The sequence below is a fragment of the Dreissena polymorpha genome, chromosome 2 (assembly GCF_020536995.1).
Source record: "Dreissena polymorpha isolate Duluth1 chromosome 2, UMN_Dpol_1.0, whole genome shotgun sequence".
In the NCBI taxonomy this organism is placed as follows: domain Eukaryota; kingdom Metazoa; phylum Mollusca; class Bivalvia; order Myida; family Dreissenidae; genus Dreissena; species Dreissena polymorpha.
In genome coordinates this window covers 18,455,124-18,526,225 of record NC_068356.1, presented here as the reverse complement: position 1 = coordinate 18,526,225, position 71,102 = coordinate 18,455,124, and the positions used below count along the sequence as shown (strand labels likewise).

Genomic DNA, 71,102 nt, shown 5'->3' with positions numbered 1-71,102 from the left:
GTCAAGTTCCCCACGGGTACTACTTCAAAGTACCCCTAATTGTTTTTTCTACCCCAAATTGTCGTACCCAATTTTTTTTTCGTACCCACATACGCAATTGTGGTGATGTTAATAAACTTAAATTGATGCTTTTATATCCATCCTCTTTAAAAGCATCGTCACCCAGTACTGTCAGTACTTCGATTTTATCTGGTCCCCGGCTAATTAAGTTTTTGGTGTATTATTAGTTGCACGCCGCTGTGAAAAGGAATAGGTTAATTGATATTGGGCTAGTGTGTGACGAGAGCTTATATTAATTTACTCACCAGTATCAAGCATCGTGCAAGGTCAGTTAAAAGTTCCCGAGTACCATTTTTTCATCGACATTAATTTTTGATTTAATAAAAAGACAAGACTTAACTGCATTGTATTTAATGTTCATGTTAAATCATGATAAACCATTAACACCGTTTGTGATTCCATAAACAGCCGTTGCGGGCAGGTCTATTTGGCATCGCCACATATAAACATGTTCGGCGACCTAAAAACAATGCGATCTTTCATTAAAAAAACAACACAACACCATCAAAATAAAAATTCAACAACTACTACCATATTTACTCGAGTTGTGTACATTAATAAATCAAGTGCAAGTTAATTAATTGACATAATATTATGTGCTATATATAAACAAATATAAAAATGTATAACAAAGTAGTTTTCCCGATCAGTTTTCAAAATAACTTATGATTATATCCCAATGCGAAAAAACCTTATTATTAATATGCATTCAGTAATTAGGAACATGTGTCACAATAATTACATTACTGATTTTGAATAAAAATTGAACTGTTTTGGCCCAAATCTTAATAATGTATACAGACCTTACAAGTATATTCGATATAAATAAATACATTTAATATTAATTAAAACATATAACCTTGTCAATTAAATAACTTGTGCAGCAACATTTTATATATAATTCATATAAAAATATCACCTGAAATATACAATTAAGCCAGCTCTTCAAAATATTACCATGTCATAAAGACTTATTATCCTTCATGTGTTTTGTAAATAGAAAATGATAAACACTATTATAAATATGATACTGCAAGAACACTTCTTTAAAATATAGTAAAACCATAAGAGTAATATTCATGCAACCAGAAAAAACACTTAACAGTACAAATGACGTCTGTGCTAATAATTTCCTATACTGAACGGTAATCTAACAGTTCAAGCCATCCTAAACGTTTGGCTAGCTTTGGAATTACTTCATCCACTTTTTCCCACTTGAGGTAACACTTCAAGTTTTAACGGCAAAAACACATACATCTCCATCTTAACAAGCACGTATAAAAATCACGTGTAAAATTAAAGTGAATGCCTGAACCCTCGGATTTTTGTTCTTGGCCTCTTGGAGATATGTTTATAACCAGCTGATCAAGACTAACATATATTCAGAACTTACCCCATTTATGCCTAGTGGACTCTCCCATCCTTCTAAATTGGATCAATTTATATCCAAAATTATGGATGTCTAGTATATTTATTTCTATATTTAGAATATTTCTTACAGAAATTCCTTTTAGCAAACAGCGCAGACCCTGATGTCTGGGTCTACGCTGTTTGCCAAGGTCTTTTTTCTAGACGCTAGGCATAAATGGGTTAAGGACAGTTGAACAGTTATGAGCTGGCTTGCATATGGCGTATGAATGTTTGGCATGAGGTCCTTCGGTCATATTTTGACAAATTTCAAAACCCTTCCCAGTGCCTTAACAACCTCCATTTTATTATGAGTATCTTATATTATCCCTTACACGGTTTTTACTGGAACTACCTGCTTCATTGATGTTTTTGGAATATTATTCGGAAACCTGTAGTTGGCGAATGTGTCTAGCTGACACTTATTTCCTAATGTTGAGACTAGAATTTGAAAGACAAAACGCATACAATTATGGGCAACTAAACACTAAAATATTTCATATTTTTTAATACAGGTTTACATTTTCTGTTCTACTGTTTAAATCAAGTATGCTTATTAAATATTACTGTTTAATTGCAATATAACAAATTTATTTTTCCATTTATTTATTTATTCGCCAATATGCACTGTACAGTTAAATACAAACATCGCTGGAATAGTAATAAATTGAATTACAGTACAATCAGTCATGTTACAAAAATGTAAGCCAATTCTATAAAAATACAACACAAAAATACTTATAATTATGAAGGTAAATTAGTATTACAAAGAGATTCAACCGATTCCCACGAACTTTTATAACTTTTGGCTAAATGCGTGTTTTGTATAACTGCAGAGGCTATTTTGCTGCTACTGCGGATACCATGAATTGTAGGGGTTACCATTCTACGTCTACAATAATAAATAAAGCGTTTTATTTCGAGACATAAAACGTTATACTTTTCAGATTGGTTACCAACTGATCCCGGTATAAATGTTTTACAATCTAAACTAAAATTGTTCTCAATGTTTTAAATAGCAGATGTGATGTGATGTAAAAGCATTTGTATGACATTGCAACTCCAAAATAAATGGACGAGAGTCTCTGTTTCTGTTTTACAGAAAGTACATTTGTCTGAGTCACTTATTTTTATTTTTTTAACAAATTATTTGTGGCTAGTATGTTGTGAGTCAGTCTCACTTGAAACCATTGGTTGTATGAATTTTTTGTGGTTTTAAATACCCATGCGAAAAGACTTCATTCTGAGCTTTCAATACTGAAAATGCTGTTCCATTTTACTTGGCCTGTTGGAATTTCATTGTTGTTTATTAATATGTTATATATAAGTGAGTGGTTTTGTTGTGCAATAATATAGGCTTAATATATCCCGGGATGATTGGGAAACAATAATCATCATTCATTCTTGAGATTTTATCAAGTTAAAGCAATCCTAAGTATTCTTTAATCGCTTGTAGTATTCCTTCAAATTGTAGAAAGTTCACACTAGCGTATAGTTTTTGTCAAATTCCGTTCTAGTTAAAAATGTTCCATTGAAATTCATGATATCTTTAACAAATCGTATTCCCTTATTATACCAACTAGGAACATAAAAATATCCGTGTCCAATTGAAAACTTATTGTTAAAGTATAATGGAAGTTCTTGAAATTTCGTGATATTGTCTATTGGAAAATGGTCGATAAAATCTGCAAAAGATTCTAATACGTCTTTCCAAAATGGATTAAACATCTGTCTTACACATAAATCAATATAACTTTTTCCGAAGTTAACTATTTTTTCTAATACAAGTATATTTTTAAGTGAAAATCCATAGCATGTACTACTATAACATGTAATAAGTCTGTTTAGCCATAGAATTTTTAACTTTTTAACATACGAAAAGACATTTACCATTTTTAAACCCCCATTGTCATAATCTTTAATAAGTACTTCACTTTTTTATTCTTGGCTGACCTTGCCAAACAAATTCGTAAAACATGCTTTTTATTTTATTTAATATTTGTTGATTTGGGGTTGGTAATGTAGAAAATAAATATGTTAGCAGCGGTAATAACGGAGATTTGACAACTGTTATTCTACCAATTGGCGTTAGCGCTCTTCTATTCCATAATTTGATGTATCCTACAATAAATAAGTGCAACTCCAGGAAGTGTTTATGTTGCAAGTTTTTAAATATGTCCTCTTTTATTCTTTCATCGGTTAATAACCGCAAATTTTCAGTTAATATTAAATCCGATGTCTCATGAAATTCTATGCATGTGGTTTATGTTATTACTTGAAATGTACCCTGTTGTGGTGCGCAATACGTTGGGCAGACGGGTAGATCACTTAAAACACGTTTTAGGGAACATTTTTTTAAAATTAAAAATAACAATAAATTTTATAACTTCATTTACCAGCACTTTAATAAAACAGGTCATAGCGTAACTAATATTTCAATTCAACCTGTGGAGCAACTTATTTTTAATAATAGTACTTCAAGTCAGTGCCAATTAAAAGCAAGGTGCATGTCAGAATTTGAATGGATTAAACGTTTGCAATCAGCTTACCCACTTGGATTAAATGATAATATTCTAAATGTTGGAACAATTTCTAAAAATAAATCGATTAATTCATTTTCTCTGTTTAGTAAACGTCTAAGAAATAAACGTTCACATGGCATTAGGAAAAATGGTAACTTAAGGCGTAAATTTAAACGTCTGCTTTCTTTAAATGATTGCTACACAGTATTACAAAATGGGGGTAAACATAAATTACTAAGTGCACTTTGCTCTCTTTCTGTTTCTTCGTTGGCGCATATTGATAAGGAATGTAAACTTATTTTACTTCAATCTGACCCTCTATATGAATGTGCTTGTATTATTGAATCTTTCACTGACTACTATCTTAAACCTTTTATTGAAAATGTACTTAACAAAACTAGAAATCGTATCAAAATTGAGTTTTGTAACAAAGGTCTTGATTTAATTGACCTTCCTAAAATATTCAATGATAAAAATGTACGTCGGTTGATTCCCCCTTATTTCCGCAATACTGAATCACCACTTATTTGCTACAAATATAGTAAACCTGTAAGAAGTATCGTTTTTAATTATAATTCTATTTCCACAGATTTAAATGTAATAAGAAATTGTCCTACATTATGTGACTGTACTAGTTCTAAATATATATATGGTCCAGTTGGACATGTTATTACTGGGGACCTTAATTTCATTCAAAATAAAAACCTTAGAAATTTGCTACGCAGAGGCCCTAAGTACAGACTGCCTATTCCTGTTGATTTTGATGACTGCATTAAGAATATCGTAACTTCCTTACATGATTATTGCACTAAATGGTGCAGGAAGGAAAATGCTGAAATTACTGCACTCAATGATTGGAAAACAAAAAAATTTAGTATGGCCATGAATAAAATATGTTTTTATGATACACATCCTTTGGCCCTACCACATTCACCTAAATTTAATAAACAAAATCTCTGTAAATTGCTTGAAGACTTAAAATCTAAATTCGTCTTAGTTCCTGCTGATAAGGCTGCTAATAATGTTATCATAATATGACGAGTGTTTTATGTTCAAACTATTTCACAAGAACTTTCACAAACTACATCATATTGTGAGTACAATAAGCTACCTAATGAAATTATTACCGACCATATTGCCCAATGCATAAAGTTAAATGTAATAGTCAATATTACTGACAAGAAATTGCCATCACTTTACTGGATACCTAAATTACATAAGACGCCATATAAAAGTCGTTTTATCGCTAATTCAGTGTCTTGTACCACCAAACAATTATCAGTGTATCTTACATCTGTATTGAGTGCTATTAGATATCATATAGCTAAATTTTGTAATAAAGTTTATGAAAATAGTAATATTAACCTATTTTGGTCAATAAAAAACACCTTAGAAGTTATTGATAAAATTGAAAATAAAAAATATAAGGTGTCGCAGGTAAGTACTTATGATTTTTCGACACTATATACAACGCTTCCTCACGCTTTAATAAAATCCAAACTTGTTTCTTTGATTGAAAAAACTTTTGCTAGAGAGAAATGTTTGTATCTAGCTTTAAACACTAAAACAGCTTTTTTTACTAATCAGATATTAGATAATTACATCATTTGGACTGGTCTTGACTTTTGTGCAGCACTTACTTTTCTTTTGGATAACTTGTTTGTTGAATTTAATGGTAAAATATTTAAACAAATTATTGGCGTTCCTATGGGTACTAATTGTGCGCCACTTATAGCTGACCTTTTTTTATATTGTTATGAAAGCGAATTTATGTTAGAATTATCTAAAACTAAGCAAGTAGATTTGATTAATTGTTTTAACCTTACTAGTAGGTACATTGATGACATACTTAATTTAGATAATCCATTATTTGAACAATATATTCACAAAATCTACCCAAAAGAACTAGTCTTAAATAGATCGTGTATATCCAATACAGACGCTGCGTATTTAGACTTACATTTAACTATTAATAATAATTTGATCAAAACTAGTTTATACGACAAACGGGACGATTTTAACTTTGAAATTGTAAATTTTCCGTTTCTAGATGGCAACATCCCTAAAGGACCTTCCTACGGTATTTACATTTCGCAGTTGGTACGTTATGCCAGAGCATGTTCGTGTATTAAAGATTTTAATGATCGTAATCTAATATTAACTAAAAAATTGCTAAAACAAGGCTTTTTGTATCATAACTTAAGAAATAAATTTGCTAGATTTTACTCTAAGTATGGTGATTTAATTTCAAAATATAATGTTTCTTTAAAATGGCATTTAAATAATGGAATCTCCCATCCATCATTTTACGGAGATGTTTTGAAGCAAATTAAAATATGTTAAACCAAATGTTCATATTAAACTTTTCAATTTAATTAACTTGTTTTTATCAAAAGGATACGATGCTTATGTACTTAAAAACACGTGTTTGATGGTTTTCGATTCACTATATCTTTCTTCCCTTAAAATTTGGAATCATTAGTGATATTATAGGCATTTTTCACTGTTGAATAAAATTGTGTCATTTTGTCGTATGAACAAATCTGCATGAATACTACATTATAGGCATTTGTCACTGTTGAATAAAATTGTGTCATTGTGTCGTATGAACAAATCTGCATGTAAACTACATTTGGACTCAAATCGTACATCAAATCATTTCTGTCTTCAGTTGTCAAAACACCTATATACTGTTTGATTCCAATAATGTCGCTTTAATGGAATTACCATTTGTATTCATTTGCTTCTTAATATTAAATCACGTAAACTTGTTTTATTAGTAATACAGCCCGATTAATATTTTTATTTAGTACTGCCCTTGGAATTTGTTCACGTCATTATGCCATTATGGATTTTTGTGACGTCATACGACCGACTTTCCCAGTTGTAATCTACATGCATAGGTCATTGGGTTTATAACGTTCCATTTTATTTATATTTTCTCTCTGATAGGCGTTTCTTGTTTGATTTAATTATTTTTAATTTGTTTAGCAGTCACATAAACAACCAAGCTATGTAATATGGAATTTTTACACCCATTATTGCTGCTTCTTCCTGTATTTGCGCGATGATTATCTGAGATATTAACTCTATGATTCTACATTCTCAAATCTTTTCTATAAAATGTAGTTGACAATTGTTAATAGTTTTATTTGATCGTTCGTCAAAAAGTTGTAATTCTGTTACTCTTGTATCTTCAATGCAATTGAGTAATTAAATAGTAATTAAATTGAATGCGTTTTAATTCCCTTTTATTATTGTTTAATTTGAGTTACAATGCTATGACGTTAAATTTTATTTACACTTGAATGTATTATGAATATTGCTGGGCCAAGTGTGAGGTTGAGCGCTCTATAACCAGGTTTAAACCCCCAATGCTTTGCATTGACCGTTCCAAGGCGGTGACCCCAGCTTTATTCATATTTTGTGTTTATGTTGGTTTGTATTGTGCTGTATTGTGCTGTTTTGTACAGTTTGGGCAATCGGTCACTTGCCTTAAATAAAGGACCAACTAATTGTTTTTAATGAAAATTCAATAATGCTCCAGCAGCTGGAGTTTCACTTCTTTATATTTATTTTGTATTTTATCATTAAAATTTAACGACACCATTTTTTCCAAGTCAATATGAAACTGTATGCCAAGTAGTTTAAAATTATTGTTTCCCCAATCCAACTTCCATTTCTTTTTTATCGAACGGGTGCTATATTTTAAGGAACTTATCCAAATAACATGGGTTTTCTCGAAATTAATTTTTAAACCTGAAATTTGAGAGAAGTGATAAAGGATATCGAGGGTTTTATTAACTGTGTCATCACTTCCATCTAGCAGTAGTGTTGCATCATCTGCAAATTGTGAAACTTTATATTCTATGCCATTGATACAAATACCTTTGATATTCCTCTTATATCTTAATTTAATTGATAAAATTTCAGCACATAAAATAAATAAGTATGGACTTATGGGATCCCCCTGTCTACATCCACGACCTATTTTAGAGAATTCGGAAAGAAAACCATTCAACTGCACAGCAGTAGAAGTATTATGATAAAAAAGTGATATCCATTTAATGAAACTGGGACCAAACTTAAAAAAAGTTAGCGTTTTAAAAATAAAAACAAAAGATAGAGAATCAAATGCTTTTTCACAGTCTATCATCATTAATAGTCCAGGTATATTATGTTTTTCAGTAAAATTCATAATATCATATACGAGACGAATGTTTTCTTCTATAAATCTACCCATAACAAACCCTGTTTGATCTTCGTTTATCAGATAATCTAAAACTGTCTTTAGTCTTACACTTAAATGTATTATGAATGTTGCTGGGCCAAGTGTGAGGTTGAGCGCTCTATAACCAGGTTTAAACCCCCAATGCTTTGCATTGACCGTTCCAAGGCGGTGACCCCAGCTTTATTCATATTTTGTGTTTATGTTGGTTTGTATTGTGCTGTTTTGTACTGTTTGGGCAATCGGTCACTTGCCTTAAATAAAGGACCAACTAATTGTTTTTAATGAAAATTCAATACTGCTCCAGCAGCTGGAGTTTCACTTCTTTATATTGCAGCAATAGTACCAGAGGCTAATTTATATACAATATTTAACAAAGTGATTGGTTTCCATTTTTTTTAAAACTGTTTTGGTCTGTTTTCTTTCGGAATACACGTGATAATTCCTTGCTTTTGTGTAATAGACAGTTCTCCTTTTGTATACGAAAAGTTCAAGGCTCTTATTACAAAATGACCCAGTTTCCCCCAAAAAACTTTGAAAAAATTAGAAGTAAATCCATCAGAACCGGGACTTTTGTCATTATTCATATTTTTTAATGTGTTAGAAACCTCTGGAATTTATAGAAGACCTTCCAAAGATAAAGATTGTTCAGGACTTAACGTATAAGTATTAGCATTCTCTAAAAAGCTTTCAATGTCAATATCTTTTATTTCTGTTGCATCAGTGTATAAGTTCTTATAAAATAATTCTGCTTCTTTGAGAATTTTTGATTGTTCATATATAATATTGCCATCAGGCGTTTCTAAGAATGGTATTGTTTTGTTAGTATAATTGTACTGTTTTAAATTGCAAAAAAAATGTTTGGTTTTTCTCCATTTTCTATCCAATCAGCTCTTGAACGAATTACATTTCCTTTAGTTTTTTCTTCTCTTATTAATTGTAGTTCATTTTGGAGATTTATTAATAACATTTCATTATCCTGATTCAAATTATTCTCGATAGCTTCAATTTGTTTAATTAACTCCTGTTCTCTCTTAATTTGGCTTTTCTTTTTATGAGATGAATATGAAATTGTAGAGCCTCTGATTTCCATCAAAAGTGTTTCTAAGAAAAGCTGATCGTTAATTTGATATTGTATTTTAATTTGTTCTATTTTATCATTTATTTAAGTAAGATAGTCTTTGTCTAAAAGAAGACAGTTGTTAAGTTTCCAAAGCCCTTTACCATGTGGAATATTTTCAAAGTCTAAAGCTAAATTGATAACTGAATGGTCAGAACGATAACTTATTCCAATTTTACAATCTCTGATATGGGGTAAGAAATCATGTGTAACAAAAAAAATCAAGCCTTGCCTGTTGCAAAGGATGCGCTCTACGCCAGGAGAATTGCTTGCGTTCGCCATGTATTTCTCTGAACGGATCATGTAATTTTTTATCAGTGATAAAGTTTATTAACGTGTTTCTTGCTTTGACATTATTAGTATTTGATTTGTAATTACAATAATCAAGATTTGTATTTAACACTAAATTAAAATCACCACACCATATAAATGATTGGTTCACAATATTTTCAATAAGAGAAAATATGTTTAGATAGAAAGCGGGGCTATCATTATTTGGTCCATACACGTTAAAAAGAGTAAATTGTTTCCCATGTAAATAAAGGTTTAAGATAATATAGTTACCATTCTCATCTGAAAAAATTTGATTGACCTTCACATCTCATCTTTTTGAAAATAGAATCCCAACCCCTCGCGAGTTAGATTTCGAAAAACTGAAAAAGGCTTCTGCATTCCACATGGAATATTGATGTTTCTCCATGTCTGATGTGAAGTGCAATTCTTGTAAACAAAATATATGTGCATTCGTTTCTTTCAAAAAATTAAAAACATCGGATCTTTTCTGGTGGTCATGTCAGCCTCTGCAATTATATGAGATAATTTTTAAATTATTCATAATTGTTAATACTACACAATAAAACCACTTGTACAACAAAAATATGAACACCAACGATGTAGCAATAAACATGTGCTAAAGTTTGTAAAACCTTCATATGCTTAACACACAGCATGGCAAACATACATAAATAAACATAACAAAATATCAACAATGGCAAAAAGTGTGGAATATAACATTTATAGTGTAGAAACAGTGCAAGATAAATTGCCCTAAATATAAGACATTAATATTTGGTATCGTCGGCTTTCAAAACTTATTTTAGACATTAGTGTATATTCATTATAATTTTGAAACGTTTATATGTGTATTCTTCAGTTAAGTTTAAGTAATATATTTTGATTAAGCATTACTTATAAGTATATACAATTTTACACCATTTTCATAACAGAAAAACTAATAGCAATTCAATTAAGTTAAGTAATCTAGTATACTTAAGCATTATTACCTAATTTGTATATACAATTTTACATTACTTTCATAACAGAGAAATAAAAGCAGTACAATTACATTTTATTGTAAGCATTATTGCATTTAATGTATGCTCATATTTTGATTACTTTCATTTCAGAGAAACAACATGAAAGCAGTACATTTATGTACAAAAGCAATTAACGTTTTGTATACATCAGGATTTAAACCATACAATAATAATATTACATCGATTGATGTGCCGACTTCTTTTTGACAAGTATATATACAACATACTATCAATGTAATCTTTAATAATATAAAAATATTAAACGCTTTATTTTATTTAGTGTGGTATTTAAAATAAGTGCTCCGATATGTTGAGCAAAGAGTGAAATATTACTGTAATTGTTTTGCTAAATAAATCAATTTACTCAACAATGGAAAACACATTTTAGAAACCATTTAAAATGGCCTTTGTAATAAATTTTGACTTTTGGGTAAACACCAGGAATACAAAGCGGTATAGATGAAAAATATCGCGATGTTATGCAAAAGAACAACTGTTACAAGAAGTTAAGAACTGCAATATGTTGAGAAAGTCTATACATATGTGTAATTTAATTTTGTGAACAGTCTATACTATCTAAGTGAGCATAACTTGTTTGGCATGCAATTAGGACAATAAGTATATGTCACGCATAGCACACTACTGATTTTTTTTTTCAAATTTAAGATACATATTCCTAAAGCGAACCTCTCATCTAAAACCGATAAGTATAGTTAGTAAACATTTTGCGTATACACGTGGTTTATATCTAGCAACAAACCCACACATATTTCATATATAGTAACAACATTACTCCGACAAAGTTTACCAAGGTGCGAACTAAACAATCATAACAGCATCCTTAATGTAAACTGGCAAAAACAAACATTTTTAATTGCACATGTACATATTTTCAATCCCCCGCAAACAACTTTTACCGTTATTGTACATTGAGGTGTTACCTTTTCGTGGGTCGTCCACCCACTGATATACACTGATTTCTCAGTAGTCCAGCAGTTTAACGACTGTTTACATCTCATTCCATATCTGGTTTACCAGTGACTCCTAGGAAAGACTGGATGTCAACCGAGAATATAACGGTGACGCTGGAAAGACAGATGACCACCAGGAAAGCCTGGGAAGAGAACGACGGGTTGGCAGCCCGGAATGCAGTTCCTGTGAAGGAACAACCACAACATCAGCTACAGACTCACACACAGAAGAATACTCCCAGAGTCTACCGAGAGGGGGAGGATGAGAGACTCACAAGGACGGATACACAGATGACGACTAGGCTTGTACAACGGACATTGACCGGAGAAGTAGCAGTAGTGAAGTGTGGCAAATGTGACAAGATCTGCAAGAATCTAAGGGGACTGCGGATACATCAAGCCAGGACTGATTGAGGGAAATCAGACACCCAGACGCAACGCTCAGGTGTTACACCTGGTGAGACGTTGGAGGATCCAAGTCGGGAAGAATACCATAGAACTAGGAACCTCTACGCTTCTGAGAATCTGGTTTCAAACACCCAGGGCAGGCAGCAGGACGACCATGACCCTCTTCTTGATCTGCTTCCCCCACTGGACGATGACACTCCAGAACATGCAGAACCAGCACCACAAGCACAACAGCTCCGAGATAATGAGAAGAGGCTCCCGCGGATAGCATGGCCCAAGACGACAGACCGGCGAGCGTTGCAGGAGCTAGATCGAGACGTCTCCGCTATACTGGAAAAACCCTCCAGGGTCCAGCTGACCGAAAGATAAGAGCAATGACGAGCCTCATCTATACTGTAAGCAAAGAAAGGTTCGGCTTGGCTAAGAAGAAACCAGAGAAGCCAGCCCCTATTATCAGCAGAAGACAGAGGCTAATCAAACAGACCCGGAAGGAGCTTTCAAGTGTAAAGAGGCAGTATAGAAAAGCCAAGGAAGAAGAGAAAGTAGGACTCCAACAGTTTAAAAAGCACTTTACGAGAGAAACTGAGCACCCTCAACAAGGCTGAGCAAACAAGACAGAGGAAAAGGAAGAGGGAGAGACAGAGAGCGAGATTCATCCAGAACCCATACCAGTTCTCCAACGACATCCTTGACAACGAATGATCAGGAACAGTAGAGAGCAGTATGGAGGACATAGAACAGCACTTACACAATGTTCCTTGTGATCCTTCACGGGAGGTTCCACTGGGTGACTGTTCAAAGCTAGAACCAGAAGACCAACCATAAACTCCTTTGGACACAAAGGAGCCATCATTGTCTGAGGTACAGCACGTGGTGAAGAAAGCGAGGACAGGCTCAGTCCCAGGCCCGAACGGCATTCCTTATCGTGTCTATAAGATGTGCCCAGGCATACTTCAGAAACTATGGACCCTACTTAGAGTTATTTGGAGAAAGGGCAAATTCCCGGATTGCTGGAAGAGAGCGGAGGGAATATTCGCCCCAAAGGAGAAGGACTCAAATGATATTGGTCAGTTCCGGACTATTTCTCTGCTCAACGTAGAGGGGAAGATATTCTTTGCAGTCCTAGCCAAGCGACTGTCAACGTTCCTTACTGACAGCAACTACGTTCTGACAACTATCCTGGGTACGTTACTTCCACCTGTGCTTGCAACATGTTTTACCTTGTCACAGCTTTCACTGTTTAAAACTTCAAACAAATATAAGCAGCAGTAGGTAGACTTGTGTCCTTCACTTCAATGATATTGTTACATGTATATTTTGTGGTCAAAGGTCATATGTAACGTACATCTATAAATATGAGGTCGCTATATATTCTTTGTATAAAAATTGATTTGAATGTAAAATATAGCTGTTTAAACCTGTATGTCTGATTATATTGGACTCCTAAAAAATACTATCCAGAGTACGTTACTTCCACCTGTGGTTGAAAGGTGTGAAAAGGTTTACCATGTTGCAATAGCGCTTGTTGCAATAGCACTTGAAGAGGGACAATCATCAAAATGATAATGACAGACAGTCGGACAAAGGCCATGCATATAATCCATTGTCTCTACCTTATTTTGAAAGGGGCATATAGATGGCTAATACGGTATGGTATTTTTAAGAAATAAATTTATACATGACAATAAACTTATTTGTTGTTTCTGAAATACACGGACATAGCTGTTCAACATGTTCCGTCAACCATGTATTTTAAAAATTATAAAACATTGTCCCTGTGAAACTTTTAGAACCAGCATTTCATGATTTATGTTTATTTTTTGTTCACTTAAAATTGTGGTATAGAAAAAAATTGCCTACACATAGGGAAATACCGTCCATATGCACATTTAATGAAGAAAAAGTATAAAAAATCTTCCCGATGTTGTTTGAAATTGAACATGCTTCAACGGTGTCTGCTGACAATTGCATGTTCGAACGTAAACAAACACATTCAAATAAGTCACAGAACGAAGAAGCTGTGTTTATATTTTTAAGGGTTGGCAGCGGCAACCTTTCACAGCAATTTGTTAAAACGGTCACGACAGCGAAACATGTACTGCTCACGCAGGAAGCCATTTTTTTCTGGTCGTCTCGATCGAATTATTTAGCGTCTGCAGTGATCGATTAAAAAGGTTACGAAACACTATATTTGGCAATCGTGTTCAGCGTCAAAATCGTTTCTGCTAGATCGCGTTTTTTTTTCACCAATTAAAAAAAAAACATGCGCTATTGTTACAGAAGGACACAAAAATGAGTGCGAGCGGTATTTTTTTTCCATTTTGAAAAAAATAGGTGCGGCAAATCTGACGACCAACAGATCAGTTCGGAGTGGCCTAATCATTAACATTTTTGAAGGTGAGAATGCGAAAGAAACTCGATTAAGTTTTACTTATTTTTACGATCTACATACACAAGTTCTTTTTTTTTTGGGGGGTGGGGGGGTGGGGGGGGGGTCTGAGCTTTCGTTTAGGAAAATTAGTAGACTTAAACAAATCCGGTATTAAACCAGTTAAGACCCTATCGGATGCTAACTGACATCAATTCAATAGTAATACTAATGACACTACAAAGTGATGTATAGTGAAATATAACCTACGAAACTCAGTAACTAACACACTGGCTCAGAAGACGATTAACTGCTTGTCTATCTTTTGGTGTATTCCGGAGATAGTCGATGTATCACGATTGAGTTACTCGAAGACTCAGGTCAATAATACGCCTACTCAATCAAATGTACGATACAATAACATAATTGTGTCTTGTATGTTTATAATAGCTTGCGTTGTACTTTATTTGTTAATGTTTCATCTATTTCAGCGCGTTCTAAACGTATCATGCGAAAAGTAATTCAAGATAGTTTAAGTTTAACCCATTTATGCCTAGTGGACTCTCCCATCCTTCTAAATTGGATCAATTTATTTCCAAAATTAAGGATGTCTAGTATATTTATTTCTATATTTAGAATATTTCTAACAGAAATTTCTTTAAGCAAACAGCGCAGACCGTGATGAGACGCCGCATCATGCTGCGTCTCATTTGGGTCTGCGCTGTTTGCCAATGCCTTTTTTTCTAGACGCTAGGCATAAATGGGTTAAGAGGTACTGATTTAGTTGTCTGTATGTATTTTTATATATTTAAAATACTTACCCACATATTTTTGTTGTTGTTTTGTTTTTAAAATGTCTCAACCTGTACATATTTTAACTAATAAATCTTTAATATTGGGAATAGTCTGAAGCAATTAAATAACTAGAAAAAGGAACACACTTGAATAAAAATTTATCTCCTTGCCGGCATTCGAATTCTTGGCCACTGGAAGCAAACTGAAACGAGGTAACGTTGGGTCATTAACGTTATTATAACTGTCAGAATATCTTAACGCTATTGCATTATAGATTTCCCTTTTAACGATTGAAAGCGTTACAATGCTTTATCATTTTACCGATTTCAATTTATTATCATCCTAAAAGATTCGATGCTTTCAACAGTTTTCATTGTAAGGAGTGTTATTTTGACTCTTTGATTGTAGCGCATAGATTTTTAATGGTAAGAGATTAAATTCTTTTAAATATGTGTTTGCCAAACTGTGAATAGGTTCCTTTAAACGTGTATAGTATTTTTTGTAGTGAAAGATAATTCGGCTCAATTGCAATATACATTTTGTCTAACCGTGAAATATGAACAAGTTAATTTCCATACAGTATAATATGTCAGACTCGTGAAACGTTGTTCGTCTAGCTTAGTCACGGTAAATTGATCAAATGTGAATAGCGTATTATGAACAAAATACGATGTAACATCGTATAGTGCACAATAGCATGTGTTTGGTCGATTGTTCTGTCCACCTATGATACACGGCAAGATTTATAAAGAATAGTACATTGTTGTATGAATGGGATGATGTTACTAATTTGTGTCGAATAATGGAACACATTACGATCAGAGGACCATCTGAAGTGAATTGTTCAAAATGCAACCTTATGATCTGTTGGAAAACAGGTGAAACGCAGTACACAATTTCAAATTTAGGAACTGCACCAATGGATGCATTCAAATGTGCTATCAATACTCTGATAAATGATATATTGTTCAAAAACTGTATTGTGTGTAAATCCTTATCAATTGCTCTCAAAACTGTGTCAATGCTCTCTATAAGGTAACAATAATATAACCGTCTAACCAGTGAATGTATTTATGCAAGTGCATGGCGGTCAAAAAAACCTGTAATATTTGGATGGCGAGCTGTTTAAAAAACACATACAAAGCCCGATACTTCGTTTATGACAGGTTAGCGAACGAGGTCTTCGGCGTGAAGAACTTTTTATGCGATACAAACAGACGCATACATGGAGGACCTTAAGAAAGGTCGAACAGTTTGTACCTTCATGGTGGTCAAAAAGGCTACTAAACCTTGGAAAGCCAACTGGTAAAAAACCTACACGCGTCGGAAACAGTGTTAATGAAAGAGGAGGTTGTCAGCATCTATATATAAGACCTTGATAAAGCGACAGTTTTGGAGTCCAAGACGCTGTTTTTGAGACGGTTGCTGATTTCAGTATTAGTGTCCGGTGAATCGGAAGTCACGCTTAGCACGATGCTGAGGAAGTTGAGGCGCTACCGGAAGGAGCTGATACTACTGTGGGTCGCGCTGTTGCTGCTGGCTCTGGTGATGATTTTTTACAGAGATGCAGGTAAGTTGTGCTAAATGCATCGATCATGTTTAATAGCCGGGTATAACTGACTACACGGGTTATGGTGTAAGGATCTTAACATGTAACATTACCCATGCTTTGTTATCTTGTGAGCACGGTGCGTATATGGGTATTTGAACAGCCATTGTAAGAATAAAAGTAATGATTAAGTTGCGAATTCTTGTCATAAAAGTAACAAATGTTAAAAGCGAAAGAAAATAATATAAATACTGTGTTTCAGCTTTGTGCATAATGTTTATTCAGCCTATAAAAATCAATTGAAATAATAATACATCTAAATAATCATCACTATTGCCGGTCATGTATGCTTGATATAGTATTTAAACATCAAAACCATTTGTCAAATGGAAACATTCTCTACATATGTCAAGATAAGAGCCAATTCTTAGCATTTATCTAAATTATTGACATAATTTCATAAATTGGCAAATGGAAAAAACAACCATGCAATACATAATAATAATACACAGTAGGTGCCCATACGTAAACTTACATTCTAAAACAACATGCGTCCTGTTTTCTCTAGACCTAGACAACAAAAGAAATCAAGTGTGGGTTATTCTGCAATAATTACTTGGCGGAGCATAATTTAACGAAACAGTTTTGAGGGAATTAAAGGGAAATCAGTAGTCGAGTGACATGCACGTGCTTAAACGCGCTTTTACAAGATCGTTACAAATGTACCGTTCTTGAACAAAGTATTGAAATATAACAAAAAGTTTAAATTACAGTCACAGAAAACGCACTCATTTTAAACTTTAAATTTTCACAATATGATACATAAACTGTAGTATAATACATAGCAATAGCATCTTTTAAATGACGTCATATTAGATCTTTGATTTTTTTCAATTGCATCTGACGTCTTCGCTCATTTTGTACACGTAAGACTTTTCTAACGCAGGACTTTTCAAACTTGAATATCTCTATAATGAGTTAGGATTTTGAATTAAAACTTTAAATGTGATCATTTTACTACATTCTGAGCAGGCTCACGATAAAATCATCCATCCGTGATGATTGGACGCTTAAGCACGTGGTGTATGTATCTGTTCGTCTTTAAGCACGTGGAAATGGTGAAACGCAATATTATTATAAATCTACAGACAATTAATTAACCAAATGTATGGCTTATATGAATATTTAGAACCGCAACCGCGCAATTAGGCAAATTGCATGCTACCCACCCCACGTGATAAAGCGTCCGATCGTCACGGATGAATGATTTTATCATTAGTTTGCACCGAATGTAGTCCAATGATCATATCTACAATTTTTAATGAAAAGCTTTACTTATCAGAGAGATATTTAAGTTTGAAAAGTGTTGCGTTAGAAAAGACTCCAATACACTTGCAGGTAACCTGCAATAAGCCATTATGCGCGGTTGCGCTCTTAAATATTCATATGAGCCATACATAAAAAAAACTAGTTTTATGTTATCCTGATGTAAGAACCCACCTTAAATGATGAAATTGAAATAAATTTAGAATAGTATTGCGTTTCACCATTTCCACGTGCAAACAGACGAAACCATACATACACCACGTGCTAAAGCGTCCGATCGTGACGGATGAATGATTTTATCGTGTGCTTGTTCGAAATATAGTGAAATGATCACACGTACATTTTTATATCAAAATCTTAAATAATAACTGAGATAACAAACTATTGAAAATATGATTTCTTAATTAATGTGCATTTTAACGCTATATATGCATGTTCGTCGCAATAGCATAAAATTGCCTTTATTACTCGTTCTGTTTAAACCCTTTTGTGCACAATTCTCATTTAAAATACATAAATTGTTAAGCTCCGTTTTACTGAATCGCGTGTTTGCTGCATTTATTGCGTGAGAAATACTTGAAGTATGACTTCAAGGCACACTGTTGCGCTTGTGCGTGTGATCCAATTATTAAGCATTACTTCTGTAAGCATGCTTTGCTTAACTTGAGTTAAAACTCCTGCAATACTTAATTTGTATTCAATTGAGAATTGAATTAGAAACTGAAAAATATTGCGTGAAAGAAATACTTGCATTCCAGTTTGATTACACGAAATGTGCATTTAATTTGTTTTGTTGCAGCTTAAAATTAGCATTTCAATATCACTCTTGTTAACAGTGAAATACAATGTCTGTTACCGTCGTAGGTTGAGTGAACTGGTCCCAAACGAGATTATGAGATTATTTAACAGTTTCTATGTACATTCCAAGATTTGTTTCACATACCGTTACAGTTTCGATCAACCATTGTTGAATCTTCATCAGACTGTGACTTTGCCGGAAATGCACGTCACAGGGCGGGTTTACTGCCGAAATGGTTCCCAGCAGTAAACAAAGGCCTGTAGATGGGGCTCAGTTGGTAGCCCCCCTCGACCCTGTTCATTACCCGTGCTATCGCAACCGATTCCCTAGGTTTTCTGAGTGCGGTGTTGTTTTCCCTATCTATCACTTTCACCCCTCCCAGTCAATGACATGGTTGTGCCCAGCTATATGGTTTGTAACTGTACTAGAGTGTTCTCTAACTCTCTAGAACAACTGAGCCCCATATACTGTTTGTTTACTGCTGGGAACCATTCCGGCAGTAAAACCGCCCTGTGACGTGCATTTCCCGCAAAGTCACAGTCTGATGAAGATTCATCAATGGTTGATCGAAACTGTCACGGTATGTGAAAAGAATTTCTTGGAATGTACAGTTAGAAACTGTTAAATAATTTCCAAAATTATTCCTGGTGAATTTCTTTCGAGAGATTATAAAAGCGATTTATTTAGGATCCCTGGTATTTTTGGGCTGCAACATTTTACCAACAACGATTTAATCGGATTATCATTTGGTTTCTTTTTAGTTTGGATTGCTTGCATAAACACAATAACACAGCTGTAAATACATCCATTATGACTGTCTTGTTTAATACCCTTGAGCACTTAAATACTGGTGTGTTGAAGGTTCAATCGGTATTGTACAACAACTTACAACTTTCCTAGTAAGCTTATCGCTGGTTGTGCTTGAATTCATTTCCAAAATTAGGGATTTCTAGTATATTTATTTCTATATTTAGAATATTTCTTACAGAAATTCCTTTAAGCAAACAGCGCAGACTCAGATGAGACGCCGCATCATGCGGTGTCTCATCTGGGTCTATGCTGTTTGCCAATGCCTATTTTCTAGACGCTAGGCATAAATGGGTTAAAGGTAAATCAACGTTACTTTAATAATTCGGGCTTTTGAGGGCCGTTAAAGAGCGCCATCCCATTTCTTCGCGGAATATGAGCATTCCCTGTTCATATTTGAGTTCAGGGCCCATGATAGTGTGCACTTTTTAATCTCTGCTATTGATGTACAACATACGTATAGCTAGTTTGCAAAATCACTGAAGTGTTCAATTTTATAGTGCAAATAATGCAATGCGAATATGTTTTATTCAATCTATAAAAAAACACGTCAGTACATAATTTTACGTTCTGTTTGGTAGGTATCAAGATTCTTGTCGGGAGCAGACACCAACTATGGACTTCACATGACACAGACCCGAAGGTAACTGAATTGGTACTAGACTACTAGTTCATTATTTCGCATTTGTCAATACAGCGCACAATTTTGGATTTTGTGTTACAACTGTTATGCATTTGTAACAAAAAGCTTTATACTTATATAAGATAAGTAATTCTATAAATTGTTTTAAGTGCAGTACTTCTAAACATATACAACATAAACACGCATCTTTTTTGATCAGCATCGATTCATTTAATGTTGCTATGATTTTAAAAAAAATAAAAATGCTTTAAATAATGATTTAGGGAAAGGGAGCTATTCTCGCACCGCAATTTTATTTTAACAGGTATCGGTGGAAGCTAAAGCAGTGGATATCCCTCCCACTCACGGCTACGAGTTAGCGAGGAGAGTAGCCGAGCGCTGCTCGTCTTATGTCCGGAACCGCATTTCCGGCGGCATCGACGAGGGCGTGTTTGGGTCTTTCTCGAGCGAAAACATTGACCTGTGTATTGTGTGGAAAGTGGGCACGACATTCATTCGTCGTCTCTTCCTGATGAAACAGAATCCCAGGTTTGCAAAAGTCATCAGCCCTTACGAGATAAATTTTTCGGAGGACTATGTAACCGGAAGTAGAATACGAATGGACCTCTCCGTAAAACGATTTTTGTTTGTTAGAAATCCTTACAAGCGATTATTATCTGCCTTCGTTGATAAATTGATGGCACCGAATCCTGTGTATTGGACTATCCTTGGTGTGAAAATCGCTCAATACGCCAAACAGAGCCCGAGCCCGTTAAGTCTAGCATGTGGTCACGATGTAGAGTTTCATGAATTTATACGGTACTCGGTCCTTACTCTGGACCCCACTCAGCGCTTCCGACCAGGTGCCCCCGACGGCCACATTTCGTCTCAGTCAAGTTTGTGTAAACCGTGTCATGTTAAATATGACTTCATCGGAAAGATGGAAAACTTTCAATCAGATTCCATAGAACTTATTCGACAGATGAGATTCACAAACGAGACGCTCGATGTATTGTCTGAGAATGGAGACATGCTGTCCGCTGAGGATGCGATTTTAGATTCTTGCTATCAGCCTTTCGATCCCGATTTCCAAGCAGGCCTTTTGAAATGTATCAGTTTCTACGAAGCGTTGAAGCGTACTTGGCGGAAAATGCAGATCCGCGGTCTCATAGGCCCGGAAGACATCCCAGTAACGGAAAAAGATGCAGTGTTAGTTACGCAGGACAAGCTTTTCAAGCTCGCCATGGAGTCACGTGACCACACTACACAAACCGAACGGCTCCGAATGAAAAACAACTTTTACCGGGAATTTTATAACAGCATCGGAGCGGAAGATTTGTCGAAATTGCGCGCAATTTACGCTGAAGACTTCATGTTGTTTGAATATGATCATAGACCCTTTTAGTGTATAATATAAATGTTTAACTAAATCATAATTCAACTGTAAATACGAATATCAATTTACTTTTATGATTTTGTATTTAAATAAGTTTAAGGTTAATCACGGCTGACATTATTCGCTATTGTATAGCACTGTGTTGGGGTGAGCGACAACAACAGGAGCAACAACAGAAACACATGTGTGCGGATATTAAAGCATGGGTGCTGATTTATGGAATTATTAACTTCTAGAACGAGTGACTCATTACCATTTTCATTTAACCGTTCACAATTAATGATATATATGCTAATACTTTATAATAGCATACAACCAATAAGCGCACCGCAGGTTTCGTCATTTTGTGTAACACTTACGTTAAATAGTTGATTGCATCTACGTCATGACTGTTAAGTATTTAAACATATGAGTCGTGTTCTGAGCAAAATGGGCTTAATGCATGTGCGCAAAGTATCGTCCAAGATTAGCCTGTGCAGTCCGCACAGGCTATTCAGGGACGACACCTTCCGCTTTTATGACATTTTTCGTTAAAATGAAGTCTCTTGTTAGCAAAAATCCAATTTTGGCGCAAAGTGTCGTCCCTGAATAGCCTGTGCGGACTGCACTGGCTAATCTGGGACGACACTTTACGCACATACATTAAGCCACGTTTTCTCAGAACGCGTCTCAAAGGTTGAAGTTGTTATGCGCAGCATTTGTCTGCAGATCGCGACCATGTACAAGTCGTCTCAAGTACACAAGGGCATTTATTGATGTACTGACAGCCTTGCTCCGTATGGTAGTTGCTGCCCTTTACGCTCATATAGAAAGACCATACTATAGTGGTATACGTGGCCACGGCATTTTTTCCCAACAATTCGACTACTCATGAAAAAAAACGCTATCGATGAAATGAAAAAGGAACAAAAAAATGCAAAATAGTATTTAATGGAAGCTTCGGCGTGAACATAAACGCAAATGTCAGGATCAATAATCGGTAAATGTACAATTATTGCTTATTGGTATTGGACTGAAAAGCACATACCGACAACAGCGGGTTAAAGTCGAGATACGTAACGCAAAGAAATAAATTCGTACCACACTCAATAAATAAAAGATCCACAAGAAAAATTGTTTAAAACTCCCACGGATGCTAAACCAATGTATATAAACTAAATAAACCATGCAATATAATCAATCAATTGAAAGTCTTTGTATTAATCAAGGGAAACAAGCATAAAAGGCTCAAACACAAAAGTAATAGTCTTCACTTTATAATCGTCCAATTCGCAAAAAAAAAAATCTCTTAATAATTCATGACACATTGTGCACGTCAAAACTGCAGTAATTTGAGCAAGCGCTAATACGCCGTCAATCTGCCACCTCAAGGAAATGGCGCCTTATCTGGCGGTGGTACGCGGGCCAGTCCGTAGATGAGGGTGTTTCCGGCCTGACGCTCGCGTCCCATCAACTGCTTCCGGACCTCGTTGTCGGCAACGGCATCCGAGTAGTCGAACATGGCGACTTCCGGGCGAGGGTGTTTTTGTAACGAATTCTTCTGCAAAACGTGATTGCAGGTGGGTGAAAGAGTACTCTTTTCATTCAACGCGTGGCCTTCTCAGGAATTACGGTTTAAATCTTAGCACCTTATGATGAAATTATACTCCTGAACTTTTCTATACGTCAATAATTATGTTAACAAACGAACATTAATTGAAAAAGCCATGAACAAACGATCATTAATACTTAGGTATCAAGTGTTAATAACAACCTAATCGGACTTATCGACGGATATGGTCTTATAGTATCTAAAAAAAATTTTATAAAATGCTTGCTCCATACACACGTATCTTTACAAACGTTCTACGTGAATGATACATTCATCGCCGTTATTCACAGTAAATTTGATTTTCAATCGAATTTCAATCATGTTTGGATACGGTTTTAGTACGTGTGGATATTTCTAATCGATATCCCAGTGCCATGTTTATACGAATATGCACGTTGATATGGTGAGTGCTTCTAGTATAAAGTAATATTCTGCTTAAATTTGCATAAACTAATCGCATTTAACTAAAGGGAGACCATTCGAGAAGTCCGAAACTCACATGCAACATGACAATCGACATGCACCAAGTACAAACAGTTCGTTCTACTATTAGTATACCAAAAAAATGTACAATGATTGCTCTTACCAGCGTCACTGCGAGGTTTGAGATCTGATTTTGAACGTCCATCTTCCAGTTCTGTAAATGTTAAACATGAAATGACATCTTGTAGCGACGCCTGATGGGATCTTATAATGAATGTTGTTCAACAGCGTGATTGATAAGCATGGGTCAAGTGACTTAAAATATGGCCATCGGCGTTCTTTCCTGACATTACAACATTATATATAATATTTTCGACATCGGATGGCAATTTTAACAAGAGAATGCCAAGCAATATTGTCCCCTGCCCGTGAAACTCCACCATTGTCAGTATTTTTTTTTAAATATATATTTGTTGCCATAGCAACCAGAATTCTTGACGTAGAAACAAAATGAAATGACGTGCATAATCTCCATATTGCCATCTATGCATGTTTGAAGTTTCATTAACAAAATATGAAGAACTTTAAGAAAGTTATCGCAGGATCCAGAAAAGTGTGACAGACAGACTGACAGACTGACTGACTGACTGACTGACTGACTGACTGACTGACTGACTGACTGACAGACAGACAGACAGAGCGCAAACCATAAGTCCCCTCCGGTTCCACCGGTAGGGGAAAATAACAATTAAAAGAACCGAAATATGAAAAGCCATTAAACTCAATAAAATGATTATACATGTAATAATATATTCTATTAAAATACATGAGTATCTTCGTTACCACTTACGTCATACATCTCGCGTTTTTCTATGTTCCACTCGTGCGGCAGCGTCCACTCCTCCGGGTGTGGCGACGCTTTACTCAGCCCACTCACATTCGGGAGTTCCCCGGCACTTGATGAGGAATCGGGGGACGTCACTCTGGTTGTCATAGCAAACAGTTTCTGAAAAGTAGAGAAAGTGAAAACATGAAACCAGTAATAAAAGTAGTATTGCAGTTTCTTAGTAAGAATACGAACCATGCGTCCGATTCCATTTGCAACAAAATGCTCGGCCGGGTATATGGTTGAATTAAAAGGTCCGGCATGAAACAGTTGAACAAAAAATGCCCGGTCATGTACACTTGCATGAAAAGACAAATTAAAGAGCAGTTACACACATGAACGACTTAATTGGTTCAGTAAACGTCCAATCAGGTACGATTGCATAAAAAGGTCAGTCATTTACAACAGCACAAACAGTATTCAGGTATACATAAAATGTGTGTTCAGGTACGGTTGAAAAACCAGCACCAATGAGGACAAACAGGGTCGATCATTGTCCTAGTCCATGGCTCCATAAATAATCCCTCCAAAATAATATTGTAAGTACAGCAGATCATCGTAGTGTACGTATAGGAAAACATGAATTATGTTTAAACGATCATTGATTATAATTATGTAAATGATACAGATGTTTGGCTATTAAAATAAAAACATTTTTTTTTAAATATTCCCTCACTCTCTATCAACATAAAGTAGCCGGAAGATTATCCAACGGTAATACAAAGTAATTTTGTTATTCCGCCGCCAAATTTCATTAATTATAAAAAAAAATTAAATTAATTTGAACCTCGGCTAAACACAAATTAAACTTTACCAGATTGAATATTAAAGCCTTCGCCCAATATTGTATGAGCTTAATTCCATTCAAGATTTATGCGATTATCTGAAACGAACATAGACGCATTCCGAATGAACGTGCTCGTAATGATCAACATCCGTTCATCATAAACGATCAACACCAGTGGGTAATTAATGAACAACATCAGTATAAACTACAATACAAGTATGAATGAAAAATATGTCAAACTAGTATATGCATTTACCTTAGTTAATGGTAAATTCTAAAGACAACTTAACAAGTATGTCTTCAATAAACTGAAAAAGTTGGCTGAAGTTAAACAATTGTATATATTTTGCAGATTGCTTGACTGGTGATATGCATACATGTTATTTCATAATGAAATAATAACACTTGAAATAATATTGGTTTGTACTTCATTATTACAAATTACATATTTGACTAAAACCACGTTTTTGCGTTTTCATCAAATAATAAACCAGGTCCGGCTAGAGTTCAAAGGATGAGAAGAACGAAAAAGTAAAACGTTTTACAATTTAAGTAACAGTTGCATTGGTATATTGTAATATGTGAAACAACTAATTGTGTATTATAAAAATGAACACACTACAGTATGTGCTCGCAGTGTACATGGTAATGTATCACGCACTGATTGTGTACTGATAATTGGAGCTAATTTGTAATGGCAATATGGTAAATATTCATATTTATACCTCATTCGGTCAGGGACCTATATATTGTATAGGTCCCTGATTCGGTTTACACACAGTTTTATTATTTAGCAGCCTTTAAACACTCAAATACGTATGTCTTTTACCAAAAGCTATAATAGTTAGAACATACATAACACACTTCACTATTAACATAAAAAATAATGGACTATTAGCCGGTACACTGATCAAACAAAACTAAAAGTAATTTATTATATGGCAATAAGCCATTATATAGAAAATGCATATATGGTCATGTTTTATTCAGTGTGGTTGAATGGAAAAAATAAGAACATTGATTTAGCATATATCGGCATATTGAGGTTTCAAAAGATCATCCGCGCATGTACGATTTTCTTCATGGTTGAATGTTATTGGCAAATAATTATATGAGGACATCATAAACGTCAAGTTAACAATCATCAGAAAGCAGCAGCTTACATCGTTGATCTTTCGTCGTCTAAAGTTTTATGTTGCCATTATTGCCATACTTATAAGTAATATCTGTAATTAGTTCAACGACACGAACACTTTACATCGTAAAACAAGTTGATTTTTGTTATTTCTGTCAATATTTTAACTTTCTTGCGACAAACCTTGTTAAGTCATGTTAAAGTAACATTAATACTCAAAATCAACAAATATTTCGCAAATATTTTGCAAAATAAAGTTAACCAATAAAATTCAGTGTTCCTTTTAGCAATAGCCATAATTTCAACGCTATATATGGTATGGTAACATAGCTTTAATGAGATACAAAATGCTCGTTTTAATTGTTTGATGCACAAAATATTCCATTTTAATTTCACGCCATCATATCTATTCATAAGACACACGAACACTAACTTGGCTCACGAACATGTGTTGAATATATTGCCCCACACAAAAAGAGCATTTAGTATCTTGTTAAATATGTGTTACCAGACCACATAGATCTAGCATTAAAACTTTGGTTATTGCTATAATGAACATTGATTCTTTATATGTTAACTTTAATTTTCGAAATATTGTACGAAATATTCATTGATTTTGAGTGTTTATGGGCTTTACATTTAGAAAGCTCGTGTCATTACCACAGGTGGTTAGCGTGTGGCTATGATATTAATTAGTGAAAACATCATTTTGAATGATAAATAATCATATTATAACGAAAAATTAACTTTTCTGAAGAAAAAAAATTTCACTATCAAATATATATATAACAAGGTATGCAACTCAAAATCACCCCAAAACGGGGTGCATCGCTTTGAACAGCCATATCTTCATCAATTGTGCAGCGATTTTCACGATCTCGGTCTTATTCAACGCAGAAATGAATTTCCTTTCTGGAAATGTATATGTCTTGCAATATTTTTACAAATGCTGGGTCAACTTTTAAGAAATAACACGATACACAACACGCATGACCCAGTTGACAGTGATCATGTATTCTTTATGAATGAAATCTCCAGTTGTAAAGACACACCTCCGCATTGGACCAATGAAATCACTCGTATGTTTAAAATGTCAGTTAGTTGAAATGTATGTAAACAAAGGTTTCAAACGGCGCTGGACAGTTAGTCTTGATGCAGAATGTAACGACAAAAACGGTAATAATGTTTTTTCATACGTTTTATTGAATTATGGTATCGAATTACATGAACTTTGTAGGGAAGTTGCCCTTTACTCCGTGAAGATTTCAGTCTTAAAGACAGCATGATCACTGTCAACTGGGTCATGCGTGTTGTGTATCGTGTTATTTCTTAAAAGTTGACCCAGCATTTGTTAAAATATTGCAAGACATATACATTTCCAGAAAGGAAATTCATTTCTGCGTTGAATAAGACCGAGATCGTGAAAATCGCTGCAAAATTTATGAAGATATGGCTGTTCAAAGCGATGCACCCCGTTTTGGGCTGATTTTGAGTTGCATACCTTGTTATATATATATTTGATAGTGAAATATTTATTTTTTTCAGAAAAGTTAATTTTTCGTTATAATATGATTATTTATCATTCAAAATGATGTTTTCACTAATTAATATCATAGCCACACGCTAACCACCTGTGGTCATTACTAGTGTGATGTTGAGTATGTACAAAAAAACAATGTCATATTGACGTGGACTTAAACGTCAAAGAGAATTTTTTTACGTCAGTGAACGTGTTCATATATGTATACATTGCATACTTATTACATTGAGACAATGCCACTTCCCAGTGTCGATATGCATTCGCTTGCTAGTAACATTATGCATTGTATGTTTTAAGCACAATACACTCTTATATCAAAAGAGTGGCATAACTTTGGACTATCTGAAAATTTTGAGCTTTATTGTCTAATACACATTATCATTTTTAAATCAATAAAGCGGTGTAAAAGACACACTTTAAAAATAATAATCAGTACAAAAATTACTTTAAAACATGCGTACCGGAATGCCAATGGCTCTTACCTTTTCTACAGACCGATCGTTTACAATCCTATCACCAGCTCTAGTTTTGAAAACGCGAAGTTTGTATGAAAGTCCATTCCAATGCCAATAAATCTTTCTACACACAATATTAATCGTCAGTCATGTAAACAGTCTACTGTTACATATTTAAACGGCCTAACAACGGCGTAGGTAATCTATAACCCCACGCTATTGTATTTCTCCCCATATCTACTGTACCTGGTTTGAAATATTTAATGTTTCACATTAAATAACAAAGGGTTGCGTTAAACTGATAAGGATCATTTTCCTATCGGCCGATACGATTTCAAACACTTTTTGATTAAATTTATTACAAAAAATGTCATAATCGTATATCAATATCCGTTCAAAGTATTATTCGTGTGCATAATACGTTAAAGTAAACAGTTTACTTAACTTTAATCTGCATGTTTTATCACACGGTGATATCAAATCAAACGGGCTTTGAATTGTAAAACATCTTACCACCTGTAAATGAGTTTTAAACGAGAAAAGTTTTGTGCAAATAAACTTAAAAAGATAGATCTAGTAGTTTGTATTTGCATATGCATTTATGCAACTAGTTTAAAATAAAACAGTACGGGGGAACACAATCTCAAGTAACAATCATATGTATTTTAAAACTATGGAGCGTTTTTAACTATAATGGTTCCCCAAAAATCAAACGCGTGTTCAAACTAAGGTTTTAATTACAAAAATTGCAATAGTGCAAAACTTGGCAGTATTTCTTGTTCTGTATAAATTAGTGTGAAATGTCCCTGTGGAAGCATGTATTTATATTTTTATATATTGATGTTTTATTACGCCTTTTGTCCAAATAAAATATACCAGGGATTGTTAATACCAGTGCTAGCTTTGCATATCACTGCTTCAAAACCTCGAACTATGAACATCTATAGAAATGAGCTGCGCATGTGCGTTAATTGTCGTCCAAGATTAGCTTGTACAGACAGCACAGGCTTTACACACATGCTATAAGTCCGGTTTTCCCAAAGCGCGGCTAAAATACAGAGCAGGATAAGTATTTTTACAGCCATGCCACTTTTTGTCATGAGAGTACTAGCAGGGACCTATACACAGTTTGTATAGGTCCCTGAACGAAACAATAATTGTTGCATATTATATGTAAATATCCAGCGAACAAATAATTTAGCCATTTAAATAAAGTTCAATTTAAGTTGTCCATTATTTGCTTATAATTGCAAAAGTACACCTAATGTTCTAAAAGTTAACAAATGTAATTGTAATACATGTATTACTTAATGATAATGAGATTCGCAGCGACGTCAATTTATCACTGGAATTGGATTTTTGGTAATGCAGTCCCATGCTCTGTAATTACATATACACATTGAATATGCTTTTAGTGCAAAGTAATAAGCGACTCCTGTTGCTTATACATCTCCATCTCTTTTGGAAAAAATCAAAATTATCTACCACGTCGGAAAGAAGCCAATATTGTTTGCATGCAGCATCTAATGTATGTTGTACGCAATCGTTTGATGCCGTTAGCGATTTAATTGGTTGGACATTTTCTCGTCACACAGGAAGAACTCATCGAAATGCTTTTTAAAACTCCACCATGCCACAACTTGTAAAGGTTCTTACGTTTTGAAAATGGGTTGAGAATGTACGTGTCTGTACATTTTTGGACGAATCAATCTTCGCTGAATCGCACTACATTGTCCGATTTTAAAAATAATGCGTAATATGTTCAAACACATATAAAACCTAATCACCATGTAACTTGTTCCATGAAATTTCAAAACATCCGGGCCTGAGCGCCATCTCGGAAGTTGAATTGGCTCATTTATTAATGCATCGCAAAAAAAAGAGGTGGCGCGCGTGATTAACGGCCGTGTTATAAAAAAAAAATTTGGGACGATTTGGAATAATTACTTTGATTGACATGTGGTTGTATTTGGAACGTTTGTAACAAAAAAGTGGAATGAATAAATTCTTGGTAGCATACATCCTTACAAATGGGGATACATGTATTACCGAATAAATTTATTTTACTTTAAACATATTTTATTTCCAAAAGCATGGCATTTATACAAATTTACAAATTTATCAAATGGCAAAATAATTTGCCAGGCGAATCTGAATGTTCCCGAGCTGTTGCAAGTGTGAGTGTACGTATTGTTATAATCTGAAACTTCGCTATCCGGTCTCAAACCGGTATCTCGATACATAAGCACATTTGTCCACGCTGAATGTGTATTTACTTATTGTATGTACATTCTTATTATTGCTCGGCTGTTTTTTTTCTTTAATCTTACGCGGACTTTTTATCCAAAGCACCATGTGGATGACTCTACGATTAAAGGAAAAATGTTTTAATGTACACAAAATATAGATCTGATTGTTATCGAATCGCTTGATATGCGCAATGCTACTCCGTCATTTGACCCGCGTTGTGCGAACATGTAACTTATATCCCTTTTTTTGGCACGCGTCATGCGAACATGTTTCTAATAGCATATACGGCAAGCGAAGAACCAGATCAACCTGTTCAGGAGAAACCCTGTCCGCTTTAAAGTCATTTGATCTCATAAGCGGACATCGTAGCTCCTGATCAGACTTGGCGGATATGCAGGCTTGCCTTGAACTACGCTCGCAGCATATGTTGTAAGAGCCATTTTCGCATGACGCGGGTCATATAAAAACTACCATGCAACCTCTATATAAGAACACCTGTTACACGAGTACAATCAATCAACAAAAACTACGTGAAATTTTCGGATGTGGGTTAACCTATTTGTTTTCAATCTTCACAGTGGCATTACTGAGCAATTTTGGCTCTCATGCTATCTTCGTTGCAGGCCATTGAAAGGTCCGGGAGTGTCAGATCCGGTACTTATACATCTAAATTTGCTCTTATCATCGGTCCCGGATGAGTTCAATGCCTGATCTGCTATCAGATATACCGGGGTTATTGATTCAGCACAAAACGCTAAAATACAATCAATTTGACACGGTACGGAAGGTATCAAAATATGGTAATAGAAGTCATGGGATAATTGCTCGCGATAAGTAGATATTATGATACTTGCCTGAAGCCTATTGACAAAGAGGTTAAAATAAATTGGCACTCATTGATTTTAGGACTCGTGACAGGCGAATTAAATATGTTATCTCGTCCTACCTAGTAATATCTTGGTTTATATTTAACAGATTATACAAAGCAAACATTATTTGGAAGATCTCTCATTCAGACGGGATCTGTCGTAAGTAGAATATTAAAGTGTTATACTATTAGGTATTTAAAATGTACGTATTGTAACTAAGAATATAGTGATATTTAGCATCACATGTAAATTGTCTTGCCTTTTGAGGGATGTTTTATTTAAAATAGTCAAAAGATGTATAATCCCAATTCTGCACAATTTCTATGTTTGCACTTGTGGGCAAATATTGTTCGGTAATCTATTAACACTGTTAAAAATACATTATTGATCGCTTATGTGAATTGTATGGTTTATAATGTACATGTATAAGAAATTAAGACATTAATTAGTGTGCACTTTTCCTAAAGCAGTGAGTTTGTTCGTACATGGTTTAAGATCAAAAGACAATGAATAAATGTAAACAATAGACATAGGCACGGTGTCTTCTTTACTTCGACAATATGTGTGTATTATGAAAACAATGTAGGTGGACGCATGTGTTCATACGTTTTGAAGTTAAATTAGGTGTATGATTACCACAGTTCTCTTTGATTTTGTGTCGATGGCAGTTAATCAATTTCATGATAACGATTTTATAGAAAAAATTGGAAGTATACATTGCGTTATATCACTAACAGTTTAATGGTGAAAATTATTGGACATTAATTTAATCACAGAGTCATCAAGTTGTACGACCCAGTCAAACCGCCTTCTCTTGCAGCAAGCCTCGTTGTAATGCAGAGCCGTCCGATAAAAAGCGCTCCGGCGTCGGGTCGGCTAAGGAACAGGCGCACAAACGCCGTGCATGAGATCGAGGATTGGGTGTTCAGTAACAGGGAGCTCGTCGCCGGAAAGAGCACCGAGCAGCGGCTGCTGCGAGCGCGCCTTATGGAGCTCGGAAAGGAGCGGTTCAAGATGAAGAGTAAATTCGCGCACGACATGCAGAAGTTCATTGATAAACAGAGTAAAATTGGACTGTTTAATAGATCAGCGCGACCAGCCAGTGCAAGCGCGTTAGAGACACAAAAACAGATGGAAAAGCGATTGGTCGAGTCGGCACCAGTTCGCCGGCCGCTGTCGCCAATTCCAGCTCGACCAAAGACGGTGCAGTTTCAAACAGACATGGCAAGGGGCGGCTACTTAAAAACTGGAGCGGCGACTGTTGGTGACGATGACAAGAACGACGCACTCATGAGGGAGTTTGAGGAGACATTCATTCCGCTTCAGCCAAATCTCTCCACTGGCATCCCCTTGTCTGTGTGGTCGCGGCCATCCACAGCCGGCAACGAAAGGTTCGGCAGACCGGATATCGGATATTCTTCGGGAGAGCCGAACCGGACGAGCACTGCGGACATAAACAAGATTAATACTTGTAAAAATAAACTGCCGAGAGTTACTAGCGATCCAAGATTTTCTAAACTTCAGACGTGCTTAACGGAGAACTATACATCCAACGTGAAGTGCGACGTCGCCACGCTCATTCAGAAAAAGGAATCACTCCGCGTGCCTTTACGCACCGGAAGTAAGGAAGCGAGGAGGGATTTGGAAATCAAAATTCAGTTATTCATGAAGGAAAACAATATTGTGTTTTGAGTACCGAAAATGACAAATAGTGATGTTGTTTTGTGTTCGGTCTTTATTTGATTTCATTTACAGGTACAAAGTACATGTAACGAGTTATTAAAAAAAATCGGTTATGATACTTCGATATTTATTTTATTTGAAAGTGCGTTGTATTTGATTTAAAAGCCTAGCATTTAATAATATTTAACAAATAATCAGTATTGAAGGTTTAATCTGTTCACATCTTCATGCAATTGCTAAAAGAATTAATGTCATATTTAAATCTCAAACGTGAATTATCCCTAAAGAATGTGTTAATATATTATTAAATTGGAAAAATTAAACATTATTTATTAAAAAAATAATGCATGCATTTTATTCGAACGAGCAACAGAACACTTATTACTAATATTTCTTTGTTTATCAATTATCATCCTTCAAAATTGAATTCAAAATTAAAGCGTCGTTACTTTTTTTTCGATTATTTGGAAAATATATTGCTCAGCGTTTGAAAATACCCTGAAACGTTATGAAGTTTAAACAGCTATTGGAAGTGCGTGTGATTTGGGCAAAGGTCGCGGGATCTAATCCCAGTAAAGGCATATAACCAAATCATAAAAAAAACGTGCGTTTTGTGCTATTATTTCTTTTATTATTTAATTTATTTGAAAATATTATAATTGTGTAAGTAAAATAATTTAATGATTTTTTTTACAAACATGCGAAAATCTGGGAAGAATTACATATAAGGGTGTACGTAGTTCGCCATAGATTTCCTTCTTACTGAATACACCCAATAAAATAGCACCAAAACATATGACTTAAAAGTATATAGTTCCACGAGAGAACTTCTAAATCAATACATGAAAATATTATAGTACGCAATCCTTAAGAAAACAACGACGTTGTGTTCATTAGCATAGTGTGTTGCTCGATTACCGCCATCGATCTTTTTGATAATAAACAAGAACAATTTCTTTTCGTTCAATTGATCAAGTATCTAGCGGGCAGTGTTCTATGCACTAACAGAACGTGTGAAAATGCGGCAGCAGAGGGGAGCTTTTGTTTCCAACAATCAATCATACAGACAGATTACTGTAAGCTCCTGTCGTTCAACAAATCTACTTCGAGAGATTATGAACTTTAATCCAGTTTTAATAAGATATTGCATTTTATTACTTCTATTATTTGTCTGAGATTTGTTTATTGTAAATTGCATTGAACGTGTAAATTATATTAAAAAGTTTTCATTTTAAATGCACAATTTCGTGCAAATTTAATTTGAAAAAAGTGACTTGTGTAACGTATTGATCATTGGCAGTTTCAACATACCGCGAACAGTCACTGTTACATAATAAAGAGCTTAAAATGTTCATAACGAACGTGCGACTACATACATTTTGCTCGTTCCATATGTTAGTTCGTTGGAATGCTTGACAATGACGACAAAACGGGACTTCGCAAAAAGCGCCCCTGTGCGACGATTAAGTCGTCAGGCGCAAGGAAAGAAGAACAATTCAGTGAAGGAGATTCAACAATGGATCGCCAAAGATGGCGGTGGTGATCAGACAATGCGCGGAGCACGTAACGTCAGTCAGCTAACAGAAAACGTCACCGAGGAGCGCATGTTGTACGCACGTAAGCTGGAGCTGGGTAGAGAACGCTCTAAGTTTTTGTCATTGCATGAGTACGAGAAGCAGAAATTCGTGGAAAGGCAATCCACGAAGGACAAAATGATGAAAAAGTACATGGACTCGGCCCGCAAAGTGATTGAAAAGGCGCATTCAAGGCGGACGTTAACTGTGCACATTCCGCAAGTGGAATACTATTCACTGACTAGCACCCCTGTGGGTGACGAGAACACGCCACGCCTTGAGTCACCAGTGTCCGCAAAATACAACATTTCTTCAAACAGACGGATGAAATCCTGTCCGCAATTGCGTTCAAACCCAAGAATTCACACCGCGAAAAGTAATACCGAGGCGACAAGAGGTGTTGTCTCTAGTCAAGGTGAAGCGTTTTCCGTACCTGTCAACGATTCTCTGAAAAGTGTGTCTTTGTATTCTGTAGATGGACCTAGCAGACCGAGTTCTACGTTGACCAAGCATGCAGTTAACGCTACAAACAGTTTAACGAAAATTGCCCTTACGAATCGTGCATGTTATGTTAACACAAGTCATGGAACAAATGAGGAAAACCTACGAGTAAGTGCTAAGGCGGATGTCGGTCGGCTTCCACTAACTCCGAGCGGTCGGCCTAAAACAATTATCAATGATATCGGTCAGGCAGGCACCTTGCAAAGGGGACAGAGGTCCTCGAGTCCGACTAAATCCGTGAAATTGCTTTCAGTGCGCGAAGACACAAAACCAACGCTAACCGCCCCAGGTACGCCACAACAGTCACGTGACGCTAACACGATGGAGCGCGCCTCGTCCTCCGTTACAGACCCCCGCTACTTGGCCCTTGAAACTACGCTGATTCCTGCTGTACCACTCAAGAAGAAACCTCCACCGGTGGTTGACATAATTGCGAAAAACGCCGTTCTGAAAATGAGGTCGAAATGCGAAAGTGCCGCGAGTGCGAAACAAATGCACACGAAGTTTATTGCACTTTTGTTAGAGAAAGAACTAGGATATCGTTAGACGCTGTTTGGTGTATATATATATATATATATATATATATATATATATATATATATATATATATATATATATATATATACCTTGTACTTTCAAAGTACAAATAATGATTTTCTTTTTTACATTTTAATGCAATTAAATAATGTTTACCACTATTTGTGTGTATTACTGTTTTTGTCGACTTTGGTATATTGTGTAATGGCGCGATCTTTTTTTTCTTGAACACAAAAATGACAACACCAATGACATTAAGTTCGTCATCGGTATAATTCAAATAAAACAAAATACCGACAATCTTTGGTCTGTCGAGCCATTAGTACATTATTGAAAATACATTTGTATTATGTGTTTACCGTTTTTTCTTTGCATAAAATGCTTCAATCTTGGTTTCATTATTTGTTTACGATTTTAATTTTAAATACGATATGCTTAACGCACGTGAGAACGGACATACTTCACTTAAAGTTATACTGCTTAAGCATCACTGAGATTGTATCTTTAAATAAAGCATAAGCCCGGCGTGCGGGCGAAAGGACCGACGGACGTTAAGACACATAAGTACCTCTCTTACACACAACAGTGTTTGTACTTGCACATAATACGTGATCTTTGCAAAACCAACACACCGAACAGTTTTTGTGGTTAAAAACTATTTAGGGCAATTAAGATCATTCACGTGAAGTCGCCATGTAACGTTTATTCTTAAGTACACACACCAACACTGTTGTATATTGTATGATTGGACACATGCCATCATCAAACGAGCGTCCAAAGATGCTCAACGTAAATCTCTGAAATTTTGAACTAATATCACTCAATAGCAAAGCATTCAAACTCATTTTCCAATATGGAGATATAGAGATTAGTATGTGTGTTTTGATGCTTTCCTCGCGCTACCATGGTTCTAAGCCTCGCATGATAAACATGATATTTATCCAAAACTCATATAATATTCTATTTATCCTATTATTTCGTCCCTGTTTGCATTAAAAATTATAAAATATCGCATTTTTTGACGATTTTATCTTTCCGTAGTTGACAAAAAATATTCTCCATTTTTTTTAAAAACCCAAATCTGATCTAAAAACAGCGGTAGTATAAAGCCAAAGTTCATACGATCGTTGTTATACTTTTGATTTTCATCTGGTAATAGGATACATACCTTATTTATCCTATAGCATCGCGCTACCATGGTTCTAAGCCTCGCATGATAAACTTGATCTTTATCCAAAACTCACATAATATTCTCTATTTACTTACAGAATTCACGCGGCTGTCGGCATCATTTTTAAACACACAATAAATAATGGTTAACTAAATAATGTCCAAGTGACGATCTACAGTCATGCGTTCGTTAAAGTCGACAAACTCGTGTGCATGAATGCAAACAGCACAAAACAATTACATATGTATAACTGAACAGCAAGTCATGATCAAAATTTAACAGGCTCCTTGCAATTTCTGATGCCACAATTCCCAGATCGGTGCTATGTCTACGTCAAGCAGTCATACCGTATTGAGTACTTTCGTACTATGGCCCTTGATTACGGTAATCCCAAATTTGTCAAATTAATGCTGTCCGCATTCTAACTCAAATAAGCAAATCTCTGGGAAAACCATGTGTGTAAAGTACCGTCCCAGATTACCATGTGCAATCCGCATGGGCTAAACAGGTAAGACACTTTCCGCAGGACTTGATTTTCGTTTAGAAAAGTCTTCCCTTAAACGATAAAATCCTGAAAAGTGGTAAGTATCGTCCCATATTGACATGTGCTGAGAGTACAGTCAAAATGGGACGATACTTTGTACACATGCATTAAGCCCGATTTTATCATAGACCGACATTCAAGCATTCATAAAACGGACGTATTTCGTGACAAGTTGGCATTTTTGTTTTATTGCGTTGAAAGCCTTATGCTTATTGAGAACACTGTGACATTAGTTTCCGGGTAAAACCGGTACATGTTGTCGTGAGTTGAGATAAAAGCGAAAAGGATCGAACATTGCATGCCTTGAGCTCACTGATGATACCATATCGATTAGTGCTACACGCCCTTAGTCGAACAAGTAAACGAAACGTCCTAATCAACCCATTCATCGCTTGTTTTGAGACTTTAAAGAACATGTTATTTTTAAAAGATGGTACAACTCACGATAAATATTCAATTATACATGTGGTGAGTTGCATTTATGACGGTGCGAGTGAGCTTAATGTGGGGGAAATGACTAATGGTAGTGTTTTTTTTTATTTTGTAGATTTGATCAATGGTAGAAGAAGGTATGGGCTTTTAATGTTTTGGCCAAGCTACTATAATTTTGGGCTTTGATTATTATTATGCGTTGAGTGGTCACATTGAGGGAAATGTTTGCTTAGCTTCTGGATCTCAAGGCATGTGATAATTATTGTTTTAATTATATCCGGGACACATGCATATAGTTTCCGTACAGTCCCTCTCAATATCTACAGAAACCAGATGAATTTATAAGAACGATAATAAACAACTTACTATAAAAGCTAAGTATACTATATGACTAGTGAACCGAAAATCATCTTATTTTACCATGAAATCTTTTATCGCACAGCGATTCAAAAGTAAGATTTTTCGCGCACATCATGTCACCTCTGTAATCATATTCAAGTCGTCACTCACCACCTGGCTTTAAATTGCGGCATTGAGATATCAAATATCAATCTGCTCGCAGAGATTTGAGTGGAACCATCATAGCCGGATTGTGTGTGAGAGCATGCAACAACAACTCTACGCGGATATTGATCACATGTATGATAGGAACATATATATGCAAATTAGTTAGTGGATTGTATCCTGTTGGTGTTTCGGTATTATATTGTCTAATAATTCTTGCAAACAGGAACAGTTGAGTTTGTCTGCGCATGCGTATAAATTGTACATCCGTTAAAAATTACGAAGCTGTTGATCGGTAATAATTGAGAAAAAATACATTAAACCCATGGAAAAAGTGTTATAAATAAAACATTTACCGAAATTAACAATGGCCCACCAAGATGGCCAACAAAATGACCATTTAAATGATAACTGGTTGACAGATTTTGAAGAAGAATGCTTAGAAGACATAGAAAGTTCGGAAAAAAATATGGACGATTCTGTTGAGAGAGAAACAGATTTTGCGTTGCAGAAACTGTTCCATCAGTTTCAGAATTCTGCAACAGCCATAGCTCAATTATACAAAGGTGGTATTATTTTATATTAATTTTTTTTTAAGTTTGTTCAATAAAACAAAAAATCCTCAAACTTCACTCACTGCAGTGTAATTCACACAAAATCACAGGAATTTTTTCAGACACCCAGGGGCCAAAAATGAGCAGTGCTTCTGCTGTCGTTCGCCAATTGCGAAAATTATGCAATTTTGGCAAATATTTTTTTTTTCAACGAAAATGTTCGGCGAAAGTTTTTTTCCTGTCAACAGGCTTGGCGAAATTGCCGGTCCGCCGGTCCTGACCGGCAGATTTCCATTTGATCCGGCAGGTTTAACAAGAGTGTCGGTCCTGGCGACCAGCAAAATGTGAAATGAATGCAAACAAATCATATTTTTTTCAAAGTTGAAAATTCGAAGAGCAAACCCCTTACTACAACATCAAAATGAAATCACTCATTGTTTTGATGTAAGCAATAAGTTTGTTACGTACAATTAGCAAATCCAACTGGTTACACAACACCTACTTCAAACTCGCAAAATCGGCAACTGCATTCTAACAAAAAATACCTTGATAGCTTTGACATATTTTGCGAGTTGATAAGGACATTAAAAAAAAGAATTTCTTTATGAAGCATGGCTTTAAAAGGTTGTTTATAGAAATATAAACAATGTTCTAGTGATATCTTTATAACATGCACTCGTCATAGGTCTCCAAAAATGTCATCATTTTACATTGTACAAGTTAGTGTCAGTTAACTGCAATTTTATTAGAAAAGGAGATTGCTAAACTGTGTGACACTGAAGAAGATATGGAAATTGAAGAAGATTGTCCAGACTATCAAGAAGAATTGATGAACACCGAAAAACTGTTATCTTGTTAGGATAAAGCACTGGCAGTGGTTTATTGAGCTAAAATAAAGGGTTAAAGGGGCCTTTTCACAGATTTTGGCATTTTTTTAACTTATTCATTGAATGCTTTATATTGATCAATGTAAACATTAGATCATAAAAGCTCCAGTAAAAAATCAAGAAAAAAATTTAAAAAAGGAAAAGAACATTGCCCGGAGCAGGTTTCGAACCAGTGACCCCTAGAGTCCTGCCAGAGTCCTGAAGTAAAAACGCTCTAGCCTACTGAGCTATTCCGCCGAGTACACATTCTTTATGTATTTTATACCTTATCCCATTTCATGCGGCATACGAACCGATTCGTACGTACCCATTTCATTCGGGATACGAATAGACCGGTATGTGTTACTGACAGTAGGGAAACCCTGTGTATACGTCGGTAAACGTCGTAAAACGTCATAAAAACATGTGCAAAAATTACCCAGAAACAACTTCCTTTGAGCATGCGCAGATAAATCAAAACAAAGCGCAATTTTTGAATAACAAGGAAGTGAATTTTGCAGAGTATTTCTAAAGCGATTTTGACAGTTTTTTTTTTCATTTTCGTCATGGCTGATTCTACGGACATGGATAGCGATGGAAGCGACATTGAGGTCGATTTAAATAACGAATTTGACACAAATACGAGTAATTTGAATGAAGAAAATGGTGAAGATGGCTTCGAATGTCAACAAAGAACTGACGACGAATGGTTTCGTGGCTTTTTTGAATCGGATGGTGAACATGACGAGTTTGAAGGCTTCGACGTCGAATGGAAGACTTCCAACTTTGACGAACGAAACGAGAGAACGTACAGTGAAATAGGTGGTTCAACGTTTGTTCACCCTGAAGATGCCCTGCCACATAATTATTTTGAACTGATCTGGGGTCAGGACTTGTGGCAGCATATGGTTACAGAGACCAACCGCTATGCTGAGCAAGAGCGGACACGAAACCCACCACCACCATTTGCTCCTCGTTGGGTTCCAGTAGACATTCCAGCCATGAAGGCTTTCATCGGACTCTGTTTTTGTATGGGAGTTCTTCGTCTTCCATCAAGAAATGACTACTGGAGGGTAAAGAAGCGTATGTTTCGTACTGCCTTCAACACCATCATGCCTCGGGACAAATTCAATCTGATCTGGCGCTACCTTCACCTGACAAACAACGATGCCCCACCTCCTGCCAGACCAGACAAACTTAAAAAGATAAGGTGGTTTTTGAACTATCTGAATGACATATTCAAGGCAATGTACACCCCCTACAAACATGTTACTGTGGATGAAAGTATGGTAAAGTTCAAGGGGCGTCTGGGCTTTCGTCAGTACATGCCATTGAAACCAACTAAGTGGGGAATAAAAGTGTGGACATTGGCGGAGAGCGAAACTGGCTACATCCACCAGTTCCAAGTCTACACTGGAAAGGAAGAGAATCAGGAGAAGGGCCTATCACACAGAGTGGTGACAGACCTGAACGGCCATCTGAACCACACTAACATTCGAGTTTTTATGGACAATTATTACACGAGTCCGGCCCTTCTCACAGATCTGCACATGCGCGGTGTGTACGCCTGTGGCACAGTGCGCAACAACAGGAAGGGCTTACCAACTGCACTGTTGCCAAGGAATGTTATGCTGGACAAACACGAGTTCCTGGTGGCCCAGAAAGATGAACTTTCTTGTTGCATTTGGCAGGACACAAAGTGTGTCATGGTCCTGTCAAACTTTCACAGTCCTAATGACATGGAAACTGTCAACCGACGATCTGGTAACCCAACACAACAATCTGTGGAAGTTCCCAAAATGCTTGCGGATTACCAGAAGTTCATGAAGGGAGTCGACTTGTCGGACCAGATGATTGGATATCATATCATCAACCATAGATCAAGGAAGTGGTGGCGGCGGCTGTTCTTCCACTTCATGATGGGCAGTGCTTTGAATGCGTACATCATTGCAAAGGACTCAAATCCAGAGACAGTCGGGCGTGAATGGCCAAACATCCAGGACTTCGTTGAAGACCTTGCAGATGGCCTGATTGGCGATTACTGTGCTGGGAAGGATGCGCCAATCCTGGACACAGCCAGACCAGCTCGTGTTCACACGATGGAGCGGTTGTTTGAAAAAGAGAAGGTGTGTGTTGAATGTCGCGCGAAGGCAAACCGTGGCGAACGTGTTGGTACTTCAAAGTTTGGTTGCGTTGAATGCAATGTGCCGGTACACCACCAGTGCTTTCCGGCACACATAAACAGGGCTAATAAATTGTGAGTGACAAACTTGTAAAACAAACAGTTGACCAAGTTAGAAGATCAGTAATACTGTAAATATCAGTAATTATGTAAATAAGATGATTGTATTTTCAGTGAAAATGTTGTGAATGATTGTTGTGTGGAATGCACACTGTATTTAAAATGGTATTTTCAGTGAAAATGTTGTGTCAGTGCCTTCCCCAGGCCATTTAAGCGCCCCTTGCCGGGGCGCTTGAATTTCGAAATCAGAGTCCCCGGGGCGCTTGAAATTTTCCGATCAGTGTATTCTTCAGTAAAAGAAAGTGGAGATTGTCCAAAAAAATCAAGGTTTCCCTATCAGTGTATCAATATTCCCTGTTTTAAAAGAGCACTCGGTACCTACTTTCACAAGTAATCGCCATAAACACCACATGGGGTAATGGATAATCCACTGATAAGAGAATAGCATGACGCGCGTATCGATTATTCTAGCCACATTACACGGTCATTTAAATGCTGACAAGGATGTATCTGGTAACTTTCCAGTCGTCAAACTGTGAAGTTCATCGTCCAATCGGTTACGCGAATGCTTATGAGGGCGGGGTTAACTATCGACCATGATTTTTAATTAACGTCGGGCATGAAGTAGGAGTTTATCGCAGCTTGATTAGCAATAAGTTGTACCATTTGAGTAATATAAAACCGGTAATTAGTACAGTACAGAACATTAAAGACGGTTTCGGGCATCATCATCACACCTTTTTACTGTAAACAAGTGTTACCTATGACTCATAGTTAATATGAGAAATTAATTTCAAGTGGTAAACAATTAATTATTATAGCGAGTAAGTTGTTCAAATGACTCCCGGTTACAATTATGTGATAACACTATTTATTTAATTCCAGTACATGTATATTTCAACATGTCCATTTATAGAACTGATTCACCTCGTTTTTCTGACATTTATTCGACACGCAATGCGCTTTAACAAATTTTCGTTGAATTAATTACGCACACTCGTAAATGTTTCGTCCGATAATCGATAGTTAGAAGACTGATGATGGCAACCGGCCGTGATCCTCGTGGACAACGTGAATTTCATGCATAATTCCGTCAAAACATTTATTCGACTCGTAAAGTGTGTAAACAAATTATCGTTGAATTTATAACGCAATCGTTAATATTTGTTAAAATCTCAAATATGAATAATTAAATTTGTAATCCGAAACCCATTACCGTAAGTCGATGTTAACGCGTTTTTAATCCGAAACACACTTCCGAATGTAAATGTTACCGCAACGTTAAATATTTTTGCTTCAAATTAGCAGTGCAAATTTATTTTGTGTCGAATCTTTTTCTCAATTAAAAAGAGCGCGAAAATTATGCAGCATGTACAACGTCGCGTCTATTGCATACAAATGGTGTGTATTGAGCGTTTTAACAAGCACACAACAGGCCAGGGGATTGACGCATATTCAGAGGCAATATTTCATCAAATCTTTAAATAGTCACTTAAAAAATGGCAAGGTTTGTGTTAAAGAAATAACTGAAAGCTTTTATCGTAAATATTTAACAGAAAGAGATTGCTAAAAACGGAATAAACGGGATTATCGGGTAATAAATAGAAACTTGAAAAATAGTAAGTATACAGTAATAGAGTCGGGTTGAAACGGATGTATTGGGGAATCGTTCGAGACGGGATTTTACTATCTGTGCGGAAAAGTTTTAAAACAATTAAACAATATAACAAAATTTATTTTTAAATGACTGGTTTTTTTTTTGAAGAGTCATAACGCACCAAATGACGTCTTTTGACGCTGTTTTTCTTTGAGTTATAACGCACCACAGAACGTGAATTGACACGTTAAATTAAAAAAAATCAAGGTCGGGAGGGGACTCCCCTCACGAACCCACCCCCGGGGCGCCTGAACAAATTCCTGGGGAAGGCACTGTGTGTATGATAGTTGTGTGGAATGAACATTGTTTTCATTTTTTATTTCAATGTAAGTTTCTTTGTATAGTAAGTCTGGACATCTGTGGACCGTCATTTTGGTACATACCTGAAAATATACAAGAAAACAATTTTAGTAAATATTGGAATATTTCTTATGTAACCTGAACCAGTTGCAGTAATTTCATTGTATTTTGTCATGATATTTATTATATATTTAAATGTTAAGACCGTATAGTTATTTGTTGTCTTGATTTTTTTTCTTGAAAATAAACAGAGTTTGTATCTTTTCATTAATTTTATTTCCTTATTTTATAGTAATATCATTATTATTAAGCATTAGATTTTTAGATAAATTCAATACCTTTCATAAAATGTATGGTTTGCTAAAGATTACATCAATAATAAATATAAAATTCATAATTCAGTAGCATACTGTGTTGGTATTTTTCACTGTCAATGACACAGAATTATTTTGGCAATTTGTGCGCGTTTCCCATTGTATAGTATAATAATCATAACTTTGGTATTTGTTGGAATATTTTAATGATTTTTTCACTGTTATAAAGTGTATAAAATTTAGAATAATTATTACATTGATATATGCACATTTTGAACTTTGCATCATATTGATTTATTTAGTTGAAAATGTTTCAACTATTGTTTCTTTATGATTTTAGTTTTATTTGCCGATTTTACAGCCTAATATTTTGATTAATTCTGGACATAATTAAATAAAAAATATACTGCTGGATTCAGAATTTTCTCTTCTTTCTAAAAATGTATACATATATAGGCTTTAAGTCCATAATAAATGTGCTACTGATCTTTATCATACATGACCCTCAAATGTCTGGCATGGCTTATCAGTTATTGATCAGGTCTCAGATCTTGGGGATATCTTATCTGGAAGGGGGGCAGAATGAAATGGGTTATATAAGCAATCTTCGTAGTTTCACAAAATTTAACGACAAAAACAGAACTCTCCAAATTATTCAATCGTTTCGCGTTGCAACGCTTTATAATTTTTAGGTTTTAAAATCGTCAAAAGATGCATATAATGGCTATATTAGAGCATGGTTAATGTTCAGTATTACTGTTTCCTCACAAATATCATAACTAAAACGAAAACTTACGAATCTGAAACAACTTTTTTCAATTTTGTCAATTTACCAAAGCGTGAAAAGATCCCTTTAATGTTTATGTACATAGTTGCGTTGTTGTTTTTTTCGGTCCGGCTAAATTTTCTCCGGACCGGCACATTTTCTGAAATGCCTGTCCGGATGACCGGCTTAGTTTTTCCAATTTCGCCAAGCCTGTGTCAAGTGCCTTCCCAGAAACATGGGTTTCACTGGCCTAGAAAAAGTTTATCTCAGCATGAAATCATCAATAATTAAAAAAAACTTCTAACTAAATGAATGTCAATGACTATGTTATTACTTTTATTACTATGTTTCCCATAATAACTAAAATAACAAGAAGGAACTAAATAAGTCTATATACCCTTTATTTTTTATATAAAAACATGTTTCTACATGATAAACAACAAAATAATCACAAAATGTTAATATCTGCAATAGTAGGCTGCATAAATATTTAAGATTTATTTATTCAATTGTAAAACTTCAGAACCAAAGAAAAGGATTCCTATTGCAGTCTACAAAACTAACTTGTTTGTCTTCATAGCCAATGTGGCTATGAAACTGTGAAAAACGCCAATATATCGCTGACTGGTATATCGCGCTGTCCAATATATTTCGCTTCGTCTATAGCTCCCAAAAATCCGACATGCATGATCACTAAATGACACGTTTTAATCTGAGAATTCGCAAACTTAAGCAAAAAACCGGTTCTAGCTAGTATGAACACCCTATATTTCGCGGCTTACTATGGCACACAGTGAAGCATGAAAACAGTCTATAAGTGACAGTAATGTTTGCATGTGGCCGGGGTTGTTTTTAATACTTAAGAAATAACCAATTAGTGTCACTGCATAGGTCATAATGGCAGTTTACTGGTATATAAATCGTTAAAATTCGCAACTGATCATTGTTTGAATATGTGCATATGAACGCCATATAAATAAACATGAACATATGCTTATTAAACAATTCAACAAATCGTCTTGTCCGCTGTATTCAAACTGTGTGATATCGGGAGAGCTCACGCTGCTGCCAGACATTGTCACCAATGGCGATTATTTTATCCAACTGGCTATTATTTCTTAAAATTGTCTAGAAAAAATGGCGATTATTTTTTCCGCCTACATAAAAAAATGCCTCTAAAAGTTGTCCGGCGAGTACGAAACGCTTGTAAATCGTGTCATCAAGCAGGAAAAATCGATAACGATCGAGATAACCTGTGTACACACTCGACCCTGTGTATTTTCATAAACCCGTCAATAACTTCTGCGACGTCGGGCCTCGAGCGTTTTCTCAGTGTCCAACAGCAGTGATATATTTCGGGAAAAAATGTCTTTAATCTCCCTGTGCTTTACAAATTATCGGTAACTGTTAGATCTTTTAATTTTTCGCCAATTATAATTTGTAATTATTGAAAATCGCTGCGAATATTTTCGGCTGGTTTTGTTTTTCACGCCGTTGAAAATTGCTTGATGAAATAATTATTAAATCGCCATCAACGAATTATCCCCGTAATTACCGCTGTTTGTCGTCTGCTTTAACATTTCTTGATGTGTGATAAAATGATAATGATTTCAATTTTAAGCTAGGTAACCTGGTTAAAAATAATACTGAAAAACACTTCTTTACTCCATTTGAAGCATTTTTAGCAAAACAGCAACAACAGAAACAAAAAGTATAATTAGTAAGGGGTCTGGGTGGGCTGGGGGCTCAGACCTTTATTCTCATGTGTATGTCACTGTAGCTTATATCTGGTTTGTTAAGTGACACCCACAACCTTGTTGTATTCTTTATTGTAAAGCCATTATAATATTTTATAAGAAAATGACATACTGATATTATGCTTGTTTTATATATATATAAATATATATATATTTGCCTTCAGTACAGATTTGCTGAAAAGTCCGCGTCTGTTTTGGCTATTATTTTTTTAAGGAAAAAAATTATGGCTTTTATTTTCTGAAGGCCAGTGTGAGCACTGTATCAGTATGCCTATAAATATATAATAAAAATAGCTGTAAACAATAGTGGCATGCGGCCTACGTATTCTAAAAGACTATTTATAAGGGTAAATTTGAATGTATGCACAATTATATTTACCAGGTTTTTACGGTAAGAATTCTTCTTTAAAGCTGATTCAAGAGTGATCCTTCCTGAAATTTAAAAATATAATTTACACTTTTTGTTTTTATGACAAAACGTATACAGATACGTATGTAGTTATGAAAATGTTCATCTAAGAATAGGTTTGCAGTTATTACGATACAAATACATGTATGTTGCAGCGCCATTCATAAAATGAAAACCTTGTGGAAGTTTGACAAATTAACCGCGATACTATTAAGTTAGACATTTCTCGAGTTATATCACGCGTCGTATATATCGCGCTTGCGACCGTTGAACACCAACCATGATATATCGACGTTGCAGTGTATTAATAACACACATTCAACCGTTTTACTTAATTTATAAAATTCATCACACTATTATTTTATTTATTGGCGTAGAATGCAAGTTCAGTTTACCAAAAGAATTACGACGTTTTAAATACGCGAGCCGGACTTTACACTCTCTATAAGTATAACATCTAAGGGAGATCTCACTAATGATAAAAAACTAAGGGAAGTAACCAAGCGGTGTCACTGAAAGAATTTACACCTGACATGCGTAAATTAATTTTGCAGACTGTATCAGTGATGTGTAAATGGTCCCAGTTTTGTGATTATCGTTCAGTTATTGGTGTGGTTTTGGCATAGTTTACTTGCTTGGATATGCTACCTATACATATTTGTCTCTGCTATTCTCGACATTAAAGACATTGCCAATTACTGTATGGAGACGGATAAAACTAGCATAAAGGTGACATGTAATCCCCAAGACAGTTAGGAATTTACTGAATATGGGTAATTGGTGTTAGTAACATCATATAGTGAATATTTCAAAAGCAGGGCTCGAAATTAACACTCGCACACTCGCAAAATGCGAGTAAAAAATACCGAATGTGAGTAAAGTTTTAAGCCACTAGTATTTTTTTGCAAGTAAATAGTGAAAAGAAATGAGTAGGTATAATGCTGCTCGACACATGATCACTAAATCTTAGGTCAATTTATAGAACGCCCAAGAACCCTTATGCGTAAGCGCACACCTTGTATGTAGACTGGTATATACAGACACGCGGATGGTATTGGTACAAAGGAAGTGAAACAGTCGACTATTCACACATGTTCATTGAAGCGAAAAATAACTTGTCACTTTATTCCCACAGACGGAAATAACACAAAATATACATAATACAAAAGATAAAGCAAAGTTAACCGTTTAGTTAGAAAAAACAGATTTTAAATCCTTCTATGAAATCAGTGAATTAGTGGAAAAAATAACTTAAAATAAGACTAAAACTTGTTATAGATGAATATGGTCAATCAACCTAATGTGGGCCCTTGTGGTACAAGGAACTGATATCTTTGTATGGTTGCAGAAATAAAATGTGTATACATGTTAAGTACTTTTATTTTGTTTAAATAGAACTAAACTAAAAACCAAGGGTTTTTTATGTTTCCATCAAAATTTGCGAGAATGTTTTTGATTTTGCGAGTTGGTATTAAAGCTGCTCGCAATTTTTTGCAAGTAGAAAAAAAAGTTAAATTCGAGCCCTGAAAAGTGCAAAGTTATCATACTTTTAGCGAGGCTGCTGAAGAAAAGCCAAGCTATTGTCATAGCCAGCTCGTCGTGTCCTCCGCCGGCGTCATGCTAAAACCTTAACTTTGGCTCTAAAATCAAAGTGCTTCCATCTTTAACTTTGAAACTCCATATGCAGATGAACCTTGTTGAGTTCTTCACGCCACACCCATTTTTGGGTCACTAGGTCAAAGGTCAAGGTCACTGTGACTTCTAAAAAAATACCAAAATCTGACAAGCTATAGCAGCCGAGCGTGGCACCCGTCAAAGGTCAAGGTCACAATGACCCGAAATAATAAAATGGTTTCCGGATGATAACTCAAGAATGCTTATGCCTAGGATCATGAAACTTTGTAGGTAGATTGATAATGGCTGGCAGATCAGCGATTTTCCTTGTCCAATTGGGAAAAGTACCCGTACCGGTCCGATTGGGAAAAATTGAGTCGTGAAAACCTCAAAATTGGGACAAATCGAGTCGTGAAATCCTGAAATTGGGAAAATCGCGTCGTGAAGTTTGGGTCTTATTGAATACATCATACAGTTCATACTTAATTGAACATACCCATTTAAATAATCATTTGCAGGCATGCCTTAATGACCATTAAGTTATAAAGTTTATATAAATAACAAAATATTATAAAGAACACACCAAATCAATTACTAGTTGTTTTAATCTCTTTTAAAGCAATGTCTCTCTCTTTCATTTTTGTGAAAATTTCAACAATCTTTGATGTTTGATCATCATTCAGTTGCTTGCATCCCTCCCTGCACAGCATCATTATTGCTGTCAATGTGTCCTGTGATAGATGGTTCCGATTGGTTTTTTGGCATAAAATTTGCTATTATGACTCATTTCAAACTACGATAAGGTACAAACCGACGTAAAACAGTACGCTGGCTGCCTGGCAAAAGAACCGGAAACAGTAACAACTCTATTGATTGAATGCGCTGAATAATAAAACCCGAAATTAATCGAGCGCGTGGTTACACACAACTATACGATTTTCTTTGTTCGCTCGCCGAAAGTTGTTTTTTTTACGAAACTTTCTATCGTTTTGAGAAAAAATTCGGACGCTGATTGGGATTTTTCCAAATGCCGATTGGGAATTTGGGAATTTTCGCTCGATTGGGAAAGTACCGTTTTGGGAATTTGGGAATTTTCGTTCGATTGGGAAAGTACCGTTTACCGGTACTTTATAAAGAAGGAGGAAAATCGCTGCAGATGACCCTATTGATTTTCAGGTCACTAGGTCAAAGGTCACGGTGACCCGAAATAGTAAAATGGTTTCCGGATGATTACTCAAGAACGCTTATGCCTAGGATTATGAAACTTCATAGGTACATTGATCATGACTCGCAGTTGACCCCTATTGATTTTCAGGTCACTATATCAAAGGTCATGGTCACGGTGACCCGAAATATTTAAAAGGTTTCCGGATGATAACTCAAGAACGCTTATGCCTAGGATCATGAAACTTGATAGGTAGATTGATCATGACTCGCAGTTGACCCCTATTGATTTTCAGGTCACTATATCAAAGGTCATGGTCACGGTGACCCGAAATAGTTAAATGGTTTCCGGATGATAATTCAAGAACGCTAATGGCTATGATCATGAAACTTCATAGGTACATTGATCATGACTTGCAGATGACCCCTATTGATTTTTAGGTCACTAGGTCAAGGTCATGGTGACCCGAAATAGTAAAATGGTTTCCGGATGATAACTGAAGAACGCTTATTCCTAGGATCATGAAACTTGATAGGTAGATTGATCATGACTCGCAGATGACCCCTATTGATTTTCAGGTCACTAGGTCAAAGGTCAAGGTCACGGTGACCCGAAATAGTAAAATGGTGTCCGGATGATATCTCAAGAACGCTTATGGCTAGGATCATGAAACTTCATAGGTATTTTGATCATGACTGGCAGATGACCCCTATTGATTTTCAGGTCACTAGGTCAAAGGTCAAGGTCACAGTGAAAAAAAAACATATTCACACAATGGCTGTCACTACAACGGAGAGCCCATATGGGGGGCATGCATGTTTTACAAACAGCCCTTGTTTCTTAAAAACTCGCTATGCTCCTTAAATTCATGAAACAAACGCAGTTATTCCGTGAAACTTGCCCAAGCGTGTAAAATTCCGCCCCAAAAATGGTGAATTTCTGTAAATACAGCTCCTTTGTGACTGGGCCTGGTTTGCCTTCAGGTCAGAATACACTAAATAGTTTCCCTATATAATTCAATGTGAAAGTGACAACTTTAGGCCAAAATAAATGCAACATTTTGCACATAGAGACCCCCATAACCATACCTTTTCTTAAAGGCCATTCTAAGTGGAATCGATTTATGCAATAAAAAAGATATGTCATGTTCAATGCAAGAAAGAACTTGACACAAATCAAAATTGACTGTTTTTGCAACTTTTTGTTTCGGCCGTTTCTTAGTGGAATGTGACCTTTTTCAGTGCGATGGTTTACTATAGTCTTCAAGTTTATCATATTTCAGGGATTCAGTAGTGAACACCTATTCATGCCCTACCGTTATCTCCGAAAGATAACACCCGAATAAAAGATAAAAGTGTAAAACATGCCTTCCTGTCAACTATGGTATTTTTTAAGAGAGTACAGCGCCTTCATGAAACGGTTATTTAGTGTACTGTAACAACATAGTTAAATGTATTTAAAGGATGTTTATGTGTTTAAATTGCAAAGGTAAAACCGTTTTGAAAAAACATAAAACTACCCTTTTTGGGACGTGCACCCGTGAGATAAATAATTTATATTAAAACAGGATTGCTTCAGGCGAACCACAAGACTGGCTATCCCAAAGATATTATCCCTGTTAATAATTATGTCTTGATTTTATTTCAGACCGCACTAGTGGGCTTTCTTTGTGGGTACCATTTCAAAATGCTGCTTCTTCAGTGACAACCTTATATAAAGGTATTTTTTCTGGTTTTTCCTCTAAGTGTTAAGCAACTGTGTGCCATCATGGCCCTTTTGTTTTATTATGCCCCCCCCCTTTCAAAGAAGATGGGGTTTATTATTGTTTTGCTGGATGCCTGTCTGTCTGTAGACCACTCTGTTTCTGATCGATAACTTGTGAGCATATTGATTAATTGGCTTGATACTTTTTACTTTCCATGTGCATTTGCCTTTGCCAGTAGATGACCCCTATTGAAATTGGTGTCACTGAGTCAAAGGTCAATGTCACTCAAACTAAGAGTGAACATTGTTTGAGATCAATAACTTGTGACCAGAGGGAGTGATTGGCTTGATACTTTCCATGTGCATTTGCCTTGGACAGTAGATGAACCCTATTGAAATTGGGTTAACTAGGTCAGAGGTTAAGGGCACTGTCACAATAAGTGTGAAAATTGTTTCCGATCAATAACACATCAACAAATTGACCGATTGGCTTGATACTTCACATGTAAATTTGCCTTAGATAGTACTTAACCATTATTGAAATTGGGGTGACTAGTTCAAAGGTCAAGGTCACTTTGCCATTAAGTGTTAAATTGGTTTCTGTTTGATGTGTCATCAAATGATTGAGTGATTGGCCTCATACTTTGCAGATCTATGCCAGATGCATTGTCCTTGAACTATTGAAATTGAGGTAAATGACAAGGCCCTCAATCTATCACATTCGGCCGCAGTCCCCCACCTGAAAAGTATACTTTTTTCCCCTTTTGGGGGGAAAAATTCCCCTTGATTTAATTTTTTTTTTTTTTTTTTTTTAAAGATGTGTCTCATGATAATAATATCCCAATTCTATTTCAATTTTATCTTGTCAAACATACTTTATTATGAAAAAAGAAATGAAAATAGTGCAAACATGTACAAATGTAATAATGAGAGAGTAAGTAAAAAAATCTCCCAAAAAGGGAAACGCCGCAAAAATTCCCCCTTATGAGGGTAGCGACCTGCTTTCCCTAAAATGGATTGAGGGCCCTGAAGATCAAATTCAACATGACATTGAATGTGAAAATCTTGTCCGATTGATAGCTCTTGAGCAGAATGACCAATTGGCTTGATTTTTCTTAAACAATGATTTAACAGAAGTGCATAATTCTGTGTTAACTAAAACTTGTTTATTTGGCTACAATTGTAAGTCACACTTATATGATAAGATAAACTCTTATGGTCAGTTTTGTTGCAAAAAATTCTGTTGGTGGGGCATCTGTCTCCGACCATGGAGCTCTTATTAATGTATTATACTTTCAGAGTAATAATACCCTTTATCCCGTAATGGTCCTTTCTTCTTGTGTTCATGCAATAACTAGAATCATTTTCAAGTTTTTAATTTTCAGGATTTTGTGTCATGAATTAATTAAGAAAATAATCAGAACATGCTATTAGTACATCGTCTTCTTCAAAGTCTGGCCACAACAAAGTGATTTTATGAATGTTGGATTTTCCACACATAAAATCATAAAATAAAGTATTTTTTTATTTTTAAATTGTGCCACACAGTGATTTTTTTTGCTTTAATTTGTTACAGCCTGTGCCATTTGAATTGGGAAAATTAGCGCGATAAACCGTGAAATTGGGAAAAGTAGCGCGATAAACCATGAAATTGGGAAATATTAAGCATTATAAATAGAATTATAAGTAACAGAATTGATATTGTTTTAAAGTGCATGTTCAGGGGGTTTTCTAAAAAAGGAGTCTAGTCATATTGGGATTTTTTAAATCAATAAAAGTGGCAAATTTAGGAATGATTTATGGACAAAAAGGACTAAATTAAAGTTATATATTTTGTAGGATGTTTAAAAAATAAAGTTGAGATCTAAAGTTAAGACTTCTTTCTTAAAAAAAAAAAATATTGTTTTTTGGGGGGGGGAAATTGGGCTTCTTTTTGGAATAGTTTGGTCAGATTTTTGGGAAAAAACATGGATTTTGGCGATTGGAAAGCAGCCGAAAATCGGTTGTAATTTTGAGCAAAAAAAATCAGTGCCGCAGGTTCATTTTGATCGAATTCCATGTCATTGTATTACAATTCACTGTACATAGGCATCAAGACTATTGATACTTAAATTGCTTACAAGATCGATTAGTAAGATATTCGGTAGTATTATTGTAAATATGATCAACTGCCACACATTTCTAGTAACATTAATCATCTTTTTTATTTTATTTCTACTTTATAATGCTGTTGTCATATCTAAACAGAAGTAAAATTTTCCTATTCCAGACAGTGTTGATACAGCTAAAAGCTGTATGGAGCTTGGTGTTCAAAGAGGCAGACAGCGTAATTTAAAAGACATTGTGTCATGGGTGAAAAAGCGACGAAGACACATAAGAAGGGAGGACTTGTTAGCTTTTTTAAGTGATAAAACACCTCCACAGAGAACAAAAGGTGGAAACAGTGTAATGCGGCACAGTGCGTCTGCCCGATTAGAAAGGAATTTCCCACGGTTCCCGTCAATGGACAGTCTACCTCGAAATGCAGAGGGTGATCTGCAGTGCTTCAGAGAAGCCATAGCATTACAAGGTGTGGTATTAATTTATAGAATATTGAAGATTCATAGCAGTTAGTCATTTCGAAATATATTTGACCAAGTATTCAATGAAGTCTTCGTGCATACTGGCGGTTTAAAACAGGTAGTCTTTGGTTAGTGTTAAACAGGTGATTTTGGGTCAGTTACTTAAGTTTTTGTGAACCTATCTTGATAAAAATGTATATACATGTACATGTATAGCAAGGTGTACTTTGTTTCTTGGGACAAAGTTGAGGTTAACATTATTAAACATAGAAAAACAGTTTCCGCTCAATAGTTGGAGTTCGGATTGAGATCTTGAGCTTGACATTTTGTGTTGGTGGCCTACAACGGCTACATGAAGATCTACATTTGTATCTTGGAATTTCTTTTGAGGTCAGACAAGTTCTAGGTCATTTGAAGTGACCAAAGAAAACTTTGTTTTTCATTTACCAATTGTGATTAATCTTGGCTTGCTTTCATAGAGAACTAGCTTTGGGTTGCATTTGGGGCCAGTCGTGTAAAGGTCGAGGCAATTGTTAGTACAAAATTCAATATAAAATATTATTTTACATAATAACTCAAGTTTGCAAGTAGACATTTGCTGACAAATGAAATCTTCTATTGTAATGTATGTTAAGTCCAGACGTTCCAGTTAACTATTTTATAGGGTCCACTTATTCACTGAACATAGTCCATGAGCCCACTCTTATATTTGTTTAACTGAGTTGATTTTTTGTATGTTCATTAGGATGGTCCAGACTTTTCAGGTTGTTAGATTCTATCTGTTTGCTTCTTCAGGTCTTGACGGTGCTATGTCCAACATAAGTGTGGGCTTCCGACCCCATAGCGCCAGTAATCAACCCCCGCATTCAGGATTGCCTAAAAACAACATAGATGAACTGAACTCCTTCATCCTCGAAGAATTCTCCCGGAACTGTGACTCTCGCAAGCGTTCTGCCACTCCTGATGTCAATATGGATTCTCCGACACGGAAGAAAAATAGATTGTTTTAGATATCTGACATTTTATATTATTTCTTGGTTAACTTAACATACGAAAGAATTCTTAGAGATTGTTGGGCATTGTAAAATTTTGAATAACAATAACTGCAAGTACATGTAGATGAACACTTAAAAAATTAGTTTACAAGGAATATAAATAATTCTTAACATTAATGTTTTTCCTTTTGTATATTATTCACTTGTATACATGATTATAGGATTGTATAATTGTATTATAAATAAATTTAGTATCTGTTCTGGTGAATTCATGTAGCACATGCATATTACTGCTTCAATACATTATGCCTGTGTCTCAATCTGTAATTTGTGCGGCATTATGTTCGTGATTATAAAAATTGTGTTCCTCACTTTTAATTGTAAGTTATGTAATAATGTTGTTATAGTTGATGTTACAAAAAGCACAAATAATTTGGTAAAACCTTACAAATTAATTTTAAGCTCACCTGAGCACAATGTGGTGAGCTTTTGTGATTGCCTTTTGTCTGTTGTACGTTGTCAACATTTGCCTTGTTAAAACTTTAGAGGCCACATTTATTGTCCAATCTACATGAAATTTGGTCAGAAGATATGTGCCAATGATAATAATCTTGGACGAGTTTGAAAATAGATCTGGTTGAAAAACATGGCTGCCAGGGGGAGGGGCACTTCATAGGCCACATTTATTGTCCAAAACATCATGAAACTTTGTCAGAAGATTTATCCCAATGATTTCTCAGAGGAGTTGAAAAATGGTTCAGATTGCTTGAATAACAGGTGGCGGGATATTTTTCCTTAAATGGCTTAATATATGGCTATAGTTAAACATTGTTAACACTTATAATTTTTCCGATCTTCATGAAATTTGGTCAGAAGCTTTGTCCCAATGATATCTTGGAAGAGTTCGAAAATGGTTCCATTTGGTTGAAAAACTTGGCCACCAGGGGGGGGGGGTATTTTTTCTTATATAGCTATAGTCAAACTTTGTTTACTCTCCAAAAGGCACATTTATTGTCCAATCAGCATGAAACTTGGTCAGAACATGTGTTTGAATGATATTTGGTCGAGTTCGAAAATAGTTACAGTCTGTTGAAAAATATTGCCAGCAGGGGGAAGGGAAGTTATACTTATATGGCTATAGTAAAATCTTGTCAGTACTGTAAAATTAACATTTATAGTTCACTCTTCATGAACATTAGTTCTTATGTTATCTTGGGCTGCACAGAAAAGGTCAGTCACTTTGTATCTCAGGTGAGGCATTCTTGTTATTTTTAGCTCATCTATTTTTTGAAAAAAAATTATGAGCTATTGTCATCACCTCGGCGTCGGCGTTGGCGTCGGCGTCCGGTTAAGTTTTGCGTTTAGGTCCACTTTTCTCAGAAAGTATCAATGCTATTGCATTCAAACTTGGTACACTTACTTACTATCATGAGGGGACTAGGCAGGCAAAGTTAGATAACTCTGGCGTGCATTTTGACAGAATTATGTGCCCTTTTTATACTTAAAAAATTGAAAATTTTGGTTAAGTTTTGCATTTAGTTCCACTTTTCTCAGTAAGTATCAATGCTATTGCATTCAAACTTGGTACACTTACTTACTATCATGAGGGGACTGGGCAGGCAAAGTTAGATAACTCTGGCATGCATTTTGACAGAATTATGTGCCCTTTTTATACTTAGAAAATTGACAATTTTGGTTAAGTTTTGTGTTTAGGTCCATTTTATTCCTTAAGCATCAAAGCTATTGCTTTCATACTTGCAACACTTACTAACTATCATAAGGGGACTGTGCAGGCAAAGTAATGTAACTCTGACTGGCATTTTGACAGAATTATGTGCCCTTTTTATACTTAGAAAATTGAAAATTTGATTAAGTTTTGTGTTTAGGTCCACTTTATTCCTACAGTATCAAAGCTATTGCTTTCATACTTGCAAGATTTATGAACTATCATAAGGGGACGGTGCAGGCAAAGTTATGTAACTCTGACTGGCATTTGGACGGAATTATGGGCCCTTTATACTTAGAAAATTGAAAATTTGGTTAAGATTTATGTTTTGGTCACTTTACCCCTAAAGTATCATAGATATTGCTTTCATACTTGGAACACTCACAAACTATCATAAGGGTACAGTAAAAGGACAAGTTGCATAACTCTGGTTGTCATTGTTACGGAATTATGGCCCTTTTTTGACTTAGTAACTTTTAATATATGGTTAAATTTTGTGTTTCGATCCACTCGAAGTATCAAGGCTATTGCTTTCAAACTTCAAATACTTACATGCTATCATGAGGTTACTGTACCTGGCAACTTGAATTTTACTTTGACCTTTGAATGACCTTGACTCTCAAGGTCAAATTATTAAATTTTGCTAAAATTGCCATAACTTCTTTATTTATGATTAGATTTGATTGATACTTTGATGAAACTACTCTTACCTGACATACCACAATAGACTTCACCCAAACCATCCCCCGTGCCCTCCCCCCCCCCCCCCCCCCCCCCCCTAATTTTTTTTTTTTTTTTTTTTTTTTTTTTTTTAAGATCATCTCACAAATGACCACCACACCCTCACACTATACCCCCACCCCACCCCCCCACCCCACCCCCCCCCCAAATTTTTTTTTTTGATTTTTTTTTTTTTTTTTTTTTTTTTTTTTTTAAGATCATCTCACAAATTATCACCACACCCTCACACTATACCCCCCCCCCCCCCCGATTTTTTTTTTTTTTTTTTTTTTTTTCGCTTTTTTGGAAGATAATGTAATAAATGTCCACAACCCCACACTATACACCCCTCTTCACTCCACTCCTCCCTCCTTTGTGATTGAAAATGAGAGTCCCTTCACCTTTAAAAAGAAAATAGATGAGCGGTCTGCACCCGCAAGGCGGTGCTCTTGTTATAAACTGGAATAGTCTACTTCACTGTTATAAATATTAAAACTAAAGATGGTATGTGTATTAAAATTTTACCTAACTGCAGTTAATCTATGGTAATTAATTATGAAAAATCATTAAATCAGAATACATTGTGTATTATACAAAGTAGTGAAATGACACATTTTTTTCTGGTAAATGTATTTGGTTAAATTGCATGATTTGATTCACATTGTTGTGTATTGGAAATTAAAAAGCTGGTAAAGTTGGATAATTGCACAGGTTGATCCATAATTTTAGTATGCATTGTACTTGGTTTTGTTATATTTTTATGTTGGGCAAATAACATGTTGAAAATATAACTAATTATAAGTTGCATAAACTTTATAAGTTGTTAATTAGATTCTGTTTTTGTCATGATTGAACTTCAGTTAATTCTCGCTAGTATTTATTGTATTAAAATCTTTTCAACAATCAAAGAGTTTTTCAAACTATTGTTTGCTTGTATGTGGTATGCTGTGAAATAAAACTGGATTGTTTTTGTTTTTGTAAAACTATCATCTTGTTTAAAGGTGTGTAATATTATTCCCCATATTATATTTTTTTGTCAAGTTAAGTAGGCAATTTTTGTCTTAGGTTTTATGGAGATCCAAAAAATAATTGTGCAAGGCTTCAATATAAGGTGAAGATTATAATGCATTTAGTTTGTTATTTAATTTTGGTCCGATAGATTCCATTATTGATTGTTTTTAAAGGCTTACTGTTATTTTAATTTATTGAATTTAGTAAGAAATGCTTGTGGAATACTTTGAAGCTACATATTGGCAGGGATTGTAATTGTTCTTACTTTATACAGTAATGATTCTTTAAGATAGAACTTTTCAGTGTTCTAGTGAACACAGTTGCACACATATAGGAAGTAGTGAAATGTTATTTTGGGAGGTCAATTTTTTTTTAAATGGTGCAACATTATAATGCTTCAAGGCCAGTGACATTTATAGGAGATTTATTCACAAAAGAAAGCTCTATGCTAGCTTTAGTCTCAATAAAGGTCCCATTTACCCTTTCTCATTATATACATGTTGCTTTTGTCTGAAATTCAAGTGCTCATCATTATAAAAAACAATGTCTACTTCATTTTCTCTTTATTACTCAATTTGAGAAAAAATGGCATATTTCTCATTAATAAATTATCAAATTGAAGAGCCACTGAGATGTTGAAATTGAACGACATTTGTTAATTTATATAGAAATATTTTGCATTGTAATGAATAAAGAAAATGTAACTTGCTCTTGGCTCAACTTTTAATTCAAATTATGCTCGATTCTTCTAACGTTGTTGGTTTTATGTTGAGATAAATGTTTTTAAGAAAGAGCTCAATTTTCTTCAACAGATATTCAATTGACACTTAAAACATGTAAGGGCCATTCTGTCAGGTCCCTAACCAAGGTTTATGACTTAAGCAAAAGTATTCCTCTTTTTAGCTCACCTGTGCTGTGTGATGTGCTGTGTGCATTATTTACTCTTTCAGCTTGTTACCACTCTAGTGGCGAATTTATTTGCTAAATCTTGAGGAAACTTTGTCCTCAAATTAATATTAACAATATCTAAGTTAAAATTTTTGTCATGTTTTTCTCAAATCTAGGTCACCATGTCCAGTCTTAGAAAAACTGGTGACCACCAAAGAAGCCACATTTATGACACAATCTTGATTAATTTTGGTCAGAATGTTTATCTTCTTAATATCAAGGCCAAGCTCAAATCCAGGTTAAGTGTTTCCCAAAAACTATGCCATGAGGGAAAATCTAAAAAATAATCTTTACCACTATAAGACAAATGTATAACTCGATCTTGATGAAACTAAGTCAGAATGTATATCTTGACAATATCAAGGCCACATTTGACCGTGTCTCAAGTTGATCATGAACTAGGCTAGTCATCAGGACAAGTCTTCAATAATTTGTGAACCTTGACCTCTTATGAGTGCTTCATGTTTTTATGGCCATCTCGTCATATTTTTATAAGAAACTGTGACCAGCATTATGTAATGTCACATTACACTGTTGAAGCGTGAAGAATGGTCGAGCACACAAATTGGACAGCTCTTACTTGTACAAATTTAAGGCAAAACTGTACAAGCAGAAGTGATCCATTTCATGCAAATGTACAATTCAAATAATTATTTTTGCCTTGTTCGGACACCAGAATACATGTATAATGAACATAAAAGTCATTTGCTATATTTGAAATAGGATGTGTGCATGATTCAGATAGGCTTTGCAACTTTATGAATGTATTGGAAATGTAGGGAATTCAAGTTAATAAGTGTGTATGATCAAAATCCTATACAAAGTTGTGTTGCAGATGTATATTGATTTATATTTTGTCTGTTCTCACTTTTTTTTACATTTGTGGATATAATTTTTATACGCCCGTCTATGACGGACGTATTATGGTATACCCCGCGTCCGTCTGTCCGTCCGTCTGTCCGTCCGTCTGTCCGTCCGTCTGTCCGTCCGTCTGTCCGTCCGTCCGTCCGTCCGTCTGTTAATGTCGTACGCTACGTCAAATATCCTTTGACAGATTTTCTTCAAATTTTAACACAATCTTAATATTGATAAACCCTGATCCCCTTTCGTTTTTGACGGAATTCTGAATTGTCGTTCCAGAGTTATGGGACTTTGTTCGTCAAAATTTCGTGATTTCATTGAATGTCCTACTGTAGCTCAAATATCCTTCGATGGATTTTTTTCAAATTTCAACACAATCTTAATATTGATAAACCCTGATCCCCTTTCGTTTTTGACGGAATTCTGAATTGTCGTTCCAGAGTTATGGGACTTTGTTCGTCAAAATTTCGTGATTTCATTGAATGTCCTACCGTAGCTCAAATATCCTTCGATGGATTTTTTTCAAATTTTAACACAATCTTAATATTCATAAACCCTGATCCCCTTTCATTTTTGACGGAATTCTGAATTGTCGTTCCAGAGTTATGCGACTTTGTTCGTCAAAATTTCGTGATTTCATTAAATAAACTGAAGTAAAAAAATGATTCAAAGGGTTATTTATTACCTTACTACTTCATTGGCGAACGGCGGGCGTATCATGCGCTCATGGCGCAGCAGTTTATTTTTGGATAGAATCTTTACACGTTTATCAGTTGTTAGCCTATGGCATATGAATATAAAGGATACATATGAATATGCAATGGAAAGTTTTCTCAAAATGATTTAATGTTGACGGTATGTGTCTTATGTTTTTTGACTGATATTATGAAGATGCATAACTGAAAAAGAGCGTGCGTGGACAAGAGAAATGATTATGACATTTGGTACAATGTTTTGGGGTTTTAACATTTACATTTGTTTATCAATATCTTAATGTTTCTTACATAAAAGTTGTGATGCCAGATGGTTTAATTCACTTGTGTTGCTGTCTGTGAAACATGAACGTCTTTATTGCAGACAACTTATGTTGAAGCTACGATGGTACACAAGCTGTACGTTTGCAAGTTATGTGTATCAACACTTTATTTCATGGCAGATGTACATGGATTTGATGATCATTTATAAAGCCTACTTATGCATTAATACGCTGGTTGTGTAAGTACAATACCAGTGAACCAGCTGATTTTAATTTTTTTTTTTTATGTCCCCCACTATAGTAGTGGGGGACATATTGTTTTTGCCCTGTCGGTTGGTTGGTTGGTCTGTTGGTTGGTTGGTTGGTCTGTTGGTTGGTTTGCGCCAACTTTAACATTTTGCAATAACTTTTGCTATATTGAATAAAGCAACTTGATATTTGGCACGCATGTGTATCTCATGAAGCTGCACATTTGAGTGGTGAAAGGTCAAGGTCAAGGTCATCCTTCAAGGTCAGAGGTCAAATATATGTGGCCAAAATCGCTCATTTTATGAATACTTTTGCAATATTGAAGATAGCAACTTGATATTTGGCATGCATGTGTATCTCATGGAGCTGCACATTTTGAGTGGTGAAAGGTCAAGGTCAAGGTCATCCTTCAAGGTCAGAGATCAAATATATGTGGCCCAAATCGCTTATTTTATGATTACTTTTGCAATATTGAAGATAGCAACTTGATATTTGGCATGCATGTGTAACTTATGGAGCTGCACATTTTGAGTGGTGAAAGGTCAAGGTCATCCTATAAGAGCAGAGGTCAAATATATGTGGCCCAAATCGCTTATTTTATGAATACTTTTGCAATATTGAAGATAGCAACTTGATATTTGGCATGCATGTGTATCTCATGGAGCTGCACATTTTGAGTGGTGAAAGGTCAAGGTCATCCTTCTAAGTCAAATATATGGGTCAAAATTGCTCATGTAATGTAACTTCTGCAATATTGAAGCTAGCAATTTCATATTTGACATGCATGTGTATCTCATGGAGCTGCACATTTTGAATGGTGAAGGGTCAAGGTCATCCTTCAAGGTCAAACGTCATATAGGGGGACATTGTGTTTCACAAACACATCTTGTTAATAATATATAAATGTGGGGGCATTTGTCAATCTGTTATTGTTCATGATAATAAAATAATTAACTCATATCTGTCTCATTGTGTTCCTGATTAATGTATCTGTTATTATACATATAAAGAATTGATGCAACCAAATATGCTAGATTTTATACTGGATAATGGTAGACATCACATTTACGCAATTGTTAGTTGAATGTCATCGTCAAGTGAAGTTAAATATTATCATAAGTCATTTTCTGGAGTTTCATGTAAGGGGACTGACTGTATGTTTGCCTTGGACTGACTGTATTTTTTAATGGGTTTTGCAGTCCGTACATCCTCAAATCTCGGACCTGGAGTTGTTTAAAACATGCTGAAATCGTTTCGATGACTTTGTTTACAAACAACTGGGAGGAGGTCTTAAGAATGTTGAACAAAAGTAAGAAAAAAACGCAACCTTTAAAGGGATATGTTAAGAGATTTCCGCATTTTTGAAGTGTCATTAAATGTTCACAGTTTTTCGCATTTTTGAAGTGTCATTAAATGTTTTTACCAAGTACAGGGCAATAGGACATACTCTTACGTGTTTTTTTTCACCGGTATGAGACTTCTGTAATGTATCTCAGCAGTGGATGAGCCCAACATCAAAGGTCTAAAATATAAGTTTAATAAACGAGACAGTTGACATAGTGTATTTGGGAAATGCACTGGAACAATATTGTAATAAAGATATAAAAGAAGCTTATATTGGGGACCCGAGTCTTACTAGTAATGCTAGGACAGAATAAAACACCGGGTCCTCTCATAATAATAAATACAGCTTCGACGCGTAATGAAGATATTAGTGAGTGTAACCATTTGCTAGTTTTACAACTTCGGTAATATTTAACACGATTGACGAAAACAACCTGCGATTATCCCGATGATTAACTCGATATAGACGGATAATTGGTGTAGATCGATGTCGATTCCGCTTTCAATTAATAGAAAACATTGTTTCAAATAGTTTGTTATTATATTTCCCCATAACCCTCATTACAATCATACATTCCGGATTTATCACATATTTTCGCGAAACAGCCGTTGTCGAAAAAAAAATACCTTTGGACGTTTGGTGAAGTTGTACTTTCCAATGTTCTTTTTCGGAAATGGGTTTCTGTTTGCCTTAAAATTAATTTACTTTTCTAAAAACATAAAAACTTTCATATATGTAAAAAATGCAAAAGGAAGAAGGTTATGCTTTTTGGCGTAATACTCTCCAAGGGGCGCAATATGTTGTGGCCCCGATGGTGGATCAGAGTGAACTTGCATGGAGAATGTTGAGTAGGAAGTATAAGGCACAGCTCTGTTATACTCCTATGTTTCATAGCTCTGTCTTTGCTAGAGATCCTCACTACAGAAAGGAGTCGTTACAGACCTGCTCTGAAGATAGGCCACTTATTGTTCAGGTATATGCAGTGTTCAACAATAAAAGACACCGGGAAATTAGACTCCCATTCTTTTTTTGTGTCCAGGAAGTACGTCGTATAAATTAAAAAAATCTTTGTGTTATTAACAATCCATTTGTTTACTTATTTAAGAAAAGAATGTCTGAACTTTTGCGCATCCGAAAAATACTGCTACTTATCTATCTGTTTTAACACATCGATAAAAACAAACAAACAAGCGCATATTATTCATTTTAGTTCCCTGCTACCTAAGAAACTCTAGAACTCCTAATTGTGGCATATTTTTCCAGATATTTTTGCTAACTTAAATTAGCTTTCACTGAACAGTCTTTAATGATTGATAACTATAAAAATCATCACACTCCCCTTTTGGCCACAAGCCATTGAAGATGGGAACAGCTGTGAATCAGTTATGCGTAAATAAGACAGTGTTACTTTTAATTGATCAGTGGTTTATTTTCATCATAGTTCCAAGTAAATTTTCAGTGAAAGATTCTAAATGTTTACAGAGCATCTCAGGTTGTCCCATAACGACACCAAACTTTCTTAATCACTATTGGTCCGCGAAAGTAGTTGAAAATATCACAGTTTAGATTGCGTTTCAAACATGTTGCAAGTTTTATTTTGAAATGGGGACAATAGAAACAAATGACCATGCTCTGTGAAAATGACACATAACAATCACATCAGCGATGGACATCATAATAAAATTATAATTAGCATCGATGAACGACAAGCATGTGTCATTAAACTATGGAAATTATGTTTCAGATAAAAAAAATATTTTTCTAAAACATGTATGCATTGTATGTGACTGAAAAAGTCATAGTGTTTGCTAATTGGAGTTCAGTCAACTTGAAAAATAATACATCTGACAAGATTATCATGGGGTAATGGTAAAGACAAACGACGTGGTTCGATTTAATATATGTAAGTGGATCTTTGTAAAGTCAGATTCATGTGCATATTCTGCATTACACTGTAAATCCAATATAGCGCGCTCTTTTATAATGATGAACCTGTGGGTCTTGGCTCCATTTTTTTCTCCAAACATCCATTTGGATCGTGAGCGTATTTAAATATTACGCCACCCTTTGTGCTGATTGCATAATTGTTCAATTTTAATAGATTATAGGCTTACCATTAGTGGGGCATTTGACTGTTTTAGTGGAATTAGGGCTTTTTTTCCTGATTTTGAGAAACGGCCCTGGTCCCATCACTTTATGAAAAAATGAGTCACGCACTTTTGAAAATTGTGATAAAATGAGTCGCTTACTTCTGAAAATTGTGAAAAACTGAGTTGCGAACTTTAACAAATTGTGAAAATCAGTTGTTAAAGAATTAGTTTAGTAAAAGCATGTATAATATTGAAATGTCTTTAAATAATGCATTAAAATCATATTTTAATTGTCTTGACACATTCTTTCAACAAATAACCACTTATAGTTAGATCAACAATATTCTGACTTGTAAACTCTATCTAAAACCATAGAAAAGCCTAACCCCAGTCAATATCTTGTCTCACTTAATAAACTTATGTAAGAAATGTTAACCATTTATTTTATTTTTTCAGACTTTAAGTCCTTTTTTAACAGTTCAAAACGGCCATTTTTTTTAAAAATTGCGGCCGTGTTAGATTTGTGAATTGTCCATGTCAAAATTGCGAAATGTCCGTCCACTGCAAAGAAGCAAAATAAGCCCTAGGGATAATCTATTGTTTGATGCAAAGGTGTGAAAAATGGCAGTTGTTTAATGTTCTAAATTAAATGCTGTCCCTATTTATGTGCTATTGCTTTTTTGAATCATTGACAGCTTTGACAAGCTTCACGAGCCAGGTTTCATTTGTATATTGACTGTTATAAGTAGAGGAAATGTATTAAAATATTGTCTGCTAGAATGCAAGTGAAAATGTAACAGGCAGAGAGAAACATAATAAGTTATCTAGATGATTGAGTTCCATCCAAACCTAGGGTTATTATTAACAGAACATCTGAACAGCGCCCATTGAACCTCTGTCCTATAATGCAATGTAAACCTTACACCTCTGAAAAATGGTGTATGTTTGTGTTTATGAAATTCTTAAAACACATCCTAATTATTTTCTCACTTCTTTTCAAATTTTAAATGATGTAAGCTCTCTGTTTCACAAATAGCGGCATGTATCAAAAGTGAGCATTTTAATTTCAGTTTTGCGGAAATGATCCAGACATAATTGTAACTGCTGCTAAAATGGCTGAAGACTATTGTGATGCAATTGATCTCAACCTTGGGTGTCCGCAGATGATAGCTAAGCGTGGTCACTACGGGGCTTTCCTGCAGGATGAATGGGACCTTCTTGAAAAAATAGGTAATTTTTGCCCTACTTCTTGAGGATCATAGCTCGTCGTCAGTGTAGATATGTGGGTTTTTTTTTCTTCTTGGAGGAGTCATATTCTCAGTGACCTAAATTATTTTTTTTATGCCCCTGAAGGAGGGCATATAGTGATTGCACTGTCCGTCCGTCTGCACATCTTTCCAACACACTTTGTGTTTAGGTTTCGAAAAATGCTCATAACTTCTATGTCGCTTCAGATGTAACAATCATTTTTGGTATGCATGTGTATATGGACAAAGCCTTTCCATACGCACACAAATTTTGACCCCTTTGACCTTGTTCTTGAACTTAGGGTCCGCGTTTAGGTTTTGAAAAATGCGTTTAGGTTTCGAAAAATGCTCATAACTTCTATCAAAGCGTTTATCGGGGGCATATGTCATCCTATGGAGACAGCTCTTGTTTTATCTAAAATTCCTGTTTGTAATGTTTTATTTTAGATGTCTGAAAAAAGTTTCAAATAAAAGTAAAACACTGATGAAGGTTAAATAACAATTTAACTGATTTGTTTTTGTTTGAAACATCCTATTTTTTTTGTAGCTTTACATTTTATTCTTCAGTTTCAATCAATCAACCAATTTTAGTATCTGCCAAAATAAGTTCTATTATGAAATTACCAATTTGATAGGTAAAGGTCATACAATTCCTAAACTATTTGTGCAGTACTCTGTGAATAGGAGGTTTAAATCGGGCTACCAAGCTAATCAGGGACAACACTTTCCGCTTTTATTAAATTTTTCGTTTAAAGGAAGACAGTTCTTGACAAAAATACAGTTTAGGGGGAAAGTGTCGTCCCTGATTAGCCTGTGCAAACTTCACATGATAATCTTGGATGACACTTTACGCATATGCATTAAACCCCCTTTTCACAGCGCAAGGCTCATTTATAAAAGCTCTCTAGATTATTTTTTGCTAATGCTTGATTTTTATGTACTAGCCTAGCTTTGAGATACTTAATATATTCACGGAATCATTCACATATCAGTTGACATGATTCGCTATCTACTCCAACTTGTTTGTCTCTTTATACATGTAAGTTACACCTTTTTATGTATAAATGCTATTTCTTATAAGTATCATTGGCTGTTAACTTTTCATATATAAAAGTATGATTTAAAATTAAACTTTACCTCTTATTCTGACTAAAACAGCAATACATATAAATAATTGTCATATTGTCCTAATTTATATAGTCAGAAAATGCCACAAAGAGCTAAAGGTCCCAATCACATGTAAGATACGGGTGTTTGAAAGTGTCGACAAGACTGTTCAATATGCACAGATGTTGGAACGAGCAGGCTGCCAGGTAAGTGAATAACAAATATAGCACAGCTCACGTAGAAATATTCAGTATTGTATGTTAAGTTTGTACCCATGACTAATTGTGTTGAGAATTTAATAACAAAAATTCGTAGTTTGAACAAGAGAGAAATTACAACTGATACCCAATTTCGGTTGAATTTATCATAAACAACTTTATATCATGTTGGACAGTACAGTGGTCCATAATTATTGCTTCAATTTTATCGCTGTTATTCACAAACTCATGGAAATGTAAAAATTGTTAGTTTTAGCATAAGGTAGTAACAAACATTGGACATTTAAGTGCAATATCCACAATTCTTTAAAGATAGATACAAGTTTGGTTTGAACAAGTATTTCGGGTTAGTGATTTTATTGTTTACCTACTTTTGTATGGTACTTTGAAGAAATGGTCTTCCACTAATGTTTATTCCAATTCCAGTTGCTAACTGTTCATGGAAGGACCCGGGAAATGAAAGGCAGACTGACTGGTCTAGCTGACTGGAAAGTGATCAAAGCAGTCAAGTAAGGCATCATTTGTTAAATATTGTAAAATATGATTGCTCATGACACAAATATTGTTAGTTTCTACATGTCCCTTTATCTCAACAATAACGTTTCTATGAAACACGCCTCTTCATTTATGCAAGGTTGCAGAAAAATGGGAAATTTACAATAGACTTTGTAAAACAATCAGTTATTGTACAGGTATTATTTCTTAGCAACAAAACATTGTCATGTACACAGTGCATAAATATCTGTACGGTGAATGTATATGAATTGTTACTTGAACGTACCATAATTGTATACTGAATAGATACTATATTTCATAGCAAAGTTTTTGATTGTTTATTTGCAGAGATGCAGTGAGAATCCCAGTGTTTGCAAATGGCAACATACAGTACCTGTCTGATGTGAAGAGGTGCATGGAAGAGACAGGAGTAGATGGGGTGATGACAGCAGGTAAACAGAGTGTATCAAATGCATGCTTCTCTTGAAACGTTTGCAATTTTCAAAAAGCTTCAAACCGGTGGTGCTTAGTCAACAACTTTATTACACATTAACTAGTCTTGATAAAGCTTTGGATATAGAAAGCTTGTAAGGAGACCTTCATTAGGATTGTATTTGGGGCTAGTTGGGTCAAGGTCACTTTTACTTAAAAAACAAAAAACAAAAAAAACGGACGTACTGAGGTATTGCACTGAAACTTTTTTTGTAGGTAGCTTACCTTCAGAACTAGCTTTGGGTTGCAGTCAGGTCTTTGGGTTGCAGTCAGGTCTTTTAGGTCAAGATCACAGTTTTATAAAAGTAGAAGCTGCATTTTCTCAAAAACTTGCATTTGAATGTTTGTGTTGAATTTTTTTAGTGTAGGTAACTGGGTCAATCCTGATAAGGTCAATGTCACTGTAGCTCAAAAATAGAATTTGAGGTCATTTACAGCAAGGTCATCATGAATGGAATAGGAAAAAAAGAGTTATGATTGAGGTCTAACTGAATTTATTTGCATTTGTAGTTTACATGCAGACCTAGCTTGGTGTTGCATTTGGTGTCAGTTATACCAAGGTCAAGGTCACTGTTATTGATATTATAAATACAAAATCTGATCAAAAAGTTGAGTTTTTATGTAAGTACTGGGTTTGCATTTTGTGTGTAGGAGCGGACAGGCATTAGATAGCACAATTATGTAAAGACAATTCATAAGTAAAATGTTAAAAACATGACTTCGTGTAAGATGCATGTTTGTAATTTTAATTTGTCCTCTGGTAGTTAAAAAAAGCCTGCCTTATAACAACAACAACTCAATATAAACTTATTTACAGCTGTTGCATTTAAATTAACTACATGCTAAAACACAACTGGTGGACAATGTGCAAGTATTGTTTATCTTGTAACCTACTGATTGCAACATTTATATGATGAAAATTAAAGTATTGTGATGAATAAAGTATTGATGGTTGCAGTAAACATATAAGCAGTAGCATGGACGGGTAATGGTGGCATTTAGCAGTCGCACTTTCCATCAGTCTGGAAAGGCATTCCATTGTCTGGAGGTTTTTTATAGTGCTGACATATTGTTTTTGCCCTGTCTGTTGGTCTGTTGGTTTGGTTAAACTTTAACATTTGCCATAACTTTTGCAATATTGAAGATAGCAACTTCATATTTGGCATGCATATATATCTCATGGAGCTGCACATTTTGAGTGGTGGAAGGTCAAGTTCATCCTTCAAGGTTAAATGTCAAAAAAAAAGTCAAAGCGGAGCAGAAGGGGACATAGTGTTTCTGACAAACACATTTCTTGTTAAGTAATGCTTTTAGATATTGAGCTGATTTTGTGGGTCTACCTACAAGACCTACAGATGAAGCGTGAATTTCATTCCGGTCCATTGATATGTGGCAAAATTATGGGCTTTTGACTTAGAAAATGTCTCAATTCAGAGGTGTCAATTTTCAGGATTATTCCTGAATTCAGGATTTAGGCCCTCAAGAAAACTTGTGATATTGATATAAATCAAGAGTTTTTTTTTGGTTATTTAAAGCGTTCTTGTCACAAAAAATCATTTAAAACACAAATTATTGATCTTTTGCATATTGTTTACAAAGGAAACAAAATTTAATGAATAATTAAAACTTTTGACTCTGGCCCCAAAATTCTAGGCTGATTTTCAGGATTTTAGATTTCGGCCAATTGACACCCCTGCAATTATGACTGTTTTCAAGAGTTTTTTTACCCAGCACTTTCATATATTGAGCTGATTGTTGGTATGTCAGTTTACCTACATGTTTTACAGATGAATTGTGAGTTTAGTTCTGGTCCATTAATTTTTTGCAAGTTATGGGCCTTGGATTTTGAAATTTTCCGTTTTCTGGAGGTTTATGCAAAATGCTTTTAGATCTTTAGCTGATTTTTGGTATGCTACATGACTTACAGATGAAGTGTGAGTTAGGTGCCAGTCCATTGATTTTTTTGCGAATTTATGAGTCTTAGACAATTTCTCTATTATTACGGTTTTCCAGAGTGTTTTTTTCGAAACACTTTTAGCTATACTGTAAAGCTGATTTTGGTATGTGAGTCTATTGTAATGGCTTACAGATGAAGTGTGAGTTTCATTCTGATCCATTCATTTTTGGCTAAGTTATG

At 35.2% G+C, this 71,102-nt stretch overlaps 6 protein-coding genes across 8 annotated transcripts in view; 5 read left to right on the top strand and 1 right to left on the bottom strand.

Annotated features, from left to right (window-relative positions):
- The first annotated feature begins 12,406 nt into the window (after positions 1-12,406).
- LOC127869570 (uncharacterized) lies at positions 12,407-21,980 on the top strand. Its single transcript, XM_052412226.1, has 5 exons — positions 12,407-12,574; positions 12,876-13,215; positions 16,631-16,765; positions 20,258-20,319; positions 20,624-21,980. Exons 1-5 carry the CDS (start codon positions 12,407-12,409, stop codon positions 21,701-21,703), a joined length of 1,785 nt encoding a protein of 594 aa, XP_052268186.1. The 3' UTR covers positions 21,704-21,980.
- A 954-nt stretch (positions 21,981-22,934) lies between these two features.
- On the bottom strand, positions 22,935-28,898 carry LOC127870243 (uncharacterized). The gene is made up of 4 exons (XM_052412884.1): positions 28,539-28,898; positions 24,559-24,714; positions 23,872-23,922; positions 22,935-23,234 (listed from the first exon to the last, which is right to left on the bottom strand). The coding sequence occupies exons 2-4, from the start codon at positions 24,700-24,702 to the stop codon at positions 23,061-23,063; spliced, it is 369 nt and encodes a 122-aa protein (XP_052268844.1). The 5' UTR covers positions 24,703-24,714; positions 28,539-28,898; the 3' UTR covers positions 22,935-23,060.
- Positions 28,899-31,542: 2,644 nt separating this feature from the next.
- LOC127866089 (uncharacterized) lies at positions 31,543-33,431 on the top strand. Of its 3 annotated transcripts, none has more exons than XM_052406479.1 (2): positions 31,543-31,561; positions 32,451-33,431. In XM_052406479.1, the coding sequence occupies exon 2, from the start codon at positions 32,465-32,467 to the stop codon at positions 33,320-33,322; it is 858 nt and encodes a 285-aa protein (XP_052262439.1). In that variant the 5' UTR covers positions 31,543-31,561; positions 32,451-32,464; the 3' UTR covers positions 33,323-33,431. The 3 variants fall into 3 exon arrangements, with proteins under 3 accessions (XP_052262439.1, XP_052262437.1, XP_052262438.1); XM_052406477.1 differs by lacking the exon at positions 31,543-31,561 and adding an exon at positions 31,584-31,789; XM_052406478.1 differs by lacking the exon at positions 31,543-31,561 and adding an exon at positions 31,584-31,789 and having other exon boundaries at positions 32,407-33,431.
- A 127-nt stretch (positions 33,432-33,558) lies between these two features.
- On the top strand, positions 33,559-35,955 carry LOC127866088 (uncharacterized). The gene has a single exon (XM_052406476.1). The coding sequence runs from the start codon at positions 34,732-34,734 to the stop codon at positions 35,932-35,934; it is 1,203 nt and encodes a 400-aa protein (XP_052262436.1). The 5' UTR covers positions 33,559-34,731; the 3' UTR covers positions 35,935-35,955.
- Positions 35,956-38,805: 2,850 nt separating this feature from the next.
- LOC127866087 (HUWE1-associated protein modifying stress responses-like) lies at positions 38,806-57,902 on the top strand. Its single transcript, XM_052406474.1, has 4 exons — positions 38,806-39,142; positions 51,868-51,939; positions 54,194-54,493; positions 55,281-57,902. The coding sequence occupies exons 1-4, from the start codon at positions 38,944-38,946 to the stop codon at positions 55,493-55,495; spliced, it is 786 nt and encodes a 261-aa protein (XP_052262434.1). The 5' UTR covers positions 38,806-38,943; the 3' UTR covers positions 55,496-57,902.
- Positions 57,903-63,720: 5,818 nt separating this feature from the next.
- The window catches only part of LOC127866061 (tRNA-dihydrouridine(16/17) synthase [NAD(P)(+)]-like), a 20,257-nt gene continuing 12,875 nt past the window's right edge, over positions 63,721-71,102 (top strand). The window contains exons 1-5 of the mRNA XM_052406398.1: positions 63,721-64,289; positions 66,477-66,636; positions 67,854-67,966; positions 68,405-68,487; positions 68,822-68,925. Of these exons, the coding sequence (XP_052262358.1) occupies positions 64,059-64,289; positions 66,477-66,636; positions 67,854-67,966; positions 68,405-68,487; positions 68,822-68,925 (691 nt within the window). The 5' untranslated portion in view covers positions 63,721-64,058. The remainder of the gene's footprint in view (positions 64,290-66,476; positions 66,637-67,853; positions 67,967-68,404; positions 68,488-68,821; positions 68,926-71,102) is intronic.

Bases quoted from the DNA above. Each gene is read 5' to 3' on its own strand.
- LOC127866089 (XM_052406479.1), top strand. From the start codon at position 32,465: ATGCAGAGCCGTCCGATAAAAAGCGCTCCGGCGTCGGGTCGGCTAAGG.
- LOC127866087 (XM_052406474.1), top strand. From the start codon at position 38,944: ATGGCCCACCAAGATGGCCAACAAAATGACCATTTAAATGATAACTGG. The intron at 39,143-51,867 runs GTGGTATTATTT...ATTTTATTTCAG, and splicing joins CATAGCTCAATTATACAAAG to ACCGCACTAGTGGGCTTTCT. The intron at 54,494-55,280 runs GTGTGGTATTAA...TTGCTTCTTCAG, and splicing joins AGAAGCCATAGCATTACAAG to GTCTTGACGGTGCTATGTCC.
- LOC127869570 (XM_052412226.1), top strand. From the start codon at position 12,407: ATGACGAGCCTCATCTATACTGTAAGCAAAGAAAGGTTCGGCTTGGCT. The intron at 12,575-12,875 runs GTAGGACTCCAA...TTGGACACAAAG, and splicing joins AAGCCAAGGAAGAAGAGAAA to GAGCCATCATTGTCTGAGGT. The intron at 13,216-16,630 runs GTACGTTACTTC...TGCTGATTTCAG, and splicing joins CGTTCTGACAACTATCCTGG to TATTAGTGTCCGGTGAATCG.
- LOC127866088 (XM_052406476.1), top strand. From the start codon at position 34,732: ATGACGACAAAACGGGACTTCGCAAAAAGCGCCCCTGTGCGACGATTA.
- LOC127870243 (XM_052412884.1), bottom strand. From the start codon at position 24,702: ATGACAACCAGAGTGACGTCCCCCGATTCCTCATCAAGTGCCGGGGAA. The intron at 23,923-24,558 runs GTAAGTGGTAAC...TAACATTTACAG, and splicing joins AAAAACGCGAGATGTATGAC to AACTGGAAGATGGACGTTCA. The intron at 23,235-23,871 runs GTAAGAGCAATC...CACGTTTTGCAG, and splicing joins CAAACCTCGCAGTGACGCTG to AAGAATTCGTTACAAAAACA.